Genomic DNA, 72,089 nt, shown 5'->3' on the forward strand with positions numbered 1-72,089 from the left:
GACTACTTCCCCTGGCTGAGGTTTCTAGGGAAATGTGAATGTAGGCTCTAAATCTGTGAATGTTTACTTCACCTGCAGTGGTCTTAGAAGTTTGACTCTTTCCTGACAATATCTCATGGATTTTTTTTTTTAATTAAAAAAATTTTTATTTATTTTCATCATAACAGTATTCATTACTTTTTCACCACACCCAGTGCTCCATGCAATCATGGATGGGTTTTTATGTTGTTGGTTTGTTGTTTTGTTTTTGTTTTTTGGACTGGGCATTGTGTGAAACTGCTACTTTTTAACTTTTAATTTTGACCTCATTTCAGATTGATAGAAAAGTTGGAAGAACAACATAAATAGCTCCTATGTATATCCTTGCCCAGATCCCCCAAATGTTAAATTTTACCACCTTTACTTTTTCTTCAACCATTTTTTTCTCTTTCTCTTCTTCATATGTGTTTTCAGAACCGTTTGCAAGTTAGTCACACTGCAAATATGGTACCTCTTTACCGCTAACTCTTTGGTATTCCCTAAAAACAAGGACATTTTCCTCACACAACCACAATACAATGATCAAAATCAAGATAGTAACTTTGATATAATACTACTACAAATTTACAGAACTCATTCCTATTTTGAAAATTATCCTGAAGCAAACAAAGGTCCAGGATCATGCATTTCTTGATTGACACATCTCTTAAGCTTCCTTTAATCTGGAACAGTTCTAGACTATCTTTGTATCTGATGACATTGGCATTTTTGAAGGGCGCAGGTCAGAACTTGTGTAGAATGTCCCTCAATTTGGGTTTGTCCAATGCTCCCTAGTCTTTAGTTTGAAGTCCTACATCCTTGGCAGGAATCTCAGGGAAGTAGCATTGGGTCCTTTCTGGTGCCTCCTACTAGGAGGTACATAATGTTGATGTGCCATTTTGAGGCTCCATAAACATGTGACAGGCTTACTATAAAATGGATGCTTAAGAGAGGTGGTTAGGATAAAAACAGAGAGGGAAGCAAACCATAAGGGACTATTAACTCTAGGAAACAAACTGAGGGTTGCTGGAGGGGAGGTCAGGAGGAGGAGATGGGGTAATTAGGTGATGGGCATTGAGGAGGGCACTTGATGTAAGGAGCACTGGGTGTTACATGCAACTGATGAATCATTAAATTCTACCCCTGAAACTAAAAATATAATATACGCTGAGTAAATTGAATTTAAATTTAAAAATTTTTTAAAAAGATAGGTAATTAAGAATTCTGAACTCAATGCTGTAGAATTGCATTTTACTTCTGTTGTTATAAAATGGATTTTTTTTCAATTTTGGGGAGGGGTTGTTTTTATTTAAATTCCAGTTAGTTAACATATAGTATAATATTAGTTTCAAGTGTATAATTTAGAGATTCAACACTTCCTCTCTCTCTCTTTTTTTTAGAATTCCTTTATTTGACAGAGAGAAAGAGCAAAAGCAGGGGGAGTGGCAGAGGGAGAAGCAGGCTCCCAGGTCAGCAGGGAGCCCAAAGCAGGGCTCCATCCCAGGACCCTGGGATCATGACCTGAGCCAAAGGCAGATGCTTAACTGAATGAGCTACCTGGGTGTCCCTGATTCAACACATTCATTCAACACCTCATGTTCATCACAACAAATGTACTCTTTAATCCCCATCACCTATTTAACCCAACCCCCTACCAGTCCCTCCTCTGGTAACCATCAGCTTGTTCTCTATAGTTAAGAGTCTGTTTCTTGGTTTCTCTCTCTCTCTCTCTTTAAGATTTTATTGATTTATTAGAGAGGGAGAAAGAGAGGGAGCATGAGAGTAGGAAGGGCAGAGGGAGGAGATGCAGACTCCCTGCTGAGCAGGTAGCTCAACATGGGCCTGGAACCCACGACCCTAAGATCATGATCTGAGCTGAAAACTGATGCTTAATCTACTGAGCCACCCAGGCACTCTGGTTTTCCTCTCTCTTTCCACTGTAATTGTTTGTTTTGTTTCTTAAATTCCACATACAAGTGAAATCATATATTTGTCCTTCTCTAGCTGACTTAGTTTGCTCAAGATAAGTGGATGGCATAAGAGATTCCATTTTTTTCAGATTTCACTTATAAGTGAAAGGAGACCCAACACTTAGACAAAGTGAATGACTTCATAAATAACTTGAGTGAAAGACATGGCCAACATTTTTATTACATGGAGGGTACTAGTTTGCTGCTCATTCATGTTGCTCTTGTCTCTTCCTTTGTAGTTCTATCAGGTACATGGAAGCAAGAAACCGAACAGGAATTTTAGAGTTCATCCTCCTTGGGCTCTCTGAGGATCCAGAACTACAGCCCTTCATATTTGGGCTGTTCCTGTCCATGTTCTTAGTCACTGTGCTTGGGAACTTGCTCATCATCCTGGCCATCTGCTCTGATCCCCACCTCCACACCCCCATGTACTTCTTCCTCTCCAACCTGTCTTTGGTCGACATCTGTTTCAGCACCACCATAGTGCCCAAGGTGCTGTTGAACATCCACACAGAGAACAAAGCCATCTCCTACATGGACTGCCTCTCGCAGGTCTATTTTTCCATGTTCTTTCCTATCCTGGACACTCTACTCCTGACTGTAATGGCCTATGACCGGTTTGTGGCCATCTGCCACCCCCTGCACTACACACTCATCATGAATGCCCGCCTTTGTGGCCTGCTGGTTTTTATGACCTGGTTTGTTGGTGTCATGACATCCCTTCTTCACATCTCTCTGATGATGCATCTAAGCTTTTGCAGAGATCTTGAAATTCCACATTTCTTCTGTGAACTGACACAGATTCTCAAGCTGGCCTGCTCTGATACCTTCCTGAACAGCACACTGATATACTTTATGACTGGTGTGCTCGGTGTTTTTCCCCTTGTTGGGATCCTTTTCTCCTACTCACAGATTGCTTCATCCATTAGGAAGATGTCTTCATCGGGGGGGAAGCAAAAAGCGTTTTCCACCTGTGGGTCTCACCTCTCAGTAGTTTCTTTATTTTATGGGACAGGTGTTGGGGTCTACTTCACTTCTGCAGTAACTCATTCCCCCCAGCAAGTCTCTGTGGCTTCGGTGATGTACACTGTGGTCACCCCCATGCTGAACCCCTTCATCTACAGCTTGAGGAACAAGGATGTGAAGGGTGCTTTGGGAAGGCTTCTCAGTAGAGTGACCTCTTGTTTGTGATGGATCTCTTGGCCCCAGGACTAAGAAGTTTTATGGATCCCAAGGGAAAAAACTTCGATTCTAAAGTTTACTCTTGAATCTTGAATATCCTCTTTCACCTAATCCTGAAGAGTCTATGAATGCTATCTCCTAGTTTCTACACACTTTTAAACAATTAACTTCCACATAATTTTTCTGATGATCTTTCTGCCCTCTCTGCTGTCCAAAAAGTATGTCCTCAATCTTTTCTCTGACTTCCTCACAAGTGAATTCTAACTTGGATTTGGAGCATTTGCTTTAGCCTTGTTATCTCAGATGTTGGCAGAGAATGCTAAACTATTGATAACTTACCTTAACTTGTTTCCATGTGCTTTGTTGTAGATCTGTGTTGTTCATGTGCATGTATTACCAACAGTGTTTTGGGTTTTTTTAACTGGATAAAATACATATCAAAATACAGTCAGTGTTTCAGTACTCATTATATGGGAAGCCTATGTTAACATCTCTCTACTATCTTATGAGATTTTCCTCAATGGGAATGATTACTGTCTTTGTTTTATAGTTATGGAAATTGAGAATCTAAGAGCTTAAAAATCTTTCCCAACATTACAGAGAGACCAAGTGGCAAAACCAGGATTAAAATCCAGAACTCTGACCCTGAGCCCATATTTTTAGAGCAGGCTGCCCAGCTTTTCACATGCATTTCAATGTGTACAGTTCAATGGTGAATTTTATTGCTTGGTTGACAATATTTCTGGTTATCGTCTCCTATTGGATACCCCAAAGAATGGCATTTTCTTTGTCCCTTGAAGTTAAAGTTGGTAATAATAGGTTTTGATGTGTCCACTAAAATATGAATGGAAGTTGTGGGTCCCTTCTAGACCGAAACAGTTGAAGAGCTGGTACATTATACTTCATGTTCATTCTTCCCTTGATATAGCTATTGTGGATGAAGACATCACAAGATCCAAAGAGTCTAGAAAGCTGGCCAATAGGTGGGGGACTCCGCTGGATGGTTGCCCAAGTTGGTAGACACTTTTCAAGAGAAAGAAACAAGATTTTGTTTCATTAAACAAGAATTTGTTCTTTAAATCATTTATTCATTAAATCAAAAATTTTAGTTCTGTTACACACACCGTTGCTGTTTTCAACAATAGAGCCTAACCTATTCTGACTGTTATCTATCCCAAAGCTGGAAATCCATTTCTTTGATGATTTTTACTGTCACGCTAAGAGTAAATCTGAGGTCACCTTTTTCATTCCTTTGTGATCCTTCCACTCTTTATTGAGAACTTTAATTCAATTTCACATTAATACTTATACACACAAAAATACACATGTACATATATATGTTAATATGTACATGGCCAACATCCTTAAAAGAGGAGAATTAATTTATTATTGTACCAGAAATGCTCTCTCTCTCTTTATTTTTTTTTAAGAGAGATTTGTGGGGAGGGACGAGGGAGAGGGAAAGAGACAGCTTTAAACAGACTCCATGCCCAGCACACTAGCCCAATGGGGAGATCAATCTCACAGCCCAAGATCATGACCTGAGCAAAAATCAAGAGTCACATACTTAACTGACTGAGCAACCCAGGTGCTCCCAGAAATGTTCTTTCAATGGAAGGTAAGTTCCTCTGAAGAAGTAATACTTTCTATGGTAGCCCTGGAGTCCTGTATAACTTAAAACAAGACTGGCACTAACCACTTAGAGGACTGTAGGAGATATCACATTGTCTAACTGGACCCCTCAAGAATATTAGTCTAGTTCCCAAAATGGTGATTTGAATAGGGTTTTTTAAAATTTATTTTTTATTTATTTTCAGCATAATAGTATTCATAATTTTTTCACCACACCTAGTGCTCCATGCAATCCGTGCCCTCTCTAATACCCACCACCTGGTACCCCAACCTCCCACCACCCCACCACTTCAGTCCCCTCAGATTGTTTTTCAGAGTCCATAGTCTCTCATGATTCACCTCCCCTTCCAATTTCCCCCAACTCCCTTCTCCTCTCTAACTCCCCATGTCCTCCATGCTATTTGTTATGCTCCACAAATAAGTGAAACCATATGATAATTGACTCTCTCTGCTTGACTTATTTCACTCAACATAATCTCTTCCAGTCCTGTCCATGTTGCCACAAAAGTTGGGTATTCATCCTTTCTGATGGAGGCATAATACTCCATATTGTGTATGCACCACATCTTCCTTATCCATTCATCCGTTGAAGGGCATCTTGGTTCTTTCCATAGTTTGGCAACCATGGCCATTGCTGCTATAAACATTGGGGTACAGATGGCCCTTCTTTTCACGACATCTGTATCTTTGGGGTAAATACCCAGGAGTGCCATTGCAGGATCATAGGGAAGTTCTATTTTGAATAGGGTTTTTAACATATAAATATCATTTCTTTAGTGTCATAATTCACAATCTCCTTCCAGTGTGATATGTCATATCTCTAATAGGACATGATTTGGATTGGGATTTTGCATCATACTGTTAATATCTTTGATTTGGATTGGGATTTTGCATCATACTGTTAATATCTTTGTCCATGTATTATAACAAACAAATTTTTCAACAGTTCTTTCCTAGAGTTCAGATTTGTCTTTTCATTTCTAAAATGTACTCTACCAATGATATATTTCTGTTCAGTGAAAGGTAGAAATCTATTCTTTCCAAATGAAAAAACAAATCTGTTCTCACACTTTATGTGAGTCCTCTCTTTCCCACTGACTTATAAAGTCACCTTTTAATTTTCAAATTCTCAAACTGCATTTTCTACCTATTCTGAAGTCAGGCATCTGGTCCAATTCCAGCTCTGCCATTTTCAAGCCAGTCAGCTTCTCTCTACATCTGTTACTCATCTCTAAAATAAAAATGATAACACATGTAAGGGGGTGCTGTTCATAGTAAATAATGTTAAAGTCCATGGTGTTTACTATTGGTTTTGTTAGTAGGTTTTATTGACACTGTTATGTGTTTTTATATTCATATCTGATAGGGCAAGTCTTTGACTAAGGGAGCCACCAGACACTTAGCAGGCCCTTTTTCAATTGTTATTTAAGTATTTTGATTGGCAAGGAACATGTAGCTCAGACTCTAATGGGATATTTTTTAGAGGGAAATGTGAACTATGAGATCATACCTAGGGAGAGAAGAACTCCCACTGTGAGGAAAAACACGATCGCCTTCAAATTTCCCACACTGGAATAGAACTGTCAAGCACAGTTTCCATTTTATTATGGTTTTCGCTCTCCCAATTAGCTAAGCTGTTTAGAAATAAAATAACAGGAGGCATCTGCCTGGCTCAGTCGGTGGAGCATGAGATCCTTGATCTCTGGATTATAAATCCAAGCCTCACAATGGGTGTAGAGGTTGCTTAAAAATAAAATATTTTTTAGAAAAAAGTAAGTAACAAAAGGAACGTTTAATTAATTAAAATAATGCTAATGGAGAAAGAATATGTGATCCATATACACTATGGAGTATTATGCCTCCATCAGAAAGGATGAATACCCAACTTTTGTAGCAAAATGGACGGGACTGGAAGAGATTATGCTGAGTGAAATAAGTCAAGCAGAGAGAGTCAATTATCATATGGTTTCACTTATTTGTGGAGCATAACAAATAGCATGGAGGACAAGGGGTGTTAGAGAGGAGAAAGGAGTTGGGGTAAATTGGAAGGGGAGGTGAATCATGAGAGACTACGGACTCTGAAAAACAATCTGAGGGGGTTGAAGTGGTGGGGGTGTGGGAGGTTGGGGTACCAGGTGGTGGGTATTAGAGAGGCCACGGATTGCATGGCACACTGGGTGTGGTGAAAAAATAATGAATACTGTTTTTCTTAAAATAAATAAATTGAAAAAATTAAAAAATAAATAAAGTAATGCTAATTATTGAATTAGCATTGCTTTGCCTGTTTCCTGGCAAAATCTTCAACTAAATCGGAGCAGGAAACCAAACAGGATTTTTTCCCCAAGAATTTCTTCTTGGGATTCTCTTCTTCAGGCTATTCTTGTCCATATCCCTGGTCACAATCCTTGAAAACCTACTTATCATTCTCGCCATCAGCTCTGGCTATGACCTCCACTCACCCATGTACTTCATCCTCTTTCACCTGTCTTTCTGATATTTGTTTCAATTCCACCATGGTTCCAGAAATGTTAGTGAACATCCATACAGAGAACAAAGCCGTTATGTTTGCAAGCTGTATCACTCAGATGTATCTTTTCATAGTGTTTGGGTATTTGAACATTTTTCTCCAGACCACCATGGCCTATGACCAGTTTGTGGCCATCTGCCACCTCTTACACAACATAGTCATTGTATGATCTGTTTTTAGCCAACTTTGATCTGACTATACACAGAGTACGTACCACATGGTAGGCACTCAAATATTTGTTAAATGAATGAAACCAGATTTGAACCACGTTTTTTTAAATAAATGTGGGCCAAGAGGTTTATAGACTCATAGAGGTGGGAAAGAAATCCATGTCATTCATTTCACTTCTTAAAAATTTTTTTAAAGATTTTTATTTTTTTATTTGACAAACAGAGATAACAAGAAGGCAGGTAGAGAGAGAGAGAGGAGGAAGCAGCCTCCCCAGCGAGCAGGAAGCCCGATGTGGGGTTCAATCCCAGAACCCTGGGACCATGACCTGAGACAAAGGCAGAGGATTTAACCCACTGAGCCACCCAGGTGCCCACTTCTTAAAATTTTTATTTTTATTTTTTTATTGTTTTTATTTTCAGCATAACAGCATTCATTATTTTTGCACCACACTCAGTGCTCCATGCAATCCATGCCCTCTCTAATACCCACCACCTGGTTCCCCCAACCTCCCACACCCCTTGACTTCAAACCCCTCAGATTGTTTTTCAGAGCTCTTAGTCTCTCATGATTCACCTCCCCTTCCAATTTCCCCCAACTCCCTTCTCCTCTCTGACTCCCCTTGTCCTCCATGCTATTTGTTATGCTCCACAAATAAGTGAAACCATATGATAATTGACTCTCTCTGCTTGACTTATTTCACTCAGCATAATCTCTTCCAGTCCCATCTATGTTGCTACAAAAGTTGGGTATTCATCCTTTCTGATGGAGGCATAATACTCCAGAGTGTATATGGACCACATCTTCCTTAGTCATTCATCCGTTGAAGGACATCTTGGTTCTTTCCACAGTTTGGCGACCGTGGCCATTGCTGCTATAAACATTGGGGTACAGATGGCCCTTCTTTTCACAACATCTGTATCTTTGGGGTAAATACCCAGGAGTGCAATGGCAGGGTCATAGGGAAGTTCTATTTTTAATTTCTTGAGGAATCTCCACACTCTTCTCCAAAGAGGCTGCACCAACTTGCATTCCCACCAACAGTGGAAGAGGGTTCCCCTTTCTCCACATCCCCTCCAACACATGTTCTTTCCTGTCTTGCTAATTTGGGCCATTCTGACTGGTGTAAGGTGATATCTCAATGTAGTTTTAATTTGAATCTCCCTGAGGGCTAGTGATGATGAACTTTTTTTCATGTGTCTGATAGCCATTTGTATGTCTTCATTGGAGAAGTGTCTGTCCATATCATCTGCCCATTTTTTGATATGATTGTCTGTTTTGGGTGTGTTGAGTTTGAGGAGTTCTTTATAGATCCTGGATATCAACCTTTTGTCTGTACTGTCATTTGAAAATATCTTCTCCCATTCCGTGGGTTGCCTCTTTGTTTTGTTGACTGTTTTCTTTGCTGTGCAGAAGCTTTTGATTTTGATGGAAGACCATTCCATGCTCTTGAATCAGAAGAATAAACATTATTAAAATGTCTATACTGCCTAGAGCAATCTATACTTTTAATGTCATTCCGATCAAAATTCCACCGGTATTCTTCAAAGAGCTGGAGCAAATAATCCACAAATTTGTATGGAATCAGAAGAGACCCCAAATTGCTAAGGAAATGTTGAAAAACAAAAATAAAACTGGAACCACATTGAGATATCACCTTACACCAGTTAGAATGGCCAAAATTAACAAGACAGGAAACAACATGTGTTGGAAAGGATGTGGAGAAAGGGGAACCCTCTTACAGTGTTGGTGGGAATGCAAGTTGGTGCAGCCTCTTTGGAGAACAGTGTGGAGATTCCTCAAGAAATTAAAAATAGAACTTCCCTATGACCCTGCCATTGCACTCCTGGGTATTTACCCCAAAGATACAGATGTCGTGAAAAGAAGGGCCATCTGTACCCCAATGTTTATAGCAGCAATGGTCACGGTCACCAACCTATGGAAAGAACCAAGATGCCCTTCAACAGATGAATGGATAAGGTAAATGTGGTCCATATACACTATGGAGTATTATGTCTCCATCAGAAAGGATGAATACCCAACTTTTGTGGCAACATGGACGGGACTGGAAGAGATTATGCTGAGTGAAATAAGTCAAGCAGAGAGAGTCAATTATCATATGGTTTCACTTATTTGTGGAGCATAACAAATAGCATGGAAGACCAGGGGAGTCAGAGAGGAGAAGGGAGTTGGGGGAAATTGGAAGGGGAGGTCAATCATGAGAGACTATGGACTCTGAAAAACAATCTGAGGGGTTTGAAGTGGCAAGGTGGGTGGGAGATTGGGGTACCAGGTGGTGGGTATTATAGAGGGCAGGGATTGCATGGAGCACTGGGTGTGGTGAAAAAATAATGAATACTGTTATGCTGAAAATAAATAAATAAATTTTTAAAAAAAGTTTTGAAAAGATAGACCGTGCAAATTACCTATCTCATCCTTATTTTTTAAATTTTTAAAAAGATTTTACTTATTTATTTGAGAGAGAGAGAGCATGAGTTGGGAGAGAGGTGTGGAGGGATAGAGAGAAGCAGTCTCCCTGGGATGGAACTTGACCTGAGCCAAGGCAGATGCTTAATAGCTTAACCAAAAAGCCATCCAAGCACCCCCAATCTCATCCCTATTAAGAAAGGAAGGAGAGAGGGAGGGAAAAAATTGAGTTTGTTGTTGGAAAGGCTCAGTTTGATGTGCCTGTGAAGTACCCCACAAATAATTTCCACTAGCGGCACGGGTTGATCTCATGGTCTGTTTTAATGGCCTTAGTGGGAGAAAATTGGGTTACAAAGGAGCAGGTCAGAAAGACATTATGCTTGGTTCAGCCTTACTCAAGATCCTTAATTTCTCAGTGTGGCTCCCACTTCCTAAAGACAGTTCTTCCCAAATCCTGATGTTCACATATCACAAATAAACTCTCATGGACCCTGTACACATGGCTGCGGGTCACTATCCAAATGGTGATGGGGTGGACAGTAAACTGGGGCTGGGTTGCCAAATTCTCCCTTCAGAATTATGGGGTTATTCTCCAGATTCAGGGAGTGAGGCCTTCTGACAGCTCCCAGCCTTTAACCCTCTCAAGAGAATTGCCCTCACCTAAAGGAAGCTGACTCACCTAAGATCATACTACTCGAATCTCTTGCTGTGGGAGCATAACTGCCTGAGAGCCATCTATACCCACCACTCTTTGCTCTGAGGATGCTGCTGGCTGCTCCCACCCATGGACTGAACATAATAGGATACCAGTGTGTGCCAATGTCATGCTCAAACAATAATATTCATGACTAGGGTCAATTAACTCTGCCAGGATGGTGACTCTTCTTTCTGCTATGAGGGACCTCAAGTACCAGGCAACTGCATAACTTGAAGTTCTATGGGACTTTTTTATGTCTCTGCAAGTGCTACCCTTGTAGGCATCAAGAGCTCTAAAGCTGCTGAGACCAGAGTTGAGGAGACCTGAAGCAAATACTGCCCACTCAGCTCACTGGGCATGAGATTAGAGAGGGCTGCTTCTACTAACAAGCCTTGATTTCCGGACCCACATATCCTACACATCAGTGATACAACACCTTATGATTGCCATTGATTTAGATTGTACATGCATCCTTTGAATTGTGTAGTCAGTATGTGTTGTGTACTCAAATATCTGCAGTAAATATGATCACACTCTTTGAAATGAAATGTGTTCCCTTATTTTCCATTAAACAAAAATTGTGTTACCCATCCATACTCCATGATTTCCCATACCATGTTTTACCTCTATCCTCACCTTCCCTGACAAAATTTATAGATGATTTATATTGGCATCTGTATATCATCCATTCATCAACCCACTCTACCTGGATTGTTTATGACACTCTCCCTCATGTTAGAGATGAAAAATGGAGCCCTCCCTAGCTTCCATGTCACCAGAAAATATCAAGGGATAGTTTCAGTCCTCATTTGGTTAGTCATTTTGACAGAACCAAAACTATTAACCACTCTGCTTTTCTTCAGGAAGAACTTCTTTGCCCCCATAACACTGCAGACACCAAGTGATCTTTGAAATCTTCAAAGACTTCTGAAGAGATGAACATCATGGAACATTCACTCCTGGGTTTGGTTCTCATAGAGGTCTAACATTCCTTGGGAGAAACCTTTCATTTAAGTCAAACCAAAGAGAAAATACTTTCCCCTTGAAGAAAGTATCTTCATCTTGGTCAGCTGCTGTCTACACAGACATAGCATTATCTGACATTTCCCCATTCTTTCATCTTTCTATCCTAAGGGAATGGAATGGTTCAGAGAGAAGAACACCAGTAGAGCAATTTACTTAATGAGGATCTCTAAGAACTTAACCTTTGAGATGATAATAACAGATCCCTGCTGCCCCTTTCCTACAATTCTCTGTTGTCAGCCTAGGGAAAACCCCAAAAGGGCTTCTCCAAGATAGAGTATAGAGAAGTGAAAGCTTCAGTGATGAGCCTCAGAGAGGGTAGGATCATTGCTTCCCAGTCAGAGCTGGAGGAGTACGAGGGAAAGGGGTAAGAAGATGGGCACTGGGATTTATCTGTAAAATAATGGAACAGTCCCATATTTAGTTAGTCAACAGAGATTAAGTCTCTATATTTAGAAGTTGCTTTATATACTATTTACGTCAGTCTTTTCTAGCTCTTGCTAAGTTTCCTTTTCTCTCTTTCAGAGTCTAGATCCTCTCTCCGGTAAGTTATTTTCCAGTGAGTTTCCTCCTCTTCTCTATTCTTACACATGAATTGTAGAATCCTGTTCAATTGCCTGTCCCACTATTTAGTCATTAACTACTCACTGAAGATCTATTAAACACAGGGTATTGACTATTTTGTTCCTCCTCTGATTGGATTTTTCTATTATATCCCGTGACTTACTGATAGCACTTATTAAGTTCTATATTATTTTGTTTTCCTTTTGTATCCACTATATATCTAAAAATGATGTCATTATTTCTGGCATTTGACACTCAGGCTAATTTCCTTTTCTCATCAGTCTATTTAAATGTTCATGAGAATATTGAATTATTAAATTTGGAATGGACTGCCTTGGCCTTTTCATGAATTTAACACAAATACTTCAGTATTTTAATGTAGAGTATTCTGTTGGTTGTAATTTTCAACAGCTATTCTTCACTGGGTTAAGAAATTGTTCTGGGATGCCTGGGTGGCTCAGTCAGTTAAGCCACTGCCTTCGGCTAGGGTCATGACCCCAGGGTCCTGAGATGGAGTCTCGCATCAGACTCCTTGCTTGGCAGGGAGCCTACTTCTCTCTCTGCCTCTGTCTGCCACTCTGCCTGCTTGTGCGTGCACTTGCTCTCTCTCAGTCTCTCTCTGACAAATAAATAAATAAATAAAATCTTAGAAAGAAAGAAGAAAGAAAGAAAGGAAGGAAGGAAGGAAGGAAGAAAGAAAGAAATTGTTCTTAGTTTCCTCCTTAATTAGAAGCTCTATCCTGGCAACTAACTACAGGAATGGCTACTACATTTTCCTTTTTTTTTTTTAATATTTTATTTATTTATTTATTTGACAGAGAGAGAGAGAGAGAGAGACAGCAAGAGAGGGAATACAAGCAGGGGGAGTGGGAAAGGGAGAAACAGGCTTCCCACTGAGCAGTGAGACCCACACAGGGGCCAATCCCAGGACCCTGGGATCATGACCTGAGCCAAAGGCAGATGTCTAACTACTAAGCCACCCAAGCACCCCCACCTTTTTAAATATAATTTTATTTATTTTAGAGAGAGAGAGTGCATAAGAGGGGGTAGCATCAGAGGGAGAACAGAATCCCTACTGACCAGGGTGCCTATGCAGGACTTGATTCTGGAACTCTACTCTGGGATCATGATCTGAGCTGAAGGCAGTCACCTAACCACCTGAGCCAACCAGGCACCCAGCTGCTGCATTTTCTCAAATCCATTTTCTATTGTGATTATGGTTATGATTCCTCTTCATTTCCCTTTATTTGTGGTAACCTGTTTTTGCAAACATCCTAGCATTAAACATCTTTTCTTTCCTAGAATAGGTATGACTTTTTCATGATATGCTACTCTTTTAAGTAGGTATGAATGCATTGAGTTTAACCTTACTATTCTATTTTGTGTTCACATTCAGGTATACAATGAGCTTGAAGATTCCCTTTTTTGCATTCTAGTTGACGCTTTTGGTCTTAGTCTTTATTGTACATCTAACATTTGCATGTGTTGAACAACTACTATGTGCAGACACTATGTAAGTCCCTGGGAAAACAATGGTGAGCAAAAACAGCCTCCATTATAGCCCACAAAATATATATTATATATCTAGATATCAGTAGATATACATTATATATGTAACTATATATATATATAATTACTAACATGATAGGCACATTAAGGAATAGTACAGGTAGCTCCCCATGTGCTCCTCACATACTCTCTCCCTCGTGAACCTCACTGTCTGCTCTGCATCTCACTGGCCTCTTAAATCCCTTCCATTACCAAGCTCACCCAACTTGGGGAAACTGCAAATTCTATTCTTTCTGCCCAAAATGTGTCCCCTCTCCGTATTTTTCTTAATTAATTAATTACCTGTCCTTCCTCTAGCAGCTCAAATGTTCATATTTCAGAGAAGTCTTTTCTACCCACCATCCTAAGCTAAACTGGTCTTCAGTGGTTCTGTTTTCCTTTTAATTAATTAGCATTCTATAGACATTAATAATACTAAAACTTTTTCTATTATCGAGATGTAGACATTTATTTTCACATCTTAAATTTTCCCTTTCAATTTTTAGGATGGTTTGATTTATAGAAGCTTTAAATATTTTTTTATCAAATCAATCTTTTTTGCAATTAACTGTTCTGATTTTTAATGTAACACACTCCCACTTGTGAGCATGAACATACAGTATACACTCTCACACATGCTATATATTTCATTTTAATGATTTCTGATGATTTGTGATTTCCCCCCTTGTTATTTATGTAGTCCATAGGCTTTTTCTTCTTTCTTGGAAGAATCCACTTAGCAGGTGGTATCAGAAAGAGGGAAGCATAGGGGCTTCATTAACTAGAAGTGCTACATGGTAGTCAAAAGAGGTGACATACCTGTTGTGTTTATGTGGCCAGAATTCCATCTTTGATGGCTGCCACAGTTTAAGTAGAATATTGATAAATGATAGCCATACAAGACAACGTTTTTGTAATGGTAAGAACAGAAGCCCACATTTGTCAAATGTCCTCTGTATGTCACAAGAACCACACTAGAAACATTACATGTGTCATCTCATTCAATTCACTCCCCAGGCATGCAATGCAGGGAATATTTACTACTCCCATTGTAGAACTGAGATATCTGCAGCAACAAGAGATTATAAACTTTGTCAGGGTCACACAGAGAGTAAGTTGGTAGACCAAATGTTTTATTCCAGAAAGTCTGACTCGAGATCCCTTTTTCTAAATGACAATTCTATAATACTGTGTTTGGGGACAGTTATTTACCAAAAAGTGATTGCCATAAAAGGAATACATTAATGAAAATAGTTATTTATTAACATTGTACTGTGCACAAAAGCATGTCCTCCATGCTATTTGTTATGCTCCACAAATAAGTGAAACCATATGATAATTGACTCTCTCTGCTTGACTGATTTCACTCAGCATAATCTCTTCCAGTCCCGTCCATGTTGCTACAAAAGTTGGGTATTCAAGCTTTACTACAAAGCTGTGATCACCAAGACAGCATGGTACTGGCATAAAAACAGACACATAGACCAGTGGAACAGAGTAGAGAGCCCAGATATGGACCCTCAACTCTATGGTCAAATAATCTTCGACAAAACAGGAAAAAAATATACAGTGGAAAAAAGACAGTCTCTTCAATAAATGGTGCTGGGAAAACTGGGCAGCTATCTGTAGAAGAATGAAATTCAACCATTCTCTTACACCATACACAAAGATAAACTCAAAATGGATAAAAGACCTCAATGTGAGACAGGAATCCATCAGAATCCTAGAGGAGAACATAGGCAGTAATCTCTTCGATGTCAGCCACAGCAACTTCTTTCAAGATATGTCTCCAAAGGCAAAGGAAAGAAATGCGAAGATGAACTTTTGGGACTTCATCAAAATCAAAAGCTTCTGCATAGCCAAGGAAACAGTCAAGAAAACAAAGAGGCAACCCACAGAATGCGAGAAGATATTTGCAAATGACAGTACAGACAAAAGGTTGATATCCAGGATCTATAGTGAACTCCTCAGACTCAACACCCACAAAACAGACAATCATATCAAAAAATGGGCAGAAGATATAGACAGACACTTCTCCAATAAAGACATACAAATGGCTATCAGACACATGAAAAAATGTTCATCATCACTAGCTATCAGGGAAATTCAAATTAAAACTACATTGAGATATCACCTTACACCAGTTAGAATGCCAAAATTAGCAAGACAGGAAACAACATATGTTGGAGAGGATGTGGAGAAAGGGGAACCCTCTTCCACTATTGGTGGGAGTGCAAGTTGGTGCAGCCTCTTTGGAGAACAGTGTGGAGATTCCTCAAGAAATTAAAAATAGAACTTCCCCTTGACCCTGCCATTGCACTCCTGGGTATTTGCCCCAAAGATACAGATGTAGTGAAAAGAAGGGCCATCTGTACCCCAATGTTTATAGCAGCAATGGCCACAGTTGCCAAACTGTGGAAAGAACCAAGATGCCCTTCAACGGACGAATGGATAAGGAAGATGTGGTCCATATACACCCAACTTTTGTAGCACAAAAGCATTTTGAATCATTATTTTAAAAAGGCAATAGCACTAAACACATTTTGGGGGGAGAAAAGACTTTTTGAGAGTTAACTATGACATCAGTAGGACACACCAGGTTGCAGAGTGAAGGTTATTTGAGTTGAAAACCTATCTTAATCATTAGGATAGGGTTATCAGAATAAAGAAAGTTATCAAAGATCTTAAATGTCTTCAATTATTTTGGAACATCATCTCAAGGAAGAAACCATTTTATAACCACAGATTTGAATAGAAGAATTAGAACCAGTAAGTACCAGATAAAAAGAGAAAGATTTCCGCCAAGTCAAAGATAGTCTGAATGATTATGCACATTTAGAATGGAAATGGGCTACCACTTCAATGAGTGGATCACTGGCATTGGAAGGACTAATGAAGGGTAAAGAATGTCCATGCAAAATGGGATCAAAGGTAAATCCTAGGAAGTGCCAGCTGGCTGTTCATTGAAGGTTGCTTTTGTCTCCTTCTCCAGCCAACACACCAGCTACATGGGAGCAGGAAACAAGACAGAAGTATCAGTGTTCCTCCTTCTGGGCCTCTCAGAAGATCCAGAACTACAGCCTCTCCTCTTTGGCTTGTTCCTGTCCATGTACCTGGTCACTGTGCTGGGAAACCTGCTCATTATCCTGGCTATCCTCTTTGACCCCCATCTCCACACCCCTATGTACTTCTTCCTCTCCAACCTGTCCCTTGTTGACATCTGTTTCACCTCCACCACCATCCCCAAGATGCTGCTGAACATCCAGGCACACAGCAAAGATATTTCCTATATAGGATGCATCACTCAGGTGTATTTTTTTATGGTTTTTGCTGGAATGGATGATTTCCTCTTGACGGTGATGGCTTATGACAGGTATGTGGCCATCTGCCACCCCTTGCATTACTCTGTCATCATGAACCCACGACTCTGTGTCCTCCTGGTTCTGATTTGTTGGCTCACCATTTTCTGGGTTTCCCTGATTCATATTCTACTGGTAGGGTGGTTGACTTTCTGTCCAGGCATGGAACTTCCACATTTCTTCTGTGAACTGGCTCAGATTCTCAAGGTGGCCTGCTCTGACACCCTCATCAATAACATCTGCTTGTATGTTGCCACTGCCCTGTTGTGCATGTTTTCCCTCACCGGGATCCTCTTCTCAAACTCTCAGATTGTCTCATCCTTAATGAGGATGACCTCCACTGAGGGCAAGTATAAAGCATTTTCTACTTGTGGGTCTCATCTCTCTGTGGTCTCTTTGTTCTATGGCACAAGCGTGGGGGTCTACCTCACATCTGCTGTGACCCATTCTTCCCAGAGAAGCTCGGTTGCCTCAGTGATGTACACTGTGGTCACCCCCATACTGAACCCCTTCATCTACAGCCTGAGGAACAAGGATGTGAAGGGAGCCCTGAGAAGGTTCATGAGAGCAGCTTCATGTCCATGATGGACCACTTGCCTCGGAACCAAGTGGACATTGGGGGCTGCAAAGGGAAATGTGACCTTCAACCTTTCTTCTTCTCTTCTCATAGACATGTTTGATTTATCCATTCCCCCAAAGCTCCCATGAATTCTCTTATTTGTTTTTGTATTAGTCTCTCCTCAGCAATCCCTCCAAAGAACTTTCTCACTTGTCTTCTCTATATGTTGTCCATAAAATTCCATGTTTGTCCAGCTTTCTTGTAGCCATTCTTAAGATTTCTAACTTTAGGCTTAAACTAGTTTAGTTTAGCTGCTGTGGTTGCCCCCAAAATTATCCTCTAAAACATTAAGGTTCTTCACCTTCATTTATTTGTGTGCTTGTTTTCCCCACAAGAAATGGAATGAAATCATGCATGCATGATCATACCAAAGTGTTTACCATATCAGAACTGTGCCTCTTTGTTCCTTCACATGTTTGACTTTACGTCACCTTGCAAATGTGTCCTGAAGACATTTCCCCTCATTCACCTGACTTCTCAAAAGAAGAGAGTGAAACTGAGTTGGATTATAACCTGGCTGGCTGGCACGGAGTTTCTATTCTACTTTTTATATGAACAGTGATGTGATTTTCAACTTCAAAATAAGAATCTAGATTTCCATGATTATATTCATAGCAATATGCTGCCTTGGAAACCTGAGATGTATTTCAATTCCTTGTGATCCTTCCACTTTTCCTTCCTTCCTCTCTTTCCTTCTTTTACTTGACTTTTATTTCTCATATATGCAATTTTAAGATACACCCTCTAAGATCCTAAAACATGCGATGATCAATACAATAGAATAAGAGTTATTCTCTCACATGGTTTAATTTTTTTTTTCTGGGACTCTCTGGAGGTGTCATCAAGAATGGTATTTACACACATGTAGAATGTGTTCAGAACTTAGCTCATCTGAGAAGAATGTTCATAGAATTGAGTGTTCAGTGAAGGATGGAGTGGTGGATGCTATCCACATTTCTCCCTGTAGGGATCCTCCCTACATGTCCACCACATGACTGCCAAATGCCAGCCTCAGTCAGCACCAACTTTGCCCAACAGCTATGGCAAAAATACCAGGGAATTATGCCCCAACAAAAACAGCCCTTGATGGAGAATTATGAGGTTTATTATGTCTTTCACTCATTGTCTAGGATATTTCTGAGGTTTGTATTTTGTAGCATTTTCCAGAATTTCCCCACAGGATGAAAACTCTCTCATTCCCTGTGGAAGCTGACTTAATATAAAATTGACTGATGTATTTTCTTCCATGTGTCACTTCTCTCTCTCTTACCCATGTTCCATATTCCTTGCTCCTTCCAATAAAGTGCTTGCACATAAATTCTTGGCTCAGCATCGGCTTCTCTGTGAACCCAGAATAAGAAACTAAGGCAAGTGGTAACACCTATAATGTATCAAAACAACATCAGGAAAGGAGAAACTTTTGGAGAAGAAACAAAAGGAGCTAAGTATTGAGAACATAGTTAGGACGTAAAATTATTCAAAATTTAAAGTTTGTTAGAGAGAAAAGACTAATTTGATGTGGCTTCAATTCACTTTGATTCCATTAAGTCTAATCCGTTGTGAATTTATTTTCTGCTGTGTACACATTGAGGAGGGAACCAAATGATTACAACACAGAGTGGTGAGCATGATATTGGTGTTCAAATCCTATTGAAAACAAAAGTAAAAGTTTTATACCCACCCTGAGGAATTTTTAAAAATTCTTTAAATTTTTATTTAAAAAATATTTTTATTGGGGCATTTAGATGGCTCAGTTAAGCATCTGCCTTCAGCTCAGGTCACGATCCCAGATTCTGGATTGAACTCTGTATCAGGATCTCTGCTTCCTTTTGGAAGGACCCTGATGATTACATTGAGTTGACCCAGATAATTCAGGGTGTATTTCCCATCTCAAGATCCTTAACTTAACAGTACTTACAAAGTGCCTTTTGTCATCTAAAGTAACACATTCCCAAATTCTGAAGATTAGTACCTGGACATTTTTGCGAGGCTATTAGTTAGCTTACCACAGGAGATGTGTGATCTAGAATTTGCCACCAATTAGTTGATAAGGACTTGAGCTGAGGATATGGAATCTGTCACAGCACTCCTTGCTGATTTTCAGTGGGTATGATCATCTCATGATCCTGTCTCACATAAAGATAAGGTTGCACTAGACAGGTGAACTTAGACAACAAGTGATAGAAGAGAATTCCCTGATTCATCTGAACATAACCAAGCAGAGGCTCAGCTGGACACACACTAGACACTGGGACTCAAACACCATGAGGATTTCCTTTCAGGCTATCAGTTTTGATTTCTCAAACTGGCCACTTTCAAACGGAGACATAGAGGCCAGCAGCTCTCACAACTCACACCTCACAGCTGTACTATTTAAGAACTGGAATTACTTTGGCTACCCATGTGCCAAAAAGAAGAAAGGAAAGGAAGAAGGAAGGAAGAGAGAAAGAAGAAAGAAAGAAAAGAGAGAAAGAAAGAAGAGAAGAAGAAGGAAAGAAGGAAGGAAGGAAGGAAGGAAGGAAGGAAGGAAGGAAGGAAGGAAGAAAAAGGGAAAAAGAGGGGAAAAATCTGAGGAAATTATTCTGATCTGCACAAATATGTTCTCTTTCCAGCTTGGGCCAATCAACTGTGGTCAGCAAACAATGTTTTTAGCAGCCCCTTTAGAACAACATTTATTGTTTACTGAGTTTTTACTGTGTCAGTCATATTTTTGCTTCAACCACTGCAAGGATAAATACGTACAGGTGTATGGGAAGAGTGGGTTGTCCTATGTCAGTCATATTTTATGTCAGTCATATTTTAGCTATATGTCAGTCATATTTTAGCTTCACTGCAAGGATAAATAGGTACAGGTGTATGCGAAGAATGGGTTGTCCTATTAACAAGCCTGTGCATAATAAATCTCATTGAGTACACATTACATTTGTGAAGAAGGTGAATGCACATCTAGGGGTGGAGTGCTCTGGACAGATAGTAATGTTAATGGCAAAGACGCTGAGGTGGGACTTTCACTGGCGAGGATGTGTCTGGAGTGGAGAATGGGATCATAATGCAAGAGGAAGACAGGTTTCCACAGGGATCAGGTGAGTCTTTCCCTAACTTTGAAAAACTTTTGCTTTCATTTGTTCTGAGTGATGTGAGGAGATATTGCAGGGCTTTGGGCAGATGCATGACACCATAAGACTTAGAACTTCAAAGATCATCCTACCTGCTGAGTTGAGAATGGGTTTCAAGGTGTGAGGATGCCTGCTTGGGGCTGACAGCACCAAGCAGATGAGATACATATAGCTACAGCCAGGGTGATGCTAGTAGTGTAAGGGTTGAGAAGTGGTCCTTAGGGCTATGCTCAGGAGGTAGAACCAAGAGGATATGTTGTCTGTCAGGACATGAGTATGAGATAAAGAGAGGAGTCAAGATTGGCTCCAGGGTTTGGAGCCTGAACCATGAAAGAATGGAATTGTATCCATTAAGATAAGGAGGGCTATGGTGGAATAAATATAAAAGGAAATTGGACATCAGGAGTTCAGGTTTTGAAATTAAGAATGTTGAAATTAAGATATTGCAAATGGATAAATTTTATAGGATTCCACTTATATGAGGTACCAAGAGTAGTCAAACTCACAAAGACAGAAACTAGAATGGTGGTTGTCAAGGACTGGAAGAAGGGAGGAAATAGAAGGTTAGTGTTTAATGGATACAAAGCTTCAATTTGGGAAGATGAAGAAATTCTGGAGATGGATGGTGGTAATTAATGGTGGCCCATCAATGTGAATGCACTCATACAAGTGTGTAGGAATGTGCACTTCAAAATGTCTAAAATGGCACATCTTATGTCATATGAACCTAATCTAACCACAATAAAAAACATTAAGCAGCACAAAAGGAAAAAAAAGAAAAAAAATGAGATCTATTTTATAATGATACTTTCAATGTCATTATTAAAATAATACGGAATGATTGGGAGTTTTGATAAAATTTTTAATATTATTCCTCTACTGTTTAGACCAGGGTTTCTCAGCCTCAACCAAAAAATGACATTTGGGGTCTGTATTGTTTGTCATAGGAGGCTGTTCTCTAATTTTATGATGTTTAACAGCATCCCTGAGCTTTACCCACTAGATGCTAGCACCGTGTTGTGATAACCAGAATTTGTCTCAGAGGAGTCAAAATCAGGCCAGCTGAGAACACTGGAGTAAAACAATTCCATGAGTGCAGAAGTTGATGGAGTTAGCTTTCAAAGAGATGGGATAACAGAGAAGCAACATTTTGGGGGAAGATAAAACATCTTAGAAAGAGGTTGAAGGGCCCGAAGAACACCCCATTAGCATCATTATTTTGGAGGCCAAATGATTGGTCTGGTGATGTTCTGTCTGTGCAGATAGTCATATAAGTCAACTACCTGTAAGGAGAGTGAGACATTCCTGTTGTGAGGGTCAAGTTAGGTAAGCAAATGCCTGGCTGAATCCTATCCAAAACCTTCAGTTCTCATTACATGGGCCCCACCAGATATATGTTCTCACTGAACACAATGCTATTCACCCCATTAGCCTCCACTGTAATTAAATAATTACTTGTATAATTATTTTATTAATGACTGCCTCTTAAAAACCTTCACCTAAGCTTTGAATCCCATCCCTTTCTAACTTTTGGGGGAACTTATGCTTCATTTGTCTTTTTTAATCTCATATATTCCAATGTCTGAATGTAATGTTATAATTTCCAATAACATGGGAATGTTCCACATGCCCATTTCCTTCAGTAGAAATATAACTCACTCATAGACCTGTAGTCTCCTTTGAGCATTGCTCCAAACTTCAGATTTGGTCTATACATGCTACTTCTGTTTCCCTCATTGTTCACTGTCTGTTTAACCAACTAATCTGGAAATCTTTCCACCTCCATCACAATTTCTCTCCCTAAGGTCTGCAGAGAACTCAGGTGCCCAGTAAATTCTAAGGGGGTATTTTCACTCTTTAAATGCTTGGTTTTTCAGGATCAATGTCACTAATGACTACATTCTGTCTCTTGAAATAGAGACCTTATTTCTCATGCATTTCATTTTTGTTAAAATGGTATTCTGCAGGTCAACTCTGCTGGGGTTTTTTGTGGGTTTTTTTGTTTGTTTGTTTGTTTTTAATGTTTTATTTATTTGAGATAGAGAGAGAGAGTGAGAGCATGAGCTGAGAGACAGAGGAAGAGTGAGAAGCAGGCTCCCCACTGAGCAGGGAGCCCTATGCGGGACTCCTGGCATCATGACCCCAGCTGAATGCAGCCTCTCAATAGCCTGAGCCACTCAGGCACCCCATCTACTGGGTTCTTTGTAACATTAGCACACACATCAGGGAGAAACTCCTAACTTTGAAATTAAATCCTGTGAAGAAGGGGAGGCGAGAATTAGTGTAGTATCCTTTTTTTTTTTTTTTAATCCCAAGAAAATAATGTTGGGTCCGTAATCAAAGGAATGAGATTGATACAAAGCAAAAGACAAGCAAAGCTTTATTTCGTGCCAAGCATTGAGAATCAAACTGACCATTCTGGGCTGCCTCTTACAGAGAGGGAGACCCCTCCCTGCCTTACAGACTAACTTTTATAGAGCAAAGGCCATGTGGTTGAGCCTGGCCGCACACAGTTGGCCAATGAGATTGTAACACACAGAGAAAAATGCACAGCCATGCTAGGTCACACACAGGTGGCCAGTTGAACTATAATTCACCCATAGTAGCTATTTGAACTAGCCTATCACCTTGGTCAGAATTGGCGCCCAAAAGGTGGAGCCCACACTCCTTGGTATTTAGGGAGACAGTATGTGTGTCCCACTGATTGGATGTCTCTACCTGGCCTGATCCACCCTTGTATTTGGGTACCGTTACCTGGGACTGGTTTCCTGTACTGCTTTTAAGTAAGTCCCCTGGGGGGGGTGGGCAGGGTCAGTTTAAGTTTTACTGCATAAACAACAAAATGGCTGTTCAACCAAGATGAAGCTGCTCTGGCTAAATAGGCCCTTACAATAAGATGGTGCTTATTTATTTATTTAGTTTTATTATTTATTATTTTTATAGGACCATATATCCTTTGTAGGAAGGTAAAGCTTTTTTAACCTCCAGGAGCATGCTCTTGTTGACTGCCTGTGTTTGGATGTACTTAGTAAAGAAGGAATAAATGAAGGAAAGAAATTTGCCTCTCTGCATAGCTATTTTGGGGGAAACAAAAGAGGAAGATAATTTCATTTCTATTATTCTTTTGATCTTAATTGTCTAAAAAGTACTATGACAGTAGAACAATTTATTTAATGGGGTGCTCTGAGAATTCAGCCTCCAAGTTCCTGGAAACTTTGAATAAGCTCTGGGTGTCTCCAAGGCAGATCATGTTGGGCCTCCCAGAGACATGGGTGGTGAATTCCCTGCCTAGATCATCTCCTTGAAATTTCTGGGGGAAAGTCATTGTAGGAGAAAGAGCCAGGACAACCAGGGATTTCCCTGATGCCATTTTAAAGAGTCTCAGTAGCCTAGTAAAGGCTCAGGGTGGGGTTGGGTGGAGGACATGTAAGCAGTGGAGAAAAACTTTTACTAGGCCAGAGCATTAGGGACACAAACCAGAGCCATGTCTTTCAGAGTGTCTCCAGATCAGCAGCTTCTGCATCTCTTGAGAGCTTGTTAGACGTGTAAATTCTTGACTTTCATCCTAGATCTACTAAATCAGAAACTCCAGGGTCAAGCCCAGCCATTTGCATTTAATAAGCCACCCATGTGAATCTTATGCTAAAATGAAATCAATGGCCTGAAGGGATTTGTTGAAATGCTTGATGATGGCGTTTGGGGCTGCACCTTGGAGCTGCTCCTTCAGAGGTCTGAGGGTTCTCCATCACCAAAATCTTTTCTACAAACAATGATACATCTGTCTTTTGCTTTACAATGCTTCTATTCCCTCTCTTTGTCTTTGTTTGAATTATCAGAATACTAGTAAAAGCTCATGGTTCATTGCAGCAGCCCTTGCATGCTGATTAGTCATTTCTTGATATACCATGTTCAGTTGGCCATTTCTCTCATTTAAAAATCATTATGATTTATCATTTTGTTTTATTTTATTTTTTAAAGATTTTATTTATTTATTTGTCAGGGGTGGGGGGACACAAGCAGGGGCAACTGCAGGCAGAGGGAGGAAGCAGGCTTCTGTCTGAGCAAGGAGCCCGAAGCGGGACTTGATTCCAGGACCCTGACATCATGACCTGAGCTGAAAGCAGGTCAAGCCACCCAGGTGTTTCACGATTTATCATTTTAAAGATAAATCCTTATTTTTCTAGCTCCAGAGCCTGCATCCCCTCCCTCTTTCCCACATACACACCACCACCTACAGCAATGGCTATTAAAGATTATCAAATACTTTTTCTGCTTATTGAACTGCTGTCTTTTTTGTCAATCTAAAATTGCCAGGAGGCAATAATGAAGCCAAAGTATGTATTTGGGATCAAAGAATCGCAATTTGGGTACACAGATTTTAGTAGCAACCCAAATAGTGTTCCACCACCAAGAAAAAGTCAGGGTTTATTACAGCAAAAAGAGAATGCTCACTGCTAAGGCTGTCACTAAGCAAAACTGTATTACTATAACATGTCACAGGTGTTCAGGCAGGTGTAAAAATTTTGGAATTTTTACAATTCTACCTTCAAGGAGGAGTATAAGCCCTTCTCCTTAATGGCTTCCCAGGTCCATTTGAAAATACCTTGACATAAATGACTCCACTGTATTTCAACTTTTACTTTTTGTTTTGGTATTCTTTTTTAAAGATTTTATTTATTCATTTGGCAGACAGAGAGAGAGAGGAGGAAGCAGGCTCCCTGCCGAGCAGAGAGCCAAATGCGGGGCTTGATCCCAGGACCCTGGGATCATGAACTGAACTGAAGGCAGAGGCTTTAGCCCACTAAGCCACCCAGGTGCCCCTTGTTTTTTATATTCTTTAAAAACAAACAACAAAAACAAAATGAAATCACTTATGCCAAGCCTCATGTAACCAGAGATTTAAATAATCAGCTGTCCCAGAAATGAAATTTTAAAATAGATAATTAAAATCACCTCATCTGCACTAGTTAAGTGACCTGCCTGGTGGGGCTCCTGCCACCCCTTACAGGGAAAATAACCTTGCAATACCCAAGCCACTTTTTTGCTTAGTATAGCTGCCTTGTCCCTACTCCCTTCTGCCTATAAAAGTCTTTCATTTTGTATAGCTTCTTAGAGCTCCTAGGATGCTGCCCAGTTCAGTTAATTTGATACTTTACATATATAGATATATATATTTATAAATTTATATTTATAAATTCATATTTATATTTATACATTTTAATATGATGCCAATGCAGCAATAACTAGCACCTCTATTGTGTTATATATTTACCCTTTTTGTTTAGTGGTTGGAATAATTAAGTTCTAATCTCTTAACAGATTTGATGATTATAATATAGGATTGCTGTCTCTATTCACTATACTATGTATTAGGTCTCTAGGACTTAGAGACAATGCCCAAAACAAAACCTAACCAAGATAAAAGTGTACTTTTAATCCCCCGTATCTATTACACCCATCCCCTTATCTACCTCTCCTCTGGCAAACACCAGTTTGTTCTTTGTATTTAAAGAGTCTGTTTTCTTGTTTGTCTCTTTTTTTTTTCTTTGTTCATTTGTTTTGTTTCTTAAATTTCACATATGAGTGAAATCAAATGGTATTTGTCTTTCTCTGATTGACTTATTTCACTTAACATTATACCTCTAGGTCCATCTACATTGTTGCAAATTACTCTAGGCCCATCCACGTTGCTGCAAATAACTTTATTTCTCATGGATGAATAATATTTCATTATGTGTATGTATATACATGTATATATACATGTATATATGTATATATACACCTTATTTATCCATTCATCCTTTGACAGGCACTTAGGTTGTTTCCGTATCTTGGCTACCGTGAACAATACTATAATGAACATGGGAGAGTAGATATCTTTTCCACATCCTTTGTTGTTTCAAAGCCCATCATGGTTTTTTCCCTCATTTTTAGAATTTTCATGTGATTTAATTTTATTTAAAAGTCTATCTTGTAAGGTTTTACAGGCGAGATACACACAACACCAGGTGAGATAGGCACAAGGCAAGGTTCCATGACTCAGGAGAGGAGAGTCAGGGAAGCTGCACCCAGGAAGGGGTTCAGTGAGCTTTTATTGGGCCAAGGCCAGGTGGGGACTCATGACCATACTTGGTAAGGTTAGAGGTCGTGCGTTGGAAAGTCCAAAGTGGCTGGTTTCTGTTTCTCGCATAAGTTTCCATTTACTCAAAGTGACGTGTCCTTGACAGATGTTCTTCTGGCAAGAAAGTCCTGGGTAGGGGGAAGGTGGAGGTCTGGTGGCCATTTTATTGTTCCTCCTGCATTCCCAGGGCCACCGACCCAACATTCTGACTTTTTTGGTGTAACAGGGGTGGCAATTCAGATCTGGCTACTTCCTGCTGGCAGAGGGCCTCCTCATAGGGTTCCTCAGATGTGGGCAGGTGGGAGCAGGGATGCAGGAGGAGCTGGTTGACAGTGACTCTGGAAACCTCACATATGTGAGCCTGGGCCACTGAGGTAATCTGTTGCTGTAGGGATGCCAAAGACTTGGCTGAGGCCTTGATGGCTGTTGCTATTTGGATAAATCTCGGGTAGCGTCTATGGAGTGGGCTAGGGCCCCAGTGCCCAGTCTGGGGGCCACTAAGGAAGACGGTAAGGAGACCCTGATAACCAGGGGAAGAAATACAGCCCTTTTCTGTCAGGGGGGTGGGTAGTGAGGATGGCCATTTCTGTTAAGGCTGGCACCCTATGGGCTGGCAATCTGTGGTGACCAGCTGACTAGACTGTGTGGTATCCCCATGTGATGAGGGAGCAGGAGGCTGGCTGAAGACAAAGCAAAAGCTGGCACCTTACACCCCCTCTCCACCCACTCCCCTCGGTAATGTCTGTAACATTCCTGACTGCCATAAGTGAGAAACAAATAGTTAACTTGCAGAGATCACAATCCTGCAAGATAGGAGTCTCCCTTGGTTTACAAATATCCTAGAGATCTACAACAAAGAAGTTACCTTATCAATAGCACAAATTTCCAGAGGCAAATAACTCAGTTCCTCAAGCTCTAAATAAAGTTAAATTTCTGGGTGCCTGGGTGGCTCAGTGGTTTAAGCTGCTGCCTTCGGCTCAGGTCATGATCTTAGGGTCCTGGGATCGAGTTCCGCATCGGGCTCTCTGCTCAGCAGGGAGCCTGCTTCCTCCTCTCTCTCTCTCTCTCTGCCTGCCTCTCTGCCTACTTGTGATCTTTCTCTGTCAAATAAATAAATAAATAATCTTAAAAAATAAATAAATAAAGTTAAATTTCTTCTAAACCCAAATCTCACTAACAAAGACTCTTGATAGCAGAAATGTGAATGGCTTGCCAAAAGACAACACTGGTCGAGGGGCAAGGCCTGTGGTATCCAAGCACCTTGAAGGCCCTCTTTAGCATATGAAAGCTCCGTTGAAACCTCCCTTCCCCTCACCTTCCCCCAACTGCAAGGTACATAACCTACCATCTCTCACAACCTGGAGCAGCAGCTCTTCCTGACCACGGGTACTGTCCCCATGCTTTAATAAACCACCATTTTGCACCAAAGATGTCTCAAGAATTCTTTCTTGGTCATCGGCTCTGGACCTCAGCCCACCGAACCTCAGCTCGGTTCTAGAACTTCATCATATGGCGCCCAACGTGGGGCTGTGAGTCTTTACATTTGGACTCTGAGCTTCGGTGCAAAATTGGTGAGTACTTTCTCTCTACTTTTCCTTTAGTCTCATTTCAGAGGCTTTTCAAGGAGTATGGTCTTATTGGAACACTTGCATGTCAATTGCTCAGGCTGTAATCCTCTAGCCCATGGCTGCTCTACGGGAAGGAGAGTGTCTGCCATTTGGCTATAAGTTAGTACCCTGGCCAGAATGGCAATAAAACCCAGAAACTTTATTCCTGTTCTTATATAAAGTTGTCTCTCTTAGGCCCGGGACAGCCACCTAAGTCACCAGGACGGCTGCCAATCTTAAGACTCCCATGTGAGGTTTCCTCCTGATTTATCTAATGTGATCCCTTCCACATCCCTGGTCTAGCCACTTCTGGCTGAGAGACCTCCACTGGGAGCCGGCCCAAACCAGTACCCAATTGAATTAAAATGCAACCGGGACCATTTCCTGAGGAAGTTGGCTGTAAGGACCACATGTGTTGGAATGTCGCATAGACCATGATGGATTTTAGTCTTTACTATTTTTTGTCAGTGTCTTCTACAGACTACTTAAAGCTATGAAATTGCTATAATTTCCCCTTGCCAAACTTTTCTAATATTTCCATGGGTTAAAATGGCGAAACAGTATGCAGTCTTCAAGACAGACGATGGCATGGCATGGCACAGTGTTTTGGTCCATTCACCAGGCACCCATCAGCAGCCTAGGATGCGATGAGGAGGGGGAGGGATGCTGGCACCCCTCCAGGACCTTTTATGGCAGGAATGCCTTCCTAGGGAAGGCAGGATAGTGATCAATAGCGATTTTTGTTGAGGGATGCCTCTGGTCGCTTTTGACACATGGGAACGTCTGACATATCCTGCGTGGGATGCCACCCAGGAGTCAGGGGATTTGGTAATGGACATTCTTTACTTTTCTGGAAGCATGGCCTCAGTAGGCTTTTTCAGTTCCCAAGGATTCTACCTTAGGGTACCTTTTAACCCACTGGAAATAATTTGGATTGCAAAATTTAGGAAAGAACTGAGCTTCTGTAACACTGCATGGCCTCAGTGGGATCTATCAGTTAGCTCTCATCTGCAGGAAATAGGGCAAATGGACCTAGGATACCTTCATTGCTCATACCTAGGCCTTCATTGCTCTACACCAGGACCCCAGACTAAGGGGTTTTGTAGAGTGTGTTTGCCTGAATGAGTCAGCTAGTAAACTTCCTCCTGACATATTGGATGGTAATTACATAAATAAGCCTTCTTCTAGTAAACCCAGGTTGCTGGGCCATCCCTAGCAAAGTGGACTCTGACTTTATCTCTCTCTGTTTCTCCTAATAGATGTGAGGGCTTCTCCCTCACTCACTTCCCATGTTAGTGGCTATAACTGGATCCAACTGGGGTTAGTCTAACTCAAGACAGAGACCATAAGGAATATTCCCAAGCAGCTGCCGAAACTCTCTTTGTTTCAGGGAAGTTTCCCTGTCTTCTCTGGCCCGACTTGGACTGCTTAACCCCTCCCCACTTGCTGGAGGGAAAACATGGCATCTGCTCCTCTGTTGGAGCTTATGAGCTCTAAAACCGGGCATCTTTTCTCTGTCTCCTGGCAGCACTTTGTTTCCTGTTTCCCCTTTCTCTTGTTTCTGCACCAAAGTGCGTGCGGCCTGCATGACTAGCCTCTAGATCATGCACCATGGCTCCTTCTCTCTTCACTGTCAAGGAGCAAGAAGAGCACCCCCTGGACCTAACACTCCCCACTCTGGACCTCCCCACCTGTGTCTCAGGTAAACATTCAAAGTGGAGTGGGCCCAGGTGAAATGTAAATCAGTATTGGAACTAAGTTAAATTTGTTGGTTTAATTAAGATAGACATGTCTTTGAAGTTATAGCAGTAAATGTGAAGCTTTTATTCTATTGAAGTTTACTGAAGGTCAAATAAGCTCGTGTTATTGTTAAAATCTGTTAGCAAAGAGATGACTAAACTGATGGTTAATTGTCTGTCTCAATGTTTTAACGGGTAATTGCTGAGATAGCTTTCAAAGTCTTTGGTAACCTGAAAGTTTAAAGTTTTGCTTGGATAACAAACGGAATTAAATTATGGACATCTAGGTCTTAACCAAACAGGATAAAATGCTAAGCTATTAATTACTGGATGTAGGTTTGTGCTTTTGACTTCTTACTGCAAAGAAGCTAAGAGTATTTAAATCTGTTGGTAAACATGTTTTGTGATTAACTGATTCATAAATTTGCCATCTGAAGAATTCTGTTGTAACAGTTCACAATTGGTTAGTACTTAGTCTTCACTAGAGATTAAGGTGTTTCTAAAAGTACAAAATTCTGCTAACTGTAAGACTGATAGAAATAAGGGAAATAACTCTGTGGAAAAGTATATGATATGTAAGAAGGATTTAAGGAATGGGAGTACATTTTGTTGAGGGTAAGAGAAGGTGATTTTGTCCTAAATGAGATGTATGTTTGGAAGGAAATGACTTGGGACAAAACCTGAATGCAAAGGAAAGTTGTAGAAGGTTTGTGAAGGGAAATCTTCAGAAAAGGAATTTTAGCTATGGTCAGGACAGACTAAGATTGAAATGAATGGGTTTTAAAGGTACATTGGTATAAGACTGAAATTGTCTCTGTTCAAAAGGACAAAGTTTTCTTAGGTTAATTGATCCACTGTTAAGAAAATGTAAACGGTTTTCTCTTTGCCTGCCCAGAAAACCCAGTTTCTATGTTTTGTTTTATCAGGTGTTTAACATCCCTAATTATATATAGGCATTTACTTTATAAGATTTTAGCAAATGCTGACAAGACTTAAGTTGTAAATCTCTTTAACTCAGGCTTTCCTCTGGTATGCAAAGTTATTCATGAAGTACTACTGAACCAATGATAAACCTTGGGTTACATTTGGAAAATGCTATAACTATTCTAGAGATTCTATGCACTTCCTAAATTTTTAATGTTTTGAGAGATCATCACTTGATATTGTAATTATGGAAATGTTATGTGTCACAGAAATAACCTGATTTCCTTGCCAGCTAAAGTGTAAACTTTCGTCTCATCAGCTCTAACCATATCCATTCTGAGTTTTTTTCATTTATAATTGTTTTAATTCTCTTGTAAAATGAGTTTTATCTTCAAGTAGATTCATATAAAGGACTTTCAGGACAAATACAGATATTTGATATATTTGAAAATCCTAAAACTGAAATGGGTGAGAATTCCCAAAACTAACTAAAGATGCATTCACCAGATTAAGTAACATGGGACTAAATGAACTAAAACACTATAGTTTTGTCTTATTTTAAACATTGCTGGTTCTCTAATGTTTGCTCTTCCAGACTAGGGATACTTTTTCTTAAGTTATCTGTAACTTAAAGAGATGTAAAAGTATCGATTTGTAAACAAATCAAGGCATTCAACTTTTCTCTCTATCTGAACCCTCTGAAAATCAAAAGTAAGTATTCTTTCTTCCATGGCAATCAGTCATTTGCATAAGTTCAATAAGAATCTGTTCTCCTTGTAACAGGACAACATTGGAAACATGGGTTATTTTACCAAGGCTTTGACTGGAATGTCATATTTGAAAAGACTCAGATATGACCACAGCTTTAAGGAACTAAGGTTGATTTTATGAAACCTGGAGCCATAAAGCCCCTTGGGACTGTTGGCCTGATACCTTGCTTACAGAGTTCCCAGTAGCCTCACCAGCTGAGTAAATAATGTCACTTCCTGGCAGGATACTTTGGGAACCTCAGGAAGAAGAATTTGCCCAAATTGACAGGTATTGCAGGCATGCCTCATGGCAAGTACGTGGCTTGGCTTCTGGCCCGGAGAGGCTACTAAAAGTTCAGCCCAGAGATTCCTTATAAAAAGTTCCAGCAAATCAGATTCTAAAAGATCTATATGATCACACTCAACTGTTCTTGCTGAGCTTATGTAAATAATAGGCCAAGTTCATTAAAACTGGACTGGTTTCTCAAATGAATTAGTCCTGATTTGGCTATCTCTAGAAATGAGGTTATTTTAGAGAGAAAAATTATGTTTTAATAACACCTTTATGGATGATAAATTCTAGATTTGATTTTCTTTAAATGTTTGCTTACCTAAGCTAAACAATTTGAGGTAAACTTCAGAAGAGTTACACAATAGCTCATTTAGATGATCTTCTTGCTTTTTTATTTGTGGGGATATTAGCAGAACCCCATGGCACATGATTAAACAACTGGAAAATGGGATTGATTCCCCTACAATTGTATAACTTAACTAACACCTTGTTTATGGCTGGAATAATGAAATTGCCTAAAAGCCAGCATACCGCACTCCATAGGATTAACTATGGACTTGTGGAGATAATGGATGACCCCACTTTCTTTGATTGGATGATGCATGGGGACTCCCCTTATCTCTTGACAAGTTTTCTCCCACTTGCCAGTGATCCTCTGTATTCAGAATATTGTTAAGGCTGGACCACTCAAAGGCCTACTTAATGCTTTCATCTCTTAGTCATATTTATCCTAGAAGCCACCTCTGTTGAGGTGCAATTGCAAACAGATGCTTTGGCTAAGCATAGAACAGTCCTCCTCATAAAAAGAGCCTCAAAGCTACTACGGAACAGTCCCTGACTGTAATGACTTCACATCAGGTCCAGATTTGTCACCAATGGATGATGGAGGCCAACTTATTAAATACTGGGCTATACTTACAGATATGCTAGAAATAATACTTAAAACTTGTCAAACTTTAAACCTAGTTACCCATATGCCTGAACCTGACCGTTGTGCTTCTTTCTCTGTAGAGCAAAAATGTTCATAGGTTATTGATCTTGCTTACTCTATTTGGCCAGATTTAAGATGCCCCTGTTAAAAATACGAATGACAGTTGGTTTACTGATAACAGTAGTTTTCATTAAAAAAAAAAAAATAAGAAAAGCTAGATATGCCATAGTGCTCACTAGCACTTTGCAATTGCCAAAGCCTAAAAATAAACATTAACACTGACTCCAAATATGCCTTCCCGGTACTACATGCCCATGGAGCTATTTGGAAGCAAAGGGGATTGCTGTCAAGCCATAACTCCCCAATCAAATATGGGCCTAAGTTACAAAACCCTCCTTATCACTATACTAAGGATGGTGTGTATCAAATCTGGGATACATATCTGTGGCTTACGCCCACAATTGGACAGCTCAGTCAAAAGGCAGTTTTATGCTGGGAACAAAAAAAATCATACGTATGATACTTGGGCAAATAACACACAATATCTAGGATGGCTATCACTAGAAATGTGTTCCCAAGTAATAGTATTCCAGGCTACTGACTGGTTTGCTGCTGACTGGGCAAGGCGACCTGGCATTAGATGGTTAGCTCCAAACGGAAGCCACTGGATATGTGGAACCAACCTGCGGCCCTTCCTTCCTCCAGGGTGGATAGGTCACTGTACCTTAAGATTTGCCTGGATTCATGGGCGCATTACTAAAACTATCACCACTCCAGCTAATTTCCCTACTTAATATAGAAATCTCACAGATACGCAAGGCAGTCCTACGAAATAGGATGGCCTTAGATGTCCTGACAGCAGCAAAGAGTGGCACATGCGCAATTATCAAAGCAGAACATTGTGTGTACATCCCAGACTATCACAAAATGTCACAGAACTAATAAAAGATACAAATACCCAGATTGATGAGGGAGCAGGAGCCTGGCTGAGAACAAAGCAAAAGCTGGCACTCTGCACCCCCTCTCCACCTGCTCCCCTCGGTAATGTGTGTGACATTCCTCAGGCATCCCTGACTGCCATAAATGAGAAACAAATAGTTAACTTGAAGAGATCACACCCAACAAGACAGGAGTCTCCCTTGGTTTACAAACATCCTAGAGATCTACAAACAAAGAAGTTACCTTATCAATAGCACAAATTTCCAGAGGCAAATAACTCAGTTCCTCAAGCCCTAAATAAAGTTAAATTTCTTCTAAACCCAAATCTTGCTAACAAAGACTCTTGATAGCAGAAATGTGAATGGCTTGCCAAAAGACAACACTGGTCGAGGGGCAAGGCCTGTGGTATCCAGGCACCTTGAAGGCCCTCTTTAGCATATGAAAGCTCCGTTGAAACCTCCCTTCCCCTCACCTTCCCCCAACTGCAAGGTACATAACCTGCCATCTCCCACAACCTGGAGCAGCAGCTCTTCCTGCCCATGGGTACTTTCCCCGTGCTTTAATAAACCACCATTTTGCACCAAAGATGTCTCAAGAATTCTTTCTTGGCCATCGGCTCTGGATCTCAGCCCACTGAACCTCACGTAGGTTCTAGAACTTCATCACATGGGTCCATCCAAGTTTCCACTAGGAAGAAGTGCCACCTGAACCCAGGGTCACCGGCGGCGGCTATGAGGGGGTCGAAGGAAGAGGGTGAGGAGAAGTGGTGCAGGAAATCCATAACCACATGGGCCCCAGGGTCTGGGAAGTCCAGCCATCCTGCGGTGGAGCTCACTTTAGGGTGAAGATGTGTACCCACGGGTTGTGCCCCAGAAGTTTTGCTGTGGTGGGAGTTGTAAGAATAACCATTGTATGGGGGTGGGTCCACCTGGGCTCTAAGGACTTTGGGTGAAATCTTTGTAGGAGAACCTGGTCCCTGGGATTTAGGGCCGGGGGATGTCTCCACCCCAGCTGTTAGAGCAGAGGATGGTCGCATCTGCAAGAGCCCATAAAAGGGCTAGTAGGAGAGTCAGATAGGGCAGATAAGATAGGAGGGGTGGAGGAGAGGCAGGGAGGTTGTGATTGAGCAGGAAGGGCCTGCCATCCAAGTGTTCAAAGGGGCTGAGTCCTGTGCTTGCTTTGGCAGCACATATACAAAGCGGCTGAGTCTTGATGGTCTGGGAGGAGAGGCCCTGAGTCAGGTGAGTGCTAGTGGGAGAAGGTTTGGCCAAGAGAGGCAAGTTTCGAGAGTGAGTTTATTGAGTTGCTCCTTGAGAAGATCTTTGGCCTTCTCGACCTTAACTGAGGACTGGGAGTGATAGGGGATATGAAGTATCAGGTAATGTTGAGGCTCTCAGAGACTTGTTGTGTGATGCTGGAGATGAAGGCTGGTCTGTTATCTGATTGTAGGGTTCGAGGGAGTCCAAACCTTGGGATAATGTGCTCAATGAGAATCATGGAAACCAAATCTGCTGTTTCCTAGAAGTGGGGAAAGTCTCTATCCAGCCTGTGAAGGTGTCCAGGAGAGTTGGTAGGTATCTGAAGGTTTTGTGTTGAGGCATATGAGTGAAGTCAAGTTGCCAGTCCTCATCTAGCTGATGCCCAAGAAGCTGAGGGGTGGGTTCCGGTCTGCGGAGGCTGCCCTGGGCTTTGACCGCAGAACAGGTTCTGCAGGTCTGGTGTACATCCTTAATGGTCTTTTGGGGGAGGGAGTGGTGAAAGAGAGGTTGGAGAAATTGGTATAGGGCCTTTGGACTGATGTGGAGAGACTGGTGGATGTCAGTAATGAGGGTGTGGATTAGGCCATTTGGGAGGGCAATCTTGTCATGGACATAATACCTTCCCCTGTCGCCTTACCTGCCATGTAATGTCTCAAGGACCCGAATCTCCTCATCAGTGTAGGAGGGACTGTGGGGAGTGTTGAGGAATAGGAGGGGGGCTAGTGAGGAGTTTAGGCCATTTATTGGGCAATAGAGTCGGCCTTGTTTTCCCTAAAGAGATGGGGTCCTTAAAGGTCTGATGGCCATGGCAGCGGACAATAACCACTTCAGTAGGGTGATTGAGGGCCTCAAGAAGTTTGGCAATGAGAGGCCCGTTGATTTTGGGGGTTCCCTTGGTCATGAGGAATCCCCTTTCTCGCCAAAGGACAGAGTGGGTGTGAGTAATAAGGAAAACATATTTGGAGTCAGTATAGATGGTGACCCGTTGGCCCTTAGAATAATGAAGGGCCCTGGTGAGAGCCACCAGTTCTGCCTTTTGAGAAGTAGTCCTTATGGGAAGAGAGGCCGCCTTTATGACCGCGTCTAGGATGACTACCACATAGGCAGCATGTCGCTGTCCATTCGGCACTATAAGGGAGCTCCCATCCATGAACAGAGTGCGATTGGGGTCAGGCAGCAGCTGATCTGAAAGTCCTGGATGGGAGGGAGTAAGTTCATCCAGGAGTTGAGAGCAGGAGTGGGAAGGAGTGGCAGTAGATGAGGGTGTTGGCAAGAGGGTGGTGTGATTTAGGTGAGGGGAGACAGAGAGTGTGGCCTGGGGGTTTTCTATGAACAGCAGGTGGTAGAGCTGAAGATGGGAAGGAGTGAGTTGTGCCAAGGACTTGTGACTGACAAAGTCTCCCAGTCGATGGGGGGAGTATACTGTGAGGGGCTGTCCTAAGGTAAGATTGAGGGCCTCCTTTGTAAGAGAAGTGGCTGCCGCTAAGGCCATGAGGCAGGGCTGCCATCCCTGGGTGGTGATATCTAGTTGCTTGGAGAGATAGGCCACCACCTGGTAGGTGGGACAAGTCGGTTGGGCCAGGAGGCTGGTGGCCAGCCCAGACCATTCATCAGTGAAAAGGTGAAAAATTTTGAAGGTTAGGCAAGGCCAGACCCAGTCCCGAAGTGAGGTGGCTCCTGAGCTGGTAGAACAGATGTCTGACGGAGCCTGGGTTGGTTAGAGGTCCCTGTGGTGTGTCTTTGGCAGCCTGGTATAAGGGCCAGGCCGGAATGGCAAAATTGGGAATCCAGTGTCTAAAAAAGACTTCTAAAAAGAAGTCCTAGGAATAACAATATGTCTTTTGAGTTCTGAGGAGGTTGTAGGTCTTGTAGGAGGCAAATATGATCTCCTGTGAGGGATTTGGAAGTGGAATTTAGTAATATTCCCAAGTAGGTGACTGAGGGGGTACAGAGTTGGGCCTTGGAAGGCATCACTCGGTATCCCTTGGTGCCCAGGAAATTGAGCGGAGTGCCGGTATCCTCCTGAGAGGAAGGGGGGGCTGCAGAGGAGGAGAGCATCTACATATTGGAGGAGAGTGCTGGCCATGAGAGTACACTGTTGGAGGTCTGTGGCCAGGGCCTGACCAAAGATATGGGGGCTATCTTGGAAGCCCTGGGGCAGGGCTGTCCAGGTCAATTGTCCAGAGATATGTGTTTTGGGGTCCTCCCAGATGAAGGCGAAGAGAAAATAGGAGTCTGGATGGAGGGATATAGTAAAGAATGCATCTTTGAGATCCAGGACTGAGAAGTGGGTAGCTCATGGGGGGACATTGGAAAGGAGAGTATAGGGGTTAGGAACCACTGGATGGAGTGGGACTACTGACTTTTTGAGGAGGCTTAGGTCTTGTACCAGGTGATAGGCTCCTGAGGGTTTTTTAATGGGAAGGAAGGAGTGTTACGTGGAGAGTTAATGGAGATTAGGAGACCCTGCTGCGGAAGGAGATCGATGATAGGCTTAAGTCCTCGGTGGTGAGTCACTAAAATAGGGAACTGTGGGTGGGATGGAAATGTAGACTCGTCCTTGAGTTGTATCTTGACTGGGGTGTGGTGGGTTGCTACCACAGGTCTGGAAATATCCCTACCTGTGGGTCTATGGAGGGGAGACAGTCCGGGATAGAGGGTGATTCAGTGGGGAGTAGAGGGAGGAGGAGGTGAGCAGAAGTTGAGGGAGAGGGAAAGACGTATGATGGTTTGAAGTTTATGGAGAATGTCCCTGCCTAATAGAGGGACGGGGCAGGAAGGGATGATAAGGAAGGAGTATGAGAAGGGGAACCCCTCCAGGCGGCATAAAGGGGGGGTGGCTTTTGGAGTGGAGGAAGTACTGTCAATTCCCATAACTGTGACTGGGGAGGGACAAGTAGGACCTGAGTAGGAAGGCAGGATGGAATAGATAACCCCCGTGTCCAACAGAAAGAAGATGGACTTTCCCACTACCTGGAGTGTGACCCTGGGCTCGGCGTGGGTGAGAGGGGTGTCTGAGTTCGGGCTCCATCGATCATCCTCCAATCCAAGAAGTTGAAAAGTGGGACTTACCATCTCAGGGTCACCCCCACATGGAGGTGCCAGGGATCCCCCGAGACTGGGGCAACCCGATTTCCAGGGGCTCATCATGCGTCATTGAGGGCATGGCAAGCCCTAGGCACTTTGGGATTGGAGCATTGACGGGCCCAGTGTCCTTTGGCACCGCATTTGAAGCAGGTCCCTGGAGGGATATAGTTTACCCTCTGTTGTCCCCCACAACCTGCTGGCCTCAGGGCTGCTACCAGGGCTTGGGTCTGTAGTTGGACCTTCTGTTGGAGTCTGGCTTGGTGCTTAAGTTCCGCTGCCTCCTCTCAGGAGTTAAAGACTTTAAATGCCATTTTCACCAGATCAGAAAAGGGAGTTTGAGGGCCCTCCTCTCCTTTCTTTAATTTTTTCCAAATGTCAGCAGCTGACTGAGAAATAAAGTGAGTAGCTAAAATATTCACCCCTGCCGGGGAGGCCAGGTCTAGGCAAGTATATTGAGTCAGTGCCTCAGTAAGTCTGTTTAGAAATAGGGCTGGGTTTTCATTGGGTTCCTGAATGATTTCCCTAATTTTATCATAATTGACCGCCTTGTTGGAGGCTGCCTGCATGCCGCCAATGAGTCACTGGACCATGCTGTCACACCGCCGGTGGCCATCTTGGCCATTCTGATAGTCCAGGTTCTACAGCTGAGACCACCTGAGCGCCAATGAGAAGGGTGGCATCAGTGAAATGGACCTGATCAACATGTTCTCAGGCAGCAGCCTGAATGCACTCCCTCTCCTCTGTGGTGAGGGTAGTGGTTTGGACTACATGTAGGTCATGCCAGGTGAGGTCATAGGCCTGGGCCAGATTTTGGAATTCCTTTATATAGTTATCGGGGTTGGCCAAAAAGGAGATGTGAGGGGAGAGTTGGTGGGGGCAATACCAGGATGGGAAGGGGTGAGTTTTTTCAGGAGTTGGGATAGGAGTGGGGAGGGGTAGGGGTAGATGAGGGCACCAGTTCAGAAAGCCTGAACATAAGAGACCTTGGCCCATCTGCTTTGGTGTCTGCTGAGGTTATCTAGGTCTGTAAGAATTTGGTAATCAAAAGTGCCTTCCAGAGGGGAGGAGTCAAGATGGCGGAGAAGTAGCAGGCTGAGACTGCTTCAGCTAGCCGGAGATCAGCTAGATAGCTTATCTAAAGATTGCAAACACCTGAAAATCCATCGGCAGATCGAAGAGAAGAAGAACAGCAATTCTGGAAACAGAAAAACAACCACTTTCTGAAAGGTAGGACCGGCGGAGAAGTGAATCCAAAGCGACGGGAAGATAGACCCTGGGGGGAGGGGCCGGCTCCCGGCAAGCGGCGGAGCAACGGTGCACAAAATCAGGACTTTTAAAAGTCTGTTCCGCTGAGGGACATCGCTCCAGAGGCTAAACCGGGGCGAAGCCCACGCGGGGTCAGCATGGCCTCAGGTCCCGCAGGGTCACAGAAGGAGCAGGGGTGTCTGAGTGTCGCAGACCTTGCGGGTATTGGAACGGGAAAGCCGGCTACAGAGACAGAGCCGACAGTAAGCTCACAGCTCGGTGTTACCTTGAACTGGTCGCAGGCTCGGAGAGCTCGGAGCGCGGCCGGAGGTCAGGCAGACGGGAGTAACTGGGCGCTGTTCTCTGAGGGCGCACTGAGGAGTGCGGCCCTGGGCTCTCGGCTCCTCCGGGCCGGAGACCAGGAGGCCGCCATTTGTATTCCCGTCCTCCGGAACTCTACGGAAAGCGCTCAGGGAACAAAAGCTCCTGAAAGCAAACCCGAGCGGATTACTCACCCCGGCCCCGGATAAGGGCGGTGTAATTCCGCCTGGGGCAAAGACACTTGAGAATCACTACAACAGGCCCCTCCCCCAGAAGATCAACAAGAAATCCAGCCGAGACCAAGTTCACCTACCAAGGAGTGCGGTTTCAATACCAAGGAGAGCAGCAGAATTCCAGAGGAGGAGAAAGCCAAGCACGGAACTCATGGCTTTTTCCCTGTGATTTTTTTTTAGTCTTGCAGTTAATTTAATTTTTTTCTTTTTCATTTTTTTTTTTCTTTTTTTTCTCGCCTTCGGGTAAAATTTTTTTTTTTTTTTACCTGTTACCTTTTTCTTTTTTAACGATTTTTTACTAGTTTATCTAATATATATATTTTTTCTTTTTTACATTTTTCTTAGGTGTTTTCTTTTTTTTTTTTTTAATTCTTTTCTTTTCTTTTTTCTTTTTTTCTTTTTTCTTTTTTTTTCTTTCTTCCTTTTTGAACCTCTTTTTATCCCCTTTCTCCCCCCCTCACGATTTTGGATCTCTTCTAATTTGGTTAAAGCATTTTTTCCTGGGGTTGTTGCCACCCTTTTAGTATTTTACTTGCCCCTTCATATACTCTTATCTGGACAAAATGACAAGACGGAAAAATTCAACACAAAAAAAAGAACAAGAGGCAGTACCGAAGGCTAGGGACCTAATCAATACAGACATTGGTAATATGTCAGATCTAGAGTTCAGAATGACAATTCTCAAGGTTCTAGCCGGGCTCGAAAAAGGCATGGAAGATATTAGAGAAACCCTCTCGAGAGATATAAAAGCCCTTTCTGGAGAAATAAAAGAACTAAAATCTAACCAAGTTGAAATAAAAAAAGCTATTAATGAAGTGCAATCAAAAATGGAGGCTCTCACTGCTAGGATAAATGAGGCAGAAGAAAGAATTAGTGATATAGAAGACCAAATGACAGAGAATAAAGAAGCTGAGCAAAAGAGGGACAAACAGCTACTGGACCACGAGGGGAGAATTCGAGAGATAAGTGACACCATAAGACGAAACAACATTAGAATAATTGGGATTCCAGAAGAAGAAGAAAGAGAGAGGGGAGCAGAAGGTATACTGGAGAGAATTATTGGGGAGAATTTCCCCAATATGGCAAAGGGAACGAGCATCAAAATTCAGGAGGTTCAGAGAATGCCCCTCAAAATCAATAGGAATAGGCCCACACCCCGTCACCTAATAGTAAAATTTACAAGTCTCAGTGACAAAGAGAAAATCCTGAAAGCAGCCCGGGAAAAGAAGTCTGTAACATACAATGGTAAAAATATTAGATTGGCAGCTGACTTATCCACAGAGACCTGGCAGGCCAGAAAGAGCTGGCATGATATTTTCAGAGCACTAAACGAGAAAAACATGCAGCCAAGAATACTATATCCAGCTAGGCTATCATTGAAAATAGAAGGAGAGATTAAAAGCTTCCAGGACAAACAAAAACTGAAAGAATTTGCAAATACCAAACCAGATCTACAGGAAATATTGAAAGGGGTCCTCTAAGCAAAGAGAGAGCCTACAAGTGGTAGATCAGAAAGGAACAGAGACCATATACAGTAACAGTCAACTTACAGGCAATACAATGGCACTAAATTCATATCTCTCAATAGTTACCCTGAATGTTAATGGGCTAAATGCCCCTGTCAAAAGACACAGGGTATCAGAATGGATAAAAAAAACAAAACCCATCTATATGTTGCCTCCAAGAAACTCATTTTAAGCCCGAAGACACCTCCAGATTTAAAGTGAGGGGGTGGAAAAGAATTTACCATGCTAATGGACATCAGAAGAAAGCAGGAGTGGCAATCCTTATATCAGATCAATTAGATTTTAAGCCAAAGACTATAATAAGAGATGAGGAAGGACACTATATCATACTCAAAGGGTCTGTCCAACAAGAAGATTTAACAATTTTAAATATCTATGCCCCCAACGTGGGAGCAGCCAACTATATAAACCAATTAATAACAAAATCAAAGAAACACATCAACAATAATACCATAATAGTAGGGGACTTTAACACTCCCCTCACTGAAATGGACAGATCATCCAAGCAAAAGATCAGCAAGGAAATAAAGGCCTTAAACGACACACTGGACCAGATGGACATCACAGATATATTCAGAATATTTCATCCCAAAGCAACAGAATACACATTCTTCTCTAGTGCACATGGAACATTCTCCAGAATAGATCACATCCTCGGTCCTAAATCAGGACTCAACCGGTATCAAAAGATTGGGATCATTCCCTGCATATTTTCAGACCACAATGCTCTAAAGCTAGAACTCAACCACAAAAGGAAGTTTGGAAAGAACCCAAATACATGGAGACTAAACAGCATCCTTCTAAAGAATGAATGGGTCAACCAGGAAATTAAAGAAGAATTGAAAAAAATCATGGAAACAAATGATAATGAAAATACAACGGTTCAAAATCTGTGGGACACAACAAAGGCAGTCCTGAGAGGAAAATATATAGCGGTACAAGCCTTTCTCAAGAAACAAGAAAGGTCTCAGGTACACAACCTAACCCTACACCTAAAGGAGCTGGAGAAAGAACAAGAAAGAAACCCTAAGCCCAGCAGGAGAAGAGAAATCATAAAGATCAGAGCAGAAATCAATGAAATAGAAACCAAAAAAACAATAGAACAAATCAACGAAACTAGGAGCTGGTTCTTTGAAAGAATTAATAAAATTGATAAACCCCTGGCCCGACTTATCAAAAAGAAAAGAGAAAGGACCCAAATAAATAAAATCATGAATGAAAGAGGAGAGATCACAACTAACACCAAAGAAATACAAACTATTATAAGAACATACTATGAGCAACTCTACGCCAATAAATTTGACAATCTGGAAGAAATGGATGCATTCCTAGAAACATATAAACTACCACAACTGAACCAGGAAGAAATAGAAAGCCTGAACAGACCCATAACCAGTAAGGAGATTGAAACAGTCATTAAAAATCTCCAAACAAACAAAAGCCCAGGGCCAGACGGCTTCCCGGGGGAATTCTACCAAACATTTAAAGAAGAACTAATTCCTATTCTCCTGAAACTGTTCCAAAAAATAGAAATGGAAGGAAAACTTCCAAACTCATTTTATGAGGCCAGCATCACCTTGATCCTAAAACCAGACAAGGATCCCACCAAAAAAGAGAGCTATAGACCAATATCCTTGATGAACACAGATGCGAAAATACTCAACAAAATACTAGCCAATAGGATTCAACAGTACATTAAAAGGATTATTCACCACGACCAAGTGGGATTTATTCCAGGGCTGCAAGGTTGGTTCAACATCGGCAAATCAGTCAATGTGATACAACACATCAATAAAAGAAAGAACAAGAACCATATGATACTCTCAATAGATGCTGAAAAAGCATTTGACAAAGTACAGCATCCCTTCCTGATCAAAACTCTTCAAAGTGTAGGGATAGAGGGCACATACCTCAATATCATCAAAGCCATCTATGAAAAACCCACCGCAAATATCATTCTCAATGGAGAAAAACTGAAAGCTTTTCCGCTAAGGTCAGGAACACGGCAGGGATGTCCATTATCACCACTGCTATTCAACATAGTACTAGAGGTCCTAGCCTCAGCAATCAGACAACAAAAGGAAATTAAAGGCATCCAAATCGGCAAAGAAGAAGTCAAATTATCACTCTTCGCAGATGATATGATACTATATGTGGAAAACCCAAAAGACTCCACTCCAAAACTGCTAGAACTTATACAGGAATTCAGTAAAGTGTCAGGATATAAAATCAATGCACAGAAATCAGTTGCATTTCTCTACACCAACAGCAAGACAGAAGAAAGAGAAATTAAGGAGTCCATCCCATTTACAATTGCACCCAAAACCATAAGATACCTAGGAATAAACCTAACCAAAGAGACACAGAATCTATACTCAGAAAACTATAAAGTACTCATGAAAGAAATTGAGGAAGACACAAAGAAATGGAAAAATGTTCCATGCTCCTGGATTGGAAGAATAAATATTGTGAAAATGTCTATGCTACCTAAAGCAATCTACACATTTAATGCAATTCCTATCAAAGTACCATCCATCTTTTTCAAAGAAATGGAACAAATAATGCTAAAATTTATATGGAACCAGAAAAGACCTCGAATAGCCAAAGGGATATTGAAAAAGAAAGCCAACGTTGGTGGCATCACAATTCCGGACTTCAAGCTCTATTACAAAGCTGTCGTCATCAAGACAGCATGGTACTGACACAAAAACAGACACATAGATCAATGGAACAGAATAGAGAGCCCAGAAATAGACCCTCAACTCTATGGTCAACTAATCTTCGACAAAGCAGGAAAGAATGTCCAATGGCAAAAAGACAGCCTCTTCAATAAATGGTGCTGGGAAAATTGGACAGCCACATGCAGAAAAATGAAATTGGACCATTTCCTTACACCACACACAAAAATAGACTCAAAATGGATGAAGGACCTCAATGTGCGAAAGGAATCCATCAAAATCCTTGAGGAGAACACAGGCAGCAACCTCTTTGACCTCAACCGCAGCAACATCTTCCTAGGAACAACGCAAAAGGCAAGGGAAGCAAGGGCAAAAATGAACTATTGGGATTTCATCAAGATCAAAAGCTTTTGCACAGCAAAGGAAACAGTTAACAAAATCAAAAGACAACTGACAGAATGGGAGAAGATATTTGCAAACGACATATCAGATAAAGGACTAGTGTCCAGAATCTATAAAGAACTTAGCAAACTCAACACCCAAAGAACAAATAATCCAATCAAGAAATGGGCAGAGGACATGAACAGACATTTCTGCAAAGAAGACATCCAGATGGCCAACAGACACATGAAAAAGTGCTCCATATCACTCGGCATCAGGGAAATACAAATCAAAACCACAATGAGATATCACCTCACACCAGTCAGAAAGGCTAAAATCAACAAGTCAGGAAATGACAGATGCTGGCGAGGATGCGGAGAAAGGGGAACCCTCCTACACTGTTGGTGGGAATGCAAGCTGGTGCAGCCACTCTGGAAAACAGCATGGAGGTTCCTCAAAATGTTGAAAATAGAACTGCCCTATGACCCAGCAATTGCACTATTGGGTATTTACCCTAAGGATACAAACGTAGTGATCCAAAGGGGCACATGCACCCGAATGTTTATAGCAGCAATGTCCACAATAGCCAAACTATGGAAAGAACCTAGATGTCCATCAACAGATGAATGGATCAAGAAGATGTGGTATATATACACAATGGAATACTATGCAGCCATCAAAAGAAATGAAATCTAGCCATTTGCGACAACATGGATGGAACTAGAGCGTATCATGCTTAGCGAAATAAGTCAAGCAGAGAAAGACAACTATCATATGATCTCCCTGATATGAGGAAGTGGTGATGCAACATGGGGGCTTAAGTGGGTAGGAGAAGAATCAATGAAACAAGATGGGATTGGGAGGGAGACAAACCATAAGTGACTTTTAATCTCACAAAACAAACTGAGGGTTGCTGGGGGGAGGGGGTTTGGGAGAAGGGGGTGGGATTATGGACATTGGGGAGGGTATGTGCTTTGGTGAGTGCTGTGAAGTGTGTAAACCTGGTGATTCACAGACCTGTACCCCTGGGGATAGAGTATTATGCCTCCATCAGAAAGGATGAATACCCAACTTTTGTAGCAACATGGACGGGACTGGAAGAGATTATGCTGAGTGAAATAAGTCAAGCAGAGAGAGTCAACTATCATATGGTTTCACTTATTTGTGGAGCATAACAAATAGCATGGAGGACATGGGGACTTAGAGTGGAGAAGGGAGTTGGGGGAAATTGGAAGGGGAGGTGAACCATGAGAGACTATGGACTCTGAAAAACAATCTGAGGGTTTTGAAGGGACGGGGGGGTGGGAGGTTGGGGTACCAGGTGGTGGGTATTATAGAGGGCACGGATTGCATGGAGCACGGGGTGTGGTGCAAAAATAATGAATACTGTTATGCTGGAAATAAAAAAAAAATTAATAAAAAAAAAAAAAAAAAAAAGAATGTGCCTTCCAGAGGCCATTGGAATTGATTGTCTAATTGGTACTCTGGCCATGCGACAGTACAGTAATGTATGAGACATCGCCTTCGCAGGTCCTGGTCCAGTTCCAGGGTCTTCAGGTTAGTCAGTAGACACCCTAGGGCTGTTTTGGGGACGAATTTGGATTGGGAGGTCCCCATGATTCCTTGCCGGGCAATCTGAGGGTTGGAGGAAGGCGTCCCTTCGTCCAACACTGGGTTGCGGAGAGACAGTGTCAACTGTCACAAAATTAGCACATCTCCCGATTCCCGGAGTCTCAGAGGTCACCTGGTGACCGGCGGGGTCCGCCCTGACATGACCGTGATTAGGACAGAGCATTCTGGAGAGACGTGCAATCATGGGAAACTCAGCACAGCTTCGGAAGTGGCGGTGGGAGAGGCGGGTCCAGGTCTGAATAGGAAGAGGAGAGAGCCTCCTCACCAGGGTGGAGGCTTGATCTCCTCCCATGTTTGGGCACCAAATGTAAGGTTTTACAGGCAAGATAAACACAACACCAGGCAAGATAGGCACAAGGCAAGGTTTATTAAAGGCACCCTCAGGCAAGTTTCCAAGACTCAGGAGAGGAGACTTGGGGAAGTTGTGCCTGGGAAGGGGTTGCGTGAGCTTTTATTGGGCCAAGGCCAGGTGGGGGCTTCTAACCATATTTGGTAAGATTAGAGGTTGGGGGTTGGAAAGTCCAAAGTGGCTGGTTTCTGTTTCTCGCATAAGTTTCCATTTACTCAAGGTGACATGTCCTTGACAGATGTCTTTCTGGCAGGAAAGTCCTGGGTAGGGGGAAGATGGCTGTCTGGTGGCCATTTTATTGTTCCTCCGACCTAACCTATCTAACAACTTTTAAAGAATTTGCTACTTCGACCCAAATTGTTCTTTGAAAAACTCATCTGACCCTCTCTCAAGGCATTAGTCAGTGACCTTTTCTTACTACCATGGCTCATTTACATTTTAACTCGGAGATCTCACATAGTACCAGACCCAAGTCGTTTAGTAAAGATTTGACTAATTAATCAATTAGTGACACATCTAGATTCACAGACCCTACCAAAATCTTTCAGATCCACTTACCTGACACCCTGACTCTTTGCCTCTTCAGTATTTTTCCTAAGGATTACCAAAGTGCAGAGGTCATTGGGACTTTCCAGGATTTGTTGTTCAGTGTCTCAGGACAGTGTTTCCTCAAATGTCTGATTATTTGGCTTTTAAATATAGATTCTCAAGATCCATCAGTTCCAAGTCCAGATACACACCCTTGAAAACTGAAGGCAGAAACTCAAATCGATTCTTGCCAGTGTTCATACTGGCATTAGCATTATGGTATGAACAATAGCTAAAAGATGAAAACAGATGAATGGATAAAAGGAATGGTATATATACATACAATGAAATATTATTCGGCCTTAAAGGGACTGAAATTCTGATATATGTTGCAACATGGTTGAATCTCAAAAACATTATGCTAAATGAGATAAGCCAGACACAAAAAGATAAGTGCTGAATGATTCCACTTACATGCGGTACCTAGAATAAACAAAGAAAATTGAACAGAGGTTTCCAAGGGTTGGGATGCTGGGGGGAGGAGGAAGAGGAATTGTTGTTTAATGGAGACAGAGCTTCTATTTGGGATGATGATAAATTTCTGGGAATGGTGTGTGGTGTGATGATTGTATAATATTGTGAATGTTCTTAATGCTACAGAATTGTACATTTAAAAATGCATAAGATGGTAAATTTTGTCATATATATTATTGTGGACACGTATGTATATCCACAATAATATATATATTAGATATATAATATATATCCACAATAAAAATATAAACTAAAATAAAGTAAAATTGTTGTAATTTTTTTTCATAGTAAATTCTCAGCCTCTTTTCCTGGAGATACTGACTGGGTAAGTCTGGAGTAAGGTGGGAAGCTATACATTAACACTAGATCCAGATGATACTTTTGATAAAGCTTACCTTTTGAAACATTGCTTTAGGGAACTGTTCCCAGAAGATTGTCCTAGAGATCACCAAATTTAGAACTTGTGAAAAGTCCAAATTATCAGACCCAAACCCAGACCTACTGAGACAGAAACTTGGAGATGAAACCCAGAAATCTTTTTAAACAAGTACTCAAGCTCATCTTGGTGCAGGCTAAAGTTTGAGAACCATTACCTAGTGACTCCTGGGACCCTTCACCACTCAACCATCTGCTTAACATGAATACTACAAGTCATTTGTCCCCAAGAGGAGATCTAAGAAAGCCTGAAGAGATTCTTCCAAGAGAAAAAGGACCCAGGAGAGAGGAGTCACAGCTGGCCCCGCTGTTACTCTCCCAGGGCATAGGAATTGGCAGGTCAGAGACCCTTTCTCCTGTGGGGTCTCTGCCTTTGAGGAGTCAAACTAATCAGAGAATGGAAAATCCATTGATCAATTTGTCTAACAAGCTTCAGAGGGGATTCAGTCCCCAGGACCATGAAACCTGTAACACACTGACTTATAGTCACTAAGGCCCATGTACCACTTTCAAGACACACAAGCCTTCTCTAGGAGAAATCAGTCAGGCCCCGTATTACATGCCTGCTCTGTATTTCTTCTCTTTAGGGAAACAAATCTTTCTTCACTACCCACACTCCATGAGAGAACAAGATTCAGGAGAGTTGGCCCCTGTGGTGAGCTTACTTTGCCAAGCATGCATAGCCTAGTAAGTGTTGTGGGAAATAGGGAAAAGATGTGTTTGGAGAGAAAAAACATTGACTACTGTTAAGCATATAGCAGGAACATCATGTGATATCTGTGCAGAAGGAGCTCTAGTGGCCAGTTGCTTCGGAGGGTGAATGGGTACACTCCTTGTTCAAAGTTGCGGTTGTGAGTGAGTTTTTACATTGGTTGCATGTTATTTGGATGGGTGATTGATGGAGATTATAAGGATGAGGAGGAAGAGACAGAGCACCCACTCTTGGATACCATAGGACTTTCCAGAACCACACTGTGCAGTGACACTGCTACCAGTGGGAGGTGTACCAATGGATGCCTCAGGTACTAATAGACTATCGATTTGTTTTCTCCTACCTGGTTCCAAAACCCCAGAGTCTCCACCTTCACTCAGCCTAGGCAGATCCTTTCTGAATCCTTCTTTGCCACCTTCATTTGTTGGGGAACACCTCCTGTTTCTTCAAAAGGACCTGTCCTTCTTTCTTCATCCTTATCTGTGTCTCTTATAGAGATTTTCAAGAGTGAAGAGTCCGTGTTCCCTGGTATCCAAGGTTATGGTATATAAAGATGCAGGGTGGATAAGGGGGAACAGAGAAGCACACAGGAAGATCCAACATCCAGTCCCCCCTTGACATTCTACCCTTTTGCTCTTGGAACATCCTGGGAGATACTGAAACTTGCAAGTCACTATCTCATAGTTCGTGTGATTGCACTCGGGTCTCATTCTTAAGTAGGGACATGGAATCATTAACAAGACATTGAACTAACTTATTCACCTCTTCTGGCCTTTGTTCCTCTTCCTAAAACAAGTGGCTTTGTCCCTTCAACATTAATGATGTGATGATTCCCAACCCTATTACCTTTGACCCTAGTTTTCCCTGCCTTAAATCTATCTTTAACTCCAGGCACCAGAGAAAATTGTGATATGGATCATGTTACATGTCACAGGTACTACATGGCCCCTACCTTTTATCCATTATTTTTTTCAAGGTTCCCAGAGATGTGGTCCCTGTGCATCTCCAACCTCATTTTCACTGTTCCCATGTCCCACCTTGTGCTTCAGCAGATTGCTAAGAGCACTCTGTCCCATGCTGCTTTTTGCATATGGACCTTTTCCCTTGCTACCTTCTGTGCCAGATAAGCCCAGACTCAATCATCAACCTAGACAACTCCTTGCCCAGGGATCTCTTCCTCCAGGAATGCCCCCCTGACTCCATCACTTCAGGCTAAATTTGGGGCTCCTTTCTGTACTTCACTTTGCAGACTGCCTTTATCTTAGTATTTAATTCACTGTATTACAATGTTAGGTTTCTGCATCCATTAATGTCCCTGGGAGGTGGAGTTCCTCAGGACAAAACCACATAATTAATCATTTTATCCCCAACAACAAACACTGAGTCTATCCCAAAGTAGCCCTTGTTGCTCTGGACACTAGAAACAGAAAACAAACATGTATTTGGTACATGAATAAAGGGGAAAGTACAAATGACAAGTGGTTGTATCCTCCACCCTTAATTTCTAACCTCTGGCCCTAAGATAAAATGTTTCTGATGTGTGGGAAACTCTTCTTAAGATGCACATTAATCCTCATTTAATGACCCATTTGAATCACAATCCAGCCCCTATAGGAAATAAAATTGTTTTCCTTGATTCTAATCCAGTTGATGATGTTAATGCACACAACATACTCTAGGAAATAACCAGAAGTGTGGGCATTTCCTGTGCACTTTCTGATATACTGCTCAACAAAACAGATCTGAAGGCAAGAAAGTAAGCCACACTTACTAGAGGTCAAGGGAATCTTTGGGGGAACCAGGTGGTGGATATTAGAGAGGGCAAGGATTACATGGAGCACTGGGTGTGGGGCAAAAATAATGAATACTGTTATGCTGAAAATAAATTAAAAATAAATTAAAAAAATAAAAAATAAAGATGAGTCATGATCCTCTCACCAGAACTCAGCAGAGATGATTGCAAACTGCTCACCCCACCAAGGGTCAGAACAAAGATGTTCATTCATAGTTAATCAATTTGCCTCTGATGTGATCATTTTTATCATTCAGAGACACTATCTGTTTTGGGATTTTTGTGAGTTTTCTTTTTTTGAGATAAAATTGGCATGTAACATTATATTAGCTTCAGGTGTACAACATAATGATTCATTATATTGCACATATAGGGGTGTCTGAGCGGCTCCCTTGGTCAGGAGTCTGCCTTCAGCTCAGGTCATGATCCCAAGGGTCCTGGGATTGAGCCCCACATCAGGCTTCCTGCTTGGTGGGGGCCTACTTTCCTCTTTCTCTGGAGCTCCCCCTGCCTGTGCTCAATCTCTCTCTCTCTCTCTCTCAGTATCTCTGTCAAATAATTAAATAAAATTATAATATATATAAATATATATAATATAGCATATGTAATATTTGATGAATTAGCAAAATAATTCCAGTTAACATCTGCCACTACACAGTTACAAAGAAAAATTTTCCTTGTGGAAAACTTTTTTAAGACTTTGTTTCTTTGTTTGACAGGAAGAGTGAGAGCACAAGCAGGGGGAATTGTAGGCAGAGGGAGATGGAGAAGTAGGTTCCCCACTGAGCAAGGAGCCGGATGCAGGACTTGGTTCCAGGCTTCTGGGATCATGAACTGAGCCAAAGGCAGATGCTTCACTGATGGAGCCACACACTGAGTGATAAGCACCACTTAGGATGTGACTCAAAATTCTGTTTGTGACCTTAGTATTATTTTATCTTATGGTAACTGAAGTGGTTGAAACCTTGATACCTATGTTTTCATTAGACATTTTCACCAATATTTAAGTTAACAGATGAAAGATATTTTGTCAAGCAATAATAATGTCCAGGAAGCATCTGGCTCTGTCCCTCCCTGCAGGATGTTGATGGGTCCTGGTACACTAAGCGTTAAGAATTTGTTTATGTGGTTTATTATTTGGTAAAAACATTCTCTTTTTCTTCCTTTCCTTATTATTGAAGAATAAACCTACATTCTCCTCATCCTGAAATAGTCTATCCAGATATTTGAGAGACTCTCAAATTTTCTCACCTCTGAGACCTACGTATCTGACCCTTTTTAGGGTTCCAGACAAGTTGGATAATCCAGATTAAGTTACTGAGGTTCACCGGACTTCATGTTCAACGTTTGTTTTAGAGTGAGTTTGGACCATTTTATCGCTAAGGTCTAACATGGTCCTTAACTTTTTAGATTTGATGATTCTAGATATATAGGATAAATGAGTGTCCCAGAGGCCAATGGACAGGGGTTGATCAACATTATTAAATGTTGCATGGAATGAATAACAGAATGTAGGATTCCTAAACTTTGTAATGTTAAGGCTATTATGCACCATGCTTCCCTTCAAGAAATAAAAATAGTAGAGAGATTCTGGTGTCTATCTAGTGCCTATTTCATGGTCACTCCATGCTTATATCATCTAGCTGATGAGTTGGCAACATGGAAGCAAGAAATCAAACAAGTGCTTCAGAATTCTTACTCCTGGGATTTTCCCAAGACTCAGTGCCTCAACCCCTTCTCTTTGCTCTGTTCTTATCCATGTACCTGGTCACCATGCTTGGGAACCTGCTCATCATCCTGGCCATCAGCTGTGACTCCCACCTCCACACCCCCATGTACTTCTTCCTCTCCAACTTGTCCTTTGCTGACATAAGTTTTATCTCCACCACAGTCCCTAAGATGCTGATGAACATCCAAACACGGAGCAAATCCATCACCTATGCAGGCTGCATCACCCAGATGTATTTCTTTATGGTTTTTGGAGGTATGGACACTTTTCTCCTCACTGTGATGGCCTATGACCGGTTTGTGGCCATCTGCCACCCCTTGCACTACCCAGTCATCATGAACCCACAGCTCTGTGGCCTCCTGGTTCTCATATCCTGGTTCATCAGCTTGTCATACTCCCTGACCCAGAGTCTGTTGATACTACGGCTTTCCTTCTGCACCAACTGGGCAATTCCACACTTTTACTGTGAACTTGCTAAGGCCCTCACCCTTGCCTGCTCAGACACATTGGTCAATCACATCCTGCTATATATAGTAACTATCCTTCTTGGCATCATTCCCTTCTCTGGAATCCTTTTCTCCTATACCAGAATCACCTCTTCAATCCTGAGAATCCCATCAAATAATGGGAGGTACAAGGCATTTTCTACCTGTGCATCTCACCTGACTGTGGTTTCTTTATTCTATGGGGCAGGCCTTGGTGTGTATCTCAGTTCTGATGCATCTTCCTGGAGGGGCATGATTGCCTCGGTGATGTACACTGTGGTCACCCCAATGCTGAACCCCTTCATCTACAGCCTACGGAACAGGGACCTCAAGAGGGCTCTACAAACAGTTTTGGGGAGAACAATCTACATTCAGTGATGTGAATGCTCGTCCTGGGTTTTTGCTGACAGGAAGAGCAGCCCTTGGCTAATGAAATCCTGCCTCTTGATGACATTGAGTTTTACTTCTCACCCAACCTTCATAAGCTACTTTGATCAGAATTGTTTTGCCAGTACTTTTTCTGATGTACCTTAAGCTCTTATGTTGACTGCTCTGCTATCCTCACTCCCACTCTCCACATCCCCTCCTTTTACTTTCCTCTTACTACACCTCAGCTTGGATTTCCAATCCAGCAGCCACTTTAAGTACCAATTCAGAATAGTTGCATGAGAATTATGAAGTAGTGCATTTTATCAATAACTATTGCTAGTTCCTTACTAAGCACCTTTGGTGTGCCAGGCTGCAGAAGGTATCTGGAACACAAGAGTGAAGTGGGAAAAAAGGACAAAAATCTTTGCCCTCATAAAGCATAAATCCAGGATCTCAGTTTCTCTAATCACATTATAAGTCCCAACAGACTATATACACTGATGGATAAATTATTTATTTGGTTATTAGCAAGGTTGAACTTTTCTCCATATGCTTATTGAGTGCATTTCCAAACAATTCTGAGTTTGGGTTTCCAGAGTCCTTCGGCTTTTCAGTGGGTGCCTCCCTGCTGTCCCCATGGAGACACTGGATGGATGAATGCTCCCATTGCTCTTCTCCTTTCCTTGAATTTTCCCATTCCTGAGCTTAGTGTTGGGTTTGTAATTCAAAGAATATTATGGGCCATTTCAACTACCTTGGAACTGTTTTAAAATTTTCTCAAATAAATGTTATTAGTAACAAGGTGTCCCAGACAGAGTTCCTTGTGAAGCAGACAATTAGACAATGATTAGCACACAGGATGTTTACCAGGCAGTGCTCCTGGAATTAACAACTGGGCAAGGGCAAATGTGTAGTAAGGAATTTGGCCACATCTAAAGAAAATTATGGCTTTGTCCCAGCTCCCAGGGGTGACTTTTAAACACTTTAAATTTCTTAGTGATCTGGGGTGATTAACTATTTGTGGAGGGCCTCATAGACCACAACTCATAGTTTATGCTAATGAAATGGCTGAGGATGGGGGTTGGCCATGCCATAGAGACCAGTCATGTGATGAAAAGGCTGGAGCTTTGGGGAAAGAGATATCAGCCAGCCTTAGGAGGGAGGCTGGAAATTGAGTTCAACCATATAGGCCATAATTCAACTAATCATATCTATTAGCAAAGCCTCAATAAAAATTTTGGACCCTGGAACTCAGATGAACTACCTGGTTGGTAACAGTCTTTGAGTATTGTCACAGATATCATCTCAGGAAAAGGTAACGGGTCTGAACTCCAAGGAAAGAAGACAACAAAAGGCTTCACATATGGGATGTTCTAGACCTTGTATTATGTGTATCTTCCTTTGGCTGAACCTAATTTGTATCTTTTTGCTGTAATAAAACTTCAATCATAGTATACTGATTCTTTTTTTTAAATTAATTTATTTATTTTCAGAAAAACAGTATTCATTATTTTTTCACCACACCCAGTGCTCCATGCAATCCGTGCCCTCTATAATACCCACCACCTGGTACCCCAACCTCCCAGCCCCTGCCACTTCAAACCCCTCAGATTGTTTTTCAGAGTCCATAGTCTCTCATGGTTCACCTCCCCTTCCAATTTACCCCAACTCCCTTCTCCTCTCCAACACCCCTTGACCTCCATGCTATTTGTTATGCTCCACAAATAAGTGAAACCATATGATAATTGACTCTCTCTGCTTGACTGATTCTTAAGTTCTATGAGTTCTTCAAGTTCGTCATCAAATCTGAGGCAGTGCTCTCAGTTTGAATCATTCTAGCAAATCATTGAATGTGAAAAACTTCCCAAATTTATATTTAACTGGTCTGATGTGAGAGCAGACCTAGAGACCCCTGAACTTATGGTTGCTGTGAGAGGGGAGGGCAATCTTGTGGTCTGGCAAATTTGTTGCAACAAGAAAGAACAGTGGAAAAAGTCAAGCCAAACTGAAGTCCATCAAAGACCTCTAAAAACTATCAGGGAGCTCTGGAGTTAAGATGATGTCTTAGAGTTGGCTGGAATTAGGGTAAAGAGTAAAAATGTTTACACCCCCAAATCAAACACTTACCAGATGTGGGTTGCCCCAGGAAGGAGGCATGACCTTACTGAGGCAGATCCCTATAGGGGTTGATTGCCGAGGGTTGAGAAACACCCAACATTTGAAGTAACATGTCCCTTATTTCTGACAAGAGATCTTTTTTGGTTGTTGTTGTTGCTGATGTTAAGATTTTATTAATTTATTTATTTGACAGACAGAGATTACAAGTAGACAGAGAGACAGGCAGAGAGAGGAAGGGAAGCAGGCTCCCATCTGAGCAGAGAGTCCGATGTGGGGCTGGATCCCAGGACCTGGGATCATGACCCGAGCTGAAGGCAGATGTTTTAACCCACTGAGCCACCCAGGCACCCCTGTTGTTGCTTTTAATTGTGAAAAAATTACATAAAATTTACCACCTTAACCATTTTTTAAAATTTCTTTTCAGCATAGCAGTATTCATTGTTTTTGCACCACACCCAGTGCTCCATGCAATCCATGCCCTCTCTAATACCCACCACCTGGTTCCCCCAACCTCCCAGCCCCACCCCTTCAAAACCCTCGGATTATTTTTCAGAGCTGTATAGATCAGTAGTAGTAAGTATATTCACAACCATCACTACCATCCATCTCTAGAACTTTTCTACCTTCCCAAACTGAAACTGTCCCATTAAACACTAATGCCCTTTCTCCCTCCTGTAGCTCCTGGCTCCCACCATTCTACTCTCTGTCTCTGTGAATTTGACTACTATATGCCTCTTATATAAGTGGAAGCACACAGTATTTGTCCCTTTGTGTCTAGTTACATAATGTAACTGGGGAGAAATTAGATTGAATAGGAAGGACAATCACCATGAAAATTAAGATCACCTCTGTTCTGGTAGTTTCTCTCCCATCTATTCCTTGGGAATTGTACACCCCTGTTTTCCTAGGGAAGTCCCAGGAAACTTGATAGCTACTTATTCAAACTCAAATTTAATAGTGTGTCATTTCAGCTTCAGAAGGAAATTCAGTAGTTATCCTATTCACCAAGAAATCTGATCAAGATGGGACTCTGGGAGGCTTAGTCAGTTGAGCATCTGATTCTTTATCTCAGCTTGGGTCTTGATCTCAGGGTTGTGGGTCCAAGCCCCATGTTGGACTCCATGGTGGGGGTGAAGCATACTTTTAAATAAATCTGATCAAGATCATTAAGGCACAGAGATATATTAGATGTTTTGGACTTTAAGGTAGAATTTAGATCCTCCTAACAAATGGCGCTGGGTGGGGGGGCAGAATCATAGGAAAATAACAAGATGGGGCACCTGGGTGTTTCAGATATTTACTCTGCCTTTGGCTCAGGTCATGATCAAGCCCCATGATGGGCTCCCACCTCAACAAGGAGCCTGCGTCTCCCTCTGCCTCTCCACCTTCTTGGGCTGTTTCTCTCAAATGAATAGGTAAAATATCTTTTTAAAAGGGGGAAAAAAAACAAGAGAGGGAGAGTTATAATTATTTTGCAATGATAGAAACAAGACTGCACATGACCAAGAGTCCTGGGCAATGCATAAAGAAAGTGATAGAAATACATATTATACACATAATCCTGCAACGACTATGATTTAAGTGGAGAGTCCAAAATAACCCCCCATTTCCATTAGAGCTATGCTAACAGGAATAGCTGTATAAGCAAAAAGCAGAGATCCATATGAGTATATATACCATGTGGCTGCAGATTCAGAATTTCTTGATGTTGTTGATTCCCTGCATGTTCCAGTTCTATAAACCCAGAAAGATTAAGACGAATGCTGATATTAGACTGTTCTGCTGAACATCCCCCACAGTGCCCTCTTGATGTCCTTGTTCCTCAGGCTGTAGATGAAGGGGTTCAGCATAGGGGTGACCACAGTGTACATCACCGAGGTGACTGCACCCTTCCTGAGGGAGGAGGAGATGGATGAACTGAGGTACACTCCAATTGCTGTCCCATAAAACAAGAAAACAACCAACAGGTGGGAGCTACAGGTAGAAAAGGCTTTGTACTTCCTACCTGTGGATGGAATTCTCAGAATGGAGGAAATAATTCGTGCATAAGAACAAAGGATCCCTGAGAGGGGAACACCACCAAAGATGGCACCAATAAAATACATTAGTATGGTGTGGATGGAGGTATCAGAGCAGGCAAGGTGGAAGAGTTGAGGTGCATCACAAAAGAAATGATGAATTTCCACATTTGTGCAAAAGGTGAGTTGGGACACCATCAAACAATGAATCTGAGATTCCAAAAGGCTGCCAAAAAATGACATCAGGACCAACAAGCGACAGAAGCATGGGTTCATGATGACTGAATAGTTCAGGGGGTGACAGATGGCCACAAATCGGTCATAGGCCATCACAGCCAGGAGCAGATCGTCCAAACACCCAAACAGGAAAAAAAAGGACACCTGAGTTAGGCAGCCTGCATAGGTGATAGACTTGCTGTGCGTTTGAATGTTCACCAGCATCTTGGGGATTGTTGTGGTGCTGAAACCAATATCAGCCAAGGACAGGTTGGAGAGGAAGAAGTACATGGGCGTGTGGAGGTGGGAGTCAGAGCTGACGGCCAGGATGATGAGCAGGTTCCCAAGCAAGGTGACCAGATACAAGGACAGGAAGAGCCCAAAGAGAATGGGCTCCAGTTCTGGATCATCTGAGAGGCCCAGGAGAAGGAACTCTGAGACAGCTGTTAGATTCCGTGGTTCCATGCAGGTGGGACACTTCTCAAAAGAGAAGAGAGTATTGAATACACAAAACAAGTGTAGAGACACCCAGCTAAATGCACCTATTTTGATTCAAGCAATTCACACTTCCCATCATACATTCCAGTACCTTCAGCAACGTTTCTTAATTGTAAACTCTTCTTAGAACTCTTTCCTTACTGGTGACTGAGCTATTTACCTGTTTCTATATATACCCACTATGAAGACATTGAACTAAAGAATGTTAGAGAAACATACAAATGTACAAACATAGAAATACTTAGTTATACTTGGCTTCAGAACTCATATTTGTTGCCAGTAAAAATTGAGTTTTCTTGCTTTCCCTGCATGATCCCATTCCCCTGCATTTCAACTGCCCAAAGACAAACACTGTCATGAATATGGTAGACATATTTTCCTTTGAATGTTTCCATAATAATAGTACAGATTTATGCATCCATAAACAGTTTTTGGAAAAACTAATTTAATACCATAATAATACACATATTGTTTCCTGAGTTCTCACTTACCACAAGAATGTGTTTTAAGTGTCACTGAAGTATATACATCTATTTCAAGCACTTCAAAAGTGGCATAGTATTACCTGAAAGATGAACTTTATTATCTCTTAATTTCTTATTACACTATTCCCTTTTAAAAAATATTTATTCAGAGAGACACACAGAGAACAAGAGTACAAGCAGGAGGAGGTAGAGGGAGAGAGAGAAACTTAAGCTGCCTTCACATTGAGCACAGAGCCCAATGTGGGACTCCATCTCAGGAGTCTGAGATCATGACCTGAGCCAAAATCAAGAGTTGGACAACTTAACTGACTGAGCCACCCAGCTGCCCCTTATTAGAATATTCCTAATAAAATTCTTGTGCCCACCTCTGTATTACATAAATGAGAATTTCTATAATATATAGGCATAAAATATGATTACATTGTAAAAAAATTAATATATGTACAATTTTACTCTTAATTATCTACATTTGTTTTCATAATAGAAAGTATGGACAAAATCAACTTCATGCTTTTATTATCAAAGTATAGAATCAGAAAGATCCCCAAAGTCTGTGTTCTAATGGTCCTTCCATGATAAATCCACAGGAGAATACCTACCTTGGATAAGGAGTAATATTTTTATACCACAGATTTCCAAAATAGGCTGCAAAATGCATTACTATTCATTGAAAATCTTATGACCTATAATATTCATGTAGCAAAGGCCCCTGTAAACCACTTATCCCAATTCCCTAATTCACAGATGAACTCACAGAATCCCAAGAGGAGGAATTGTTGGTCCTGTTTCTGTTTGCTCATCTAGAACTATAGCACATTTGAAAAGAAAGCAAGCATTCTACACTGGTGGAGTGCACAGAGCCCTGGGATGGGAATCAGACTAAACATGGGATATATGTCAGCATCCCAAACTCTCTGTGCTGTTATCCTCATCTAGAAATGGGGAGAACATCATTCATATCACAATACATGCAGCCTCTAAAAGAAGTTTGCTCCCAATAAATACTCAGTCATGGTTTGTAAATCAGAAATTGCATTGTTACTGGGATGGTGGGTTTATTGGTGAGAAATGTTTAATGACTTTTATTATATATCAGAGAGGTAGAATCCTATCATGTCCTAGGAAATTCATTCAAAAATGCATGGAAATTGAGGTGCCTGGGTGACTCAGTTGGTTAAGTGTCCAACTCTTGATTTTGGCTCAGGTTATGATCACAGGTTTGAGGGATCAAGTCTGGCCCCCACTGCTTCTCCCTCTTAAGAAAGAAAGAAAGAAAGAAAGAAAGAAAGAAAGAAAGAAAGAAAGAAGAAAGAAAGAAAGAAGAAAAAGAGATGGTGGAAATGCTAAAATGTGTCTCAGTTAGGTGCAGTATGAATTGCCTCCCTTTCTCTTTTTCTCTCTTTTAATTTTCATCTTTATGGAAATCTCCAGTAATTTTGAAATGAAGAGTCTATTAAGTGGAAAATGATAGGTATCTTAGAAAATCTGTGACATAGATACAGAGCAACACTGTTTTACTTTCCACCTAGATCTATGAAACATCATTGGAAGGAAGCAAACCACCCAATGCATGGAACCCACACTCTCTATGTATGCCCTGTTTCTGAGAACCAAAGAAGGGTCCATTTAATATTGAACAGAGATCACTGATGCTCTAGGAGCCTACACTGTGCCAAGCAAAGTATAAGCTCTGGGAAATCAGAAACGACTGTGATTCAGTTGCTTCCCTCCAAACACTCAGTATCTACCTGAATAAGGACAAAAAAAAAAAAGAGTTCTTTCAAGATCTAGGGGAAACTGAAACTTCTGATCACAGGATATTTTAGTTGGATAGATGGTGCTTAGCCTTGATAATGACAATAACAACCACAACAATACCTAAAATTTACCTTATCATTACTATATGCATATACCATATTTAGTCACATGGCCAGTGCTCATCTTAATTCTTGCTCAGTACAGTTGTAGAAACTGGCTCAAAGACATGAAGAACTCGCCAAGTGTCATATAGATGAAAGTAGAGCAGATAAGATTCAAAATCACATGCTGGGTCTGTGAGGTGCATGAACTGACTTGTTTGTTCTCTTTCCCTGCACTTCAGAGAGTTTAAGCAGAAGTCCAGAGGTCTTTTCCAAAATTGCTATGATAATCCTGAAACTGTTTTTTATTTCCTGACAAAGAATGGAATCTAACACCCTGACATTTATCTCCTTAAAGATCAAGAGTGCTTAAATTATAGGAATGGGGGAGAATGTGGAATATGAAGCAAAATCTGAGAGTGGAGGCAAGAAAGAGAGCTGCCCTGAATTGTCATGAGCTGACTCTTCATGATCTCTACCTTCATCTCAGCCATCTTTTCTACAGTTGATGCAGCAGGCGACACTAACGGCTGTCTGGTGTCTTCTCGCATGAAAGCCAAACATTAAGAGTTCAGCGAGGGGAGGTCTTTGCCTGGAGTAACAGGAAAGAGAGGTGAGAATTGGATAGGCAGGAGAGAATACTGTCTGGGTAGCCTGTGAACAGTCTCACTGTCTGCATTCAAACCTGAATTCATCCCCTGTCTACCCCAGGATCTGGAAAAACTTAAAAAGCTTCTGTGTAGCAAAGGAAGCAATCAACAATACTAAAAAGCAACTATGGAATGGGAGATGATATTTGCAAATGCCATATCTGATAAAGGGTTAGTATCCAAAATATGCAAAAAACTTAAGAAAGTCAACACCCCAAAAACAAATAATCCAATTAAAACATGAACAGAAGACCTGAGTAGATAATTTTCCAAAGAAGACATATAGATGGCCAACATTGCTCATCGTCAGGGAAATGCAAATCAAAACTATAATAAGATATTACTTCACACCTGTCAGAGTGGCTAAAATCAACAATACAAGAAACAAGAGTTGGTGAGGATGTGGAGAAAAAGGAACATTCATGTTCTGTTGGTGGGAATGCAAACTGGTGCAGCCACTCTGGAAAAGAGTATGGAGGTTCCTCAGAAAGTTAAAAATAGAACCACCCTATGATGCAGTAACTGCACTGCTGGGTATTTAAAAGACAAAAGAATACTGATCCATGGGGCACCTGAGTGGCTCAATTGTTAGGCCTCTGCCTTCTGCTTAGGTCATGATCTCTGAGCCCTGATATTAAGCCCTGCCTTAGGCTTCCCACTTAGCAGGAAGCCTGCTTCTCTCTCTCCCACTCCCCTGGCTTGTGTTCCCTCTCTTACTTTCTCTCTCTCTCCTCTCTCTCTCTCTCTGTCAAATAAATAAATAAAATATTTAAAAAAAAATACTGATTCAAAGGAATACATGCACCCTGATGTTCACTGAAGCGTTTTCAACAACAGTGTTTTTGGGAAACAGCCCAAGAGTCCATCGACTGATGAATGCAAAAGGAAGATGTGCTTTATGTATACAATAGCATACTAGCCAGCCTTCAAAGGAATGAGATTTGCAATGGAGCTAGAGAGTATTATACTAAGCAAAAGAAGTCAGTCAGCAAGAGACTAGCTACTACCATATGATTTCACTCATATGTGGAATTTAAGAAACAAAACAAACTAGCAAAGGGTGGGAGGGGGAGAGAGAGAGAGAGAGGGAAACCAAGAAACAGACTCTTAACTATAGAAAACAAAGTGATGGTTACCAGAGGGGAGGTGGGTGGGAGGATGAGTGAAATAGGTGAAGGGATTAAGGAGGGACTTGTCCTGATAAGCACTGGGTGATGAACGGAAACGTTGAATGAACATATTGTACAACTGAAACTGACAGTACAATGTATGTTAACCAATTGCAATTTATTTTTTTTATTATGTAAGTCACCTTGCAGTGTATCAGTAGTCTTGATGTAATGTTCCATGATTCGTTTGCGTATAACACCCAGTGCTCCATGCAATACATGCCCTCCTTAATACCCACCACCTGGCTATTCCATACCTCCATCCCTCTCCCCTCTGAAACTCTCAGGTTGTTCCTGGAGTCCAGTCCCTCATAGTTCATCTCCCCTCTGATTCCCACCACCCTTTTTTCCCTTTCTTCTCCTAACTGGAATTTAAATAAAAAATTATTAAAAGGTGAGTTGAAGGCAATAATAAATAAATAAAATCAGGAAGTGAAAAAAATATTATGCTCCCATTCTTTTTTTTTTTTTTAAAGATTTTATTCATTTATTTGACAGGCAGAGATCACAAGTAGGCAGAGAGGCAGGCAGAGAGAGAGAGGGGGAAGCAGGCTCCCCGCTGAGCAGAGAGCCCGATGTGGGGCTCGATCCCAGGACCCTGGGATCATGACCTGAGCCGAAGGCAGAGGCTTTAACCCACTGAGCCACCCAGGCGCCCCTATGCTCCTATTCTTAACTCTGAAATGATGATAATGCTGATGCTGTCTTTCTGGGGGTGGTAATGCAGATAAAAGTTTGCAAACTACGTAGAAATTTCATCTCAGTGTCTTGCACTTAGAGTTCCAAGCTAAAGATTTGTAACATTGTGTTTACTGACATCATTTCCATCCTCACCATCATCATCACCTTCATGATCATGTGGAGGACTCACGGAACAGTTAAAAAGGACCTATTTCATGTTCTGATGGGAAAATTCCCAGGAGAAATAGAACTAGCATGGGACAAAAATAGAAATCTAAATAAGAGTGCTAGGGTCCCTGCCAGAACCAACAACACTAGGTTTTCATAGGGCTTTGCGTTGAATCTCTGCAATTTGGTCCCCTCCTGTCTGGCTATCCAAACTGTCCCAGTGATCTGATGAGGAGGGAACAATGCTCTCCCTGTCCCTCCTGCATTCAGTCACTCCACTGTACTTTCTACTCACTGGTCTGTACTGTGTCCCTGCTGGAGGTGGATGGAGGGTTGCAGAGCTGGCTGCCTCTCCACTGCCTGGAGCTGGCTGAGGACAGAGGCTTTGTTTCCAGGAGTGGCAGGAAGACAGATGCTGGTATGGGTGTCCTCAAGCAGACATCTCTGGGAGGAGGAGACACATGTATGGAGCCCACTGACCTGGGACTGAAAACTAAAAGACCAGAAAGCACAGGCTGATTGTTTACAGTTGAGGGCTCAAAGCACTTGGCACATAATTAGCCAGATTGGTCCATGTTCTCCCAATCTCTAAGGACTTGCAATTATTAACTGATGGAGAGAAGTGAATGCTCTGGGTGGCAGGTAGTATCTAGACCCCCTCTTCTTCTCAGGAGGAAGCTGACTTCTATTCCTCATTTCTGACTTCCAAGTTACTTATCTCATTGTAAAATTCAGACACTTTTTTCAACTACAGAGAGTAACATATGACTTTTATATATGTACAGCCACTGACTTAATCAAGCAATTTAGAGAGAATTAGGTCCTCTATACCAAGAATCTTATTGAAGGTGCCTGAGTGGCTCAGTGGGCTAAGCCTCTGCCTTCAACTCAGTTCATGATCCCAGGGTCCTGGGATCGAGCCTCACATTGGGCTCTCTGCTCAGTGGGGGGCCTGCTTCCTCCTCTCTCTCTGCCAGCCTCTCTGCCTACTTGTGACCTCTGTTTGTCAAATAAATAAATAAAATCTTTTTAAAAAATCTTGTTGAATTTCTCTTGTCTCAGTTAAAATGTATGTCTCTTAGGAGAACTTACTATTTTTCTTTCTATAGTCCTGGTTTGGCATTTGGAATTTATACATTGGAGATGTAAGTTTTTTGCTGCTTGAGACACACCTCAGGTTTTAATTTTTCTGTTTAGTGATGTATGTCATTAAAAATAAACAATTTTTTATTTTTACATACTTATCTGGTAAGTATTTACTTGATCACTTGCTTAAATACTTCAGGGGTCCTCAGAGATCTCTACTTTCAAAATGTGGATGATCTCAAGGCTTGGCTGGAAGACAAGCTCAGAGTTTGGTTTCTCATTAACTGATGTGAAGAAAACTTCAGTATTTACCCAATTAAATTGTGAGGGTAAGAAATTGTGCTTATGTATGTGCACATCAATGGCAGAGGAAATTTTAGAGAGCCCAAATGACCAAATGACAGGAGTATAGAGGATTGGAGAAGGAGGTTTGAGTGTTGAGATGTTTTAGAATTCTTTTTTTTTAATATATTTTATTTTTTCTTCTTTTCAGCATAATAGTATTCATTGTTTTTGCACCACACCCAGAGCTCCATGCAATACATGCCCTCCTTAATACCCACCACCTGGCTTCCCCAACCTCCCACCCCCCGCCCCTTCAAAACCCTCAGATTGTTTTTCAGAGTCCGTAGTCTCTCATGGTTCACCTCCCTTTCTAATTTCCCCCAACTCCCTTCTAATCTCCGACTCCCCTTGTCCTCCATGCTATTTGTTATGCTCCACAAATAAGTGAAACCATATGATAATTGACTCTCTCTGCTTGACTTGTTTCACTCAACATAATCTCTTCCAGTCCCGTCCATGTTGCTACAAAAGTTGCGAATTCATTCTTTCTGATGGAGGCATAATACTCCATAGTGTATATGGACCACATCTTCCTTATCTATATGTTTAGGATGATATTTTTAGGATTTTTTCTCTTTTATAGAACCCCCCTTAATATTTCCTGCAGTGTTGGATTGGTGGTTGCATAGTCTTTTAAGCCTTGCCGGTCTTGGAAACTCTTTGTCTCTCTATCCATTTTGAATGTCAGTCTTGCTGGGTAAAATATTCTTGGCTGCATGTTCTTTCCATTTAGTGCCCTGAATACATCTTGCCAGCCCTTTCTGGCTTGCCAGGTCTCTGTGGACAGGTCTGACGTTATTCTGATGGGCTTTCCTCTGTATGTAAGGAGTTTCTTTGTCCTAGCTGTCTTCAGAAGGGCCTGCCTACAATTATAATTCTTCATTCTTACTATCGGGTATGTGGAGGGCTTTTGAGAATCTATAATCTTGGGGGGAAACCGTTCTGCCTGTAGTCCATGTACACTGGTTCCATTCGTGAGATAGGGAAAATTTTCATGGAAAATTTGTTCCACTATATCTTCTAGACTTCTTTCTTTCTCCTCCCCTTCAGGGATTCCAATAATTCTGACGTTGGAACATTTCATGGCATCATTTATTTCCCTAATTCTGTTTTCCTGGCTCCTAAGCCTGTTCCAGGCTTCCTCCTGATCCTTTCTCTCTATCTGTTTGTCCTCCAGAACACTAATTCTATCTTCTGTCTCAGTTACCCCAGCTTTGAGAGAATTTAGATTAGATTGGAACTCATTAAGAACATTGTGAACATCATGCCTTGTGGCTTTCAGTTCTGCCCTAACATTGTGAACATCATCCCTGGTGGCTTTCAGTTCTGCCCTAATCAATTCTGCTTGGTCATCCATGGCTTTCTCCAACATAGCTATTGCCTAGATAATTGTTAGCCTGAATTCCCTTTCCGACATATTGTCTATGTTGATAGCCATTATCTCTGTTTCAGAAGGCCCATCCTCTGTATTTTTCTTCTGTTGGGCATTCCTCCTCCTAGTCATTTTGGTGAGAGATGGCTGAACGGATGTAGCTGGATATATCGACCATGTTGCAGTCAAGGTGCACCCTGGAATGCTTCTGAGCAATCAGGATTCCCAACCCAAATGAGAGAAAAAAGAAAAGAAAAAGAAAAAGAGAGAGAGAGAGAGTAAAAAAAAAGGGAAGATAAAAGAGAAGGCTCAGCCCAAATGGGCCCCAAGGTAAGATTTAGGAATTATACAAACAAAAACAGACAAACAAAAAGACTGATAAAAGTATATGACAAGAGAAAAAAAAAATATATATAGAAGCAAAAAAAAAAAAAAAAAGAACCTCGTCAAAAAGAACCCCAAGTATAAGATTTATATACTATCAGGACAAACACAAATACACAGAAACACTAGCAGAAGAAAAAGATGGGAGAGTGGTTATAAATTTTCAGTGTGTGTGAGAAAGTTTATTTTGATTCTTCCTGGATGTATCTTGATATCTTTGTTAAAGGACTCAACTTTCCTAAGATAAAGGGGGATTAAAAATTGGTTTACCTATAGGGGTAGCATTGATTGGGGAAAGGGGATTACCTTGAAGTTTAACTCTATATGATTATTAGAAAATTTTTAAAAAAAAAAGAATAAACTAAACTAAAATTTTAAAAAATTTTAAAAATAGAAAAGCAAAAGAAATATAGGGATATATGTATCAAAAAGGTCAGGTTAAAAGGTTATTATGGAATTTGATGTACTGGACATCTCACTGTGATGGTAAATAGGTTAAAATTATCTATATAAAAAAATGAACCAATGCCTATCTTGGATAATGAATAATATTTTTATATCACATATTTCCAAAATAGGCTGCAAAATGCATTACTATTCATAGAAAATCTTATGATCTATAATATTCATGTAGCAAAAGCCCCTGTAAACCACTTATCCCAATTCCCTAATTCACCGATGAACTCACAGAATCCCAAGATAAGGAATTCTTGGTCCTGTTTCTGTTTGCTCATCTGGAACTAAAGCATGTTTGAAAAGAAAGCAAGCATTCTACACTGGTGGAGTGCACAGAGCCCTGGGAAGGGAATCAGACCAAACATGGAGAATATGTCAACATCCCAACTTCTCTGTGCTGTTATCCTCCATCTAGAAATGGGGAGAACATTATCCATTTCAAGATATGTGTGGCCTCTAAAAGAAGTTTGCACCCAATAAATACTCAGTCATGGTTTGTAAAGCGGAATTTGCATTGTTACTGAAATGGTGGGTTTATTGGTGAAATCCAATCCTAAGAAAGGTTTAATGACTTGACTTTATTATATATCAGAGAGGTAGAAGCCTATCAAGTCCAGGGAAATTCATTCAAGAATGCGTGGAAATTAGGGTGCCTGGGTGACTCCATTGGTTAATTGTCCAACTCTTGATTTTGGCTCAGGTTATGATCTCAGGTTTGAGGGATCAAGTGTGGTCCCCACCACCTCTCCCTTCTAAGAAAAAAAAAGAAAGAAAGAAAAAGAGAGGGTGGAAATCCTAAAATGTGTCTCAGTTCATGCAGTAAGATTTGCCTCCCTTTCTCTTTTTCTCTTTTTAAATTTTCATCTTCATAGAAATCTCCAGTAATTTTTTAAATTAAATTTATTTATTTTTTTAATAAACATATAATGTATTTTTATCCCTAGGGGTACAGGTCTGTGAATCACCAGGTTTACCCATTTCACAGCACTCATCATAGCACATACCCTCCCCAATGTCCATATTCCCACCACCCTCTCCCATCCCCCCTCCCCCCAGCCACCCTCAGTCTGTTGAGATTGAGTCTTTTATGGTTTGTCTCCCTCCCAATTCCACCTTCTTTCATATTTTCTTTAACTACCCCCCAAACCCCCCACATTGCATCTCCACTTCCTCATATCAGGGAGATCATATGATAGTTGTCTTCCTCCGATTGACTTATTTTGCTAAGCCTAATACCCTCTAGTTCCATCCACGTCATTGCAAATGGCAAGATTTAATATTTTTGATGGCTGCATAGTATTCCATTGTGTATATATACCACTTCTTCTTTATCCATTCATCTGTTGATGGACATCTAGGTTTTTTCCATAATTTGGCTATTGTGGACATTGCTGCTATAAACATTCAGGTGCACGTGCCCCTTCGGAGCACCACATTTGTATCTTTTTTTTCTTTTTTTTTTTTTTAAAGATTTTATTTATTTATTTGACAGAGATCACAAGTAGGCAGAGAGGCAGGCAGAGAGAGAGAGAGAGAGGAGGAAGCAGGCTCTCTGCGGAGCAGACAGCCCGATGCAGGGCTCGATCCCAGGACCCCGGGATCATGACCTGAGCCGAAGGCAGAGGCTTTAACCCACTGAGCCACCCAGGCGCCCCTCACCACATTTGTATCTTTAGGATATATACCCAAGAGTGCAATCACTGGGTCATAGGGTAGCTCTATTTTCAGTGTTTTCTGGAACCTCCACACTGTTTTCCAGAGTGGTTGCACCAGCTTGCATTCCCACCAACAGTGTAGGAGGGTTCCCCTCTCTCTGCATCCTCACCAGCATCTGTCATTTCTTGACTTGTTAATTTTAGCCATTCTGACTGGTGTGAGGTAGTATCTCATTGTGGTTTTGATTTGTATTTCCCTTATTCCCAGTGATGTGGAGCATATTTTCATGTGTCTGTTGTCCATCTGGATGTCTTCTTTGCAGAAATGTCTGTTCATGTCCTCTGCCCATTTCTTGATTGGATTATTTGTTCTTTGGGTGTTGAGTTTGCTAAGCTCTTTATAGATTTTGGATACTAGCCCTTTATCTGGTATGTCGTTTGCAAATATCTTCTCCCATTCTGTCAGTTGTCTTTTGGTTTTGTTAACTGTTTCCTTTGCTCTGCAAAAGCTTTGATCTTGATGAAATCCCAATAGTTCATTTTTGCCCTTGCTTCTGTTGTCTTTGGCAATGTTCCTAGGAAGAAGTTGCTGCGGTTGAGGTCAAAGAGGTTGCTGCCTGTGTTCTCCTCAAGTATTTTGATGGATTCCTTTCGCACATTGAGGTCCTTCATCCATTTTGAATCTATTTTCGGGTGTGGTGTTTTCTGCATGTGGCTGTCCAATTTTCCCAACACCATGTGTTGAAGAGGCTGTCTTTTTTCCATTGGACATTCCTTCCTGCTTTGTCGAAGATTAGTTGACCATAGAGTTGAGGGTCTATTTCTGGGCTCTCTATTCTGTTCCATTGATCTATGTGTCTGTTTTTGTGCCTGTACCATACTGTCTTGATGATAACAGCTTTGTAATAGAGCTTGAAGTCTGGAATTGTGATGCCACCAACTTTGGCTTTCTTTTTCAATATTCCTTTGGCTGTTAGAGGTCTTTTCTGGTTCCATATATATTTTAGGATTGTTTGTCTATTTCTTTTTTTTTTTGTCTATTTCTTTGAAAAAAAATGGTTTGGATTTTGATAGGGATTGCATTAAATGTGTAGATTGCTTTACGTAGAATAGACATTTTCACAATATTTGTTTTTCCAATCCATGAGCATGGAACATTTTTCCATTTCTTTGTGTCTTCTTCAATTTCTTTCATGAGTGCTATATAATTTTCTGAGTATAGATTCTTTGCCTCTTTGGTTAGGTTTATTCCTAGGTATCTTAGGGTTGGGGTGCAATTGTAAATGGGATGGACTCCTTAATTTCTCTTTCTTCTGTTTTGTTGTTAGTGTAAAGAAATACAACTGATTTCTGTGCATTGACTTTATATCCTGACATTTTACTGAATTTTTGTACAAGTTCTAGCAGTTTTGGATGGAGTCTTTTGGGTTTTCCACTTATCGTATCATATCATCTGCAAAGAGTGATAGTTTGACTTCTTCTTTGCCAATTTGGATGCCTTTAATTTTTTTTTTGTTGTCTTATTGCTGAGGCTAGAACTTCTAGTAATGTCTTGAACAGCAGTGGTGATAATGGACATCCTCGCCATGTTCCTGACCTTAGTGGAAAAGCTTTTAGTTTTTCTCCATTGAGAATGATATTTGCAGTGGGTTTTTCATAGATAGCTTTGATAATATTGAGGTATGTGACCTCTATCCCTACACTTTGAAGAGTTTTAGTCAGGAAGAGATGCTGCACTTTGTCAAATGCTTTTTCAGCATCTATTGAGAGCATCATATGGTTCTTATTCTTTCTTGTATTAATGTGTTGTATCACATTGATTGATTTGCGGATGTTGAACCAACGTTGCAGCCCTGAAATAAATTCCACTTGGTCGTGGTGAATAATCCTTTCAATGCACTGTTGGATCCTATTGGCCAGTATTTTAGTGAGAATTTTCGCATCTGTGTTCATCAAGGATATTGGTCTGTAATTCTCTTTTTTGATGGGATCCTTGTCTGGTTTTGGGATCAAGGTGATCCTGGCCTCATAATATGAGTTTGGAAGTTTTCCTTCCATTTCTATTTTTTGGAACAGTTTCTGGAGAATAGGAATGAATTCTTCTTTAAATGTTTGGTAGAACTCCCCTGGAAAGCCATCTGGGCCTGGACTTCTGTTTGTTTGGAGATTTTTTTTTAATCATAAATTTCATTTACTTTATTTTTTTAAATTTATTTTCTGAATAACATTATTCATTATTTTTGCACCACACCCAGTGCTCCGTGCAATCCGAGCTCTCTATAATACCCACCACCTGGTACCCCAACCTCCCAACCCCCGCCCCTTCAAAATCCTCAGATTGCTTTTCAGGGTCCCTAGTCTCTCATGGTTCACCTCCCTTTCCAATGACTGTTTCAATCTCCTTACTGGTTATGGGTCTGTTGAGGTTTTCTATTTCTTCGTGGTTCAGTTGTGGTAGTTTATATGTCTCTAGAAATATATCCATTTCTTCCAGATTGTTGAATTTGTTGGCATAGAGTTGCTCATAGTATGTTCTTATAATTGTTTGTATTTGTTTGGTGTTGGTTGTGATCTCTCCTCTTTCATTGATGATTTTATTTATTTGGGTCCTTTCTCTTTTCTTTTTGATAAGTCTGGCCAGGGGTTTGTCAATCTTATTAATTCTTTCAAAGAACCAGCTCCTAGTTTCGTTGATTTGTTCTATTGTTTTTTTAGTTTCTATATCATTGATTTCTGCTCTGATCTTTATGATTTCTCTTCTCCTGCTGGGTTTAGGCTTTCTTTGTTGTTCTTTCTCTAGCTTTTTTAGACGTAGGGTTAGGTTGTGTATTTGAGACCTTTCTTGTTTCTTGAGAGAGCTTGTACCACTATATATTTTCCTCTCAGGACTGCCTTTGTTGTGCCCCACAGATTTTGAACTGTTGTGTTTTCATTATCATTTGTTTCCATGAATTTTTTCAATTCTTCTTTAATTTCCTGGTTGACCCATTCATTCTTTAGAAGGATGCTATTTAGTCTCCATATATTTGCATTCTTTCCAAACTTCCTCTTGTGATTGAGTCCTAGCTTCAGAGCATCATGGTCTGAAAATATGCAGGGAATGATCCCAATCTTTTGATACCTGATTTATGTCCCAGGATGTGATCTATTCTGGAGAATGTTCCATGTGCACTAGAGAAGAATGTATATTCTGTTGCTTTGGGATGGAATGTTCTGAATATATCTATGATGTCCATCTGGTCCAGTATGTCATTTAAGGCCTTTATTTCCTTGTTGATCTTCTGCTTAGATGATCTATCCATTTCAGTGAGGGGAGTGTTAAAGTCTCCTACTATTATTGTATGATTGTCAATGTATTTCTTTGATTTTTTTATTAACTGGTTTATATAGTTGGCTGCTCCCCTGTTAGGGGCATAGATATTTAAAATTGTTAGGTCTTCTTGTTGGACATACCCTTTGAGTATGATATAGTGTCCTTCCTC

At 41.3% G+C, this 72,089-nt stretch overlaps 4 protein-coding genes across 4 annotated transcripts; 3 read left to right on the forward strand and 1 right to left on the reverse strand.

The window, feature by feature from the left end:
* Positions 1-2,240: 2,240 nt before the first annotated feature.
* LOC116571814 (olfactory receptor 7D2) lies at positions 2,241-3,179 on the forward strand. Its single transcript, XM_032310220.1, has one exon. The coding sequence runs from the start codon at positions 2,241-2,243 to the stop codon at positions 3,177-3,179; it is 939 nt and encodes a 312-aa protein (XP_032166111.1).
* A 13,585-nt stretch (positions 3,180-16,764) lies between these two features.
* On the forward strand, positions 16,765-17,700 carry LOC116571827 (olfactory receptor 7D4-like). Its single transcript, XM_032310242.1, has one exon. The coding sequence runs from the start codon at positions 16,765-16,767 to the stop codon at positions 17,698-17,700; it is 936 nt and encodes a 311-aa protein (XP_032166133.1).
* Positions 17,701-49,520: 31,820 nt separating this feature from the next.
* Positions 49,521-53,456, forward strand: LOC116571871 (olfactory receptor 7D4-like). Its single transcript, XM_032310328.1, has 2 exons — positions 49,521-49,539; positions 52,522-53,456. Exon 2 carries the CDS (start codon positions 52,524-52,526, stop codon positions 53,454-53,456), a length of 933 nt encoding a protein of 310 aa, XP_032166219.1. The 5' UTR covers positions 49,521-49,539; positions 52,522-52,523.
* Positions 53,457-57,334: 3,878 nt separating this feature from the next.
* On the reverse strand, positions 57,335-58,321 carry LOC116571847 (olfactory receptor 18-like). Its single transcript, XM_032310277.1, has one exon. It carries the CDS (start codon positions 58,262-58,264, stop codon positions 57,335-57,337), a length of 930 nt encoding a protein of 309 aa, XP_032166168.1. The 5' UTR covers positions 58,265-58,321.
* Between the last annotated feature and the right edge of the window lie 13,768 nt (positions 58,322-72,089).

Source organism: Mustela erminea, chromosome 1, assembly GCF_009829155.1.
Source record: "Mustela erminea isolate mMusErm1 chromosome 1, mMusErm1.Pri, whole genome shotgun sequence".
NCBI classification, from domain to species: domain Eukaryota; kingdom Metazoa; phylum Chordata; class Mammalia; order Carnivora; family Mustelidae; genus Mustela; species Mustela erminea.

Coding starts and splice junctions, on each gene's coding strand:
- LOC116571847 (XM_032310277.1), bottom strand. CDS start 58,264: ATGGAACCACGGAATCTAACAGCTGTCTCAGAGTTCCTTCTCCTGGGC.
- LOC116571871 (XM_032310328.1), top strand. CDS start 52,524: ATGGAAGCAAGAAATCAAACAAGTGCTTCAGAATTCTTACTCCTGGGA.
- LOC116571814 (XM_032310220.1), top strand. CDS start 2,241: ATGGAAGCAAGAAACCGAACAGGAATTTTAGAGTTCATCCTCCTTGGG.
- LOC116571827 (XM_032310242.1), top strand. CDS start 16,765: ATGGGAGCAGGAAACAAGACAGAAGTATCAGTGTTCCTCCTTCTGGGC.